The 71,350-nt window shown below is 35.4% G+C and overlaps 7 protein-coding genes across 12 annotated transcripts in view; 4 read left to right on the top strand and 3 right to left on the bottom strand.

Annotated features, from left to right (window-relative positions):
- The window catches only part of LOC118276051 (MMS19 nucleotide excision repair protein), a 7,262-nt gene extending 4,473 nt beyond the window's left edge, over window positions 1-2,789 (bottom strand). The window contains exons 1-4 of the mRNA XM_035594184.2: window positions 2,440-2,789; window positions 1,952-2,335; window positions 331-680; window positions 1-64 (exon numbers count right to left, since the gene is read on the bottom strand). The exon at window positions 1-64 is cut by the window's left edge and continues 1,394 nt beyond it. Coding sequence (XP_035450077.2) covers window positions 1-64; window positions 331-680; window positions 1,952-2,335; window positions 2,440-2,527 — 886 coding nt within the window. The 5' untranslated portion in view covers window positions 2,528-2,789. The remainder of the gene's footprint in view (window positions 65-330; window positions 681-1,951; window positions 2,336-2,439) is intronic.
- Window positions 2,790-3,076: 287 nt separating this feature from the next.
- On the top strand, window positions 3,077-4,339 carry LOC118276053 (DNL-type zinc finger protein-like). The gene has a single exon (XM_035594186.2). It carries the CDS (start codon window positions 3,218-3,220, stop codon window positions 3,746-3,748), a length of 531 nt encoding a protein of 176 aa, XP_035450079.2. The 5' UTR covers window positions 3,077-3,217; the 3' UTR covers window positions 3,749-4,339.
- On the bottom strand, window positions 4,332-7,483 carry LOC118276052 (docking protein 1). The gene is made up of 2 exons (XM_035594185.2): window positions 7,191-7,483; window positions 4,332-6,726 (listed from the first exon to the last, which is right to left on the bottom strand). Exons 1-2 carry the CDS (start codon window positions 7,272-7,274, stop codon window positions 5,167-5,169), a joined length of 1,644 nt encoding a protein of 547 aa, XP_035450078.1. The 5' UTR covers window positions 7,275-7,483; the 3' UTR covers window positions 4,332-5,166.
- Window positions 7,484-7,737: 254 nt separating this feature from the next.
- LOC118276054 (U6 snRNA-associated Sm-like protein LSm1) lies at window positions 7,738-8,984 on the top strand. Its single transcript, XM_035594187.2, has 3 exons — window positions 7,738-7,913; window positions 7,992-8,176; window positions 8,744-8,984. The coding sequence occupies exons 1-3, from the start codon at window positions 7,856-7,858 to the stop codon at window positions 8,915-8,917; spliced, it is 417 nt and encodes a 138-aa protein (XP_035450080.1). The 5' UTR covers window positions 7,738-7,855; the 3' UTR covers window positions 8,918-8,984.
- Window positions 8,985-9,497: 513 nt separating this feature from the next.
- Window positions 9,498-16,707, top strand: LOC118276393 (rho GTPase-activating protein 19). Of its 3 annotated transcripts, XM_035594691.2 has the most exons (11): window positions 9,498-9,828; window positions 9,912-10,099; window positions 10,676-10,885; window positions 11,361-11,569; window positions 12,302-12,492; window positions 13,158-13,330; window positions 13,756-13,901; window positions 14,602-15,210; window positions 15,661-15,857; window positions 15,935-16,004; window positions 16,088-16,236. In XM_035594691.2, the coding sequence occupies exons 1-10, from the start codon at window positions 9,716-9,718 to the stop codon at window positions 15,981-15,983; spliced, it is 2,085 nt and encodes a 694-aa protein (XP_035450584.1). In that variant the 5' UTR covers window positions 9,498-9,715; the 3' UTR covers window positions 15,984-16,004; window positions 16,088-16,236. The 3 variants fall into 3 exon arrangements, with proteins under 3 accessions (XP_035450584.1, XP_035450583.1, XP_035450585.1); XM_035594690.2 differs by lacking the exon at window positions 15,935-16,004 and having other exon boundaries at window positions 9,499-9,828; window positions 16,088-16,707; XM_035594692.2 differs by lacking the exons at window positions 14,602-15,210; window positions 15,935-16,004 and having other exon boundaries at window positions 9,499-9,828; window positions 16,088-16,707.
- A 7,435-nt stretch (window positions 16,708-24,142) lies between these two features.
- LOC118276308 (uncharacterized) lies at window positions 24,143-26,212 on the bottom strand. 3 transcript variants are annotated; one of them, XR_007707574.1, is made up of 4 exons: window positions 26,006-26,211; window positions 25,250-25,705; window positions 24,839-24,968; window positions 24,143-24,329 (listed from the first exon to the last, which is right to left on the bottom strand). XR_007707574.1 is itself a non-coding variant. In XM_035594570.2 (3 exons), exons 1-3 carry the CDS (start codon window positions 26,074-26,076, stop codon window positions 24,212-24,214), a joined length of 645 nt encoding a protein of 214 aa, XP_035450463.1. In that variant the 5' UTR covers window positions 26,077-26,212; the 3' UTR covers window positions 24,143-24,211. The 3 variants fall into 3 exon arrangements, 1 of the variants encoding a protein (XP_035450463.1); XR_007707575.1 differs by having other exon boundaries at window positions 24,839-24,965; XM_035594570.2 differs by lacking the exon at window positions 24,839-24,968 and having other exon boundaries at window positions 26,006-26,212.
- Window positions 26,213-31,974: 5,762 nt separating this feature from the next.
- On the top strand, window positions 31,975-60,787 carry LOC118276214 (delta-1-pyrroline-5-carboxylate synthase). Of its 2 annotated transcripts, none has more exons than XM_035594451.2 (10): window positions 31,975-32,223; window positions 48,842-49,018; window positions 49,749-49,892; window positions 50,988-51,095; window positions 56,422-56,592; window positions 57,030-57,218; window positions 57,736-57,934; window positions 58,019-59,023; window positions 59,842-59,979; window positions 60,443-60,787. In XM_035594451.2, the coding sequence occupies exons 1-10, from the start codon at window positions 32,131-32,133 to the stop codon at window positions 60,562-60,564; spliced, it is 2,346 nt and encodes a 781-aa protein (XP_035450344.2). In that variant the 5' UTR covers window positions 31,975-32,130; the 3' UTR covers window positions 60,565-60,787. The 2 variants fall into 2 exon arrangements, with proteins under 2 accessions (XP_035450344.2, XP_035450343.2); XM_035594450.2 differs by lacking the exon at window positions 31,975-32,223 and adding an exon at window positions 37,733-38,180.
- The last annotated feature ends 10,563 nt before the right edge of the window (window positions 60,788-71,350 follow it).

The following is a 71,350-nucleotide window of genomic DNA, read 5'->3' as shown; positions in this document are numbered from 1 at the left end:
AGGACCACAGAGCTCTCAAAAATGGACTGTATGATTGTGCTGTGAATGTTTTACAGCTTTCGATCTGAAAATTTAAATTTTATGTATTACTTTTTTGTGTCATTAACTTTATTCGGTCAATTGATATTTTTTCAACTTTGCGGCACATTAGGAATATTTCTATTATCGTTTAGGTACCGAAATCTTACCCTGCAAGTAGATTTGAATATCAGGTATGTAAGTAACTTTTTGGCGCGGAAATCGAATGCAGGGTAAGTTGCCCGATACTTTCTGTGTAAAGCTCCCTAACAACGATCACTAACCACTAAATTTATGAAGAATTATACTAACCAACAGCTTCAACGAATCAATTTTAGCCAACCTCAAGTTGGAGTCCAACTTCTCAATCAGGAGAATGATACAGGAATCTCCAAACTCTGGTATGGCACATAAACAGGGTGCTAAAGAGTTGGCCAAATCTTCTCTCGTCACTGCAGCAGGATCATCACTAGACGGATGGAAGTCAATAGGAAAGTAACAGGAGATTACGTCAAACATTTCTTCAGCCAAATGTCCAAGAGGAAATATCTTAATGAAGTTTTGTAGGAACTCGAATAGGAATACTAGATTGCGAGGATCTCGTTCACCGTCCATGGCTGTTATCACTCCGTATACGAAGTCTGAGCCAAGGCTCTTTAGATCTGAAAATGAGATGGAATATTGTGTTAACTTGACGATATAAAAAAAATGAAACATGCAAAATACATGTTAAGTTATAAAAAAATTATAGTAATGTAAAGTAACTAGTCTAGTCCAAATCATTCATACAAATAGATTTCCTATAAAAATTCACTTGCTGTCTCACTGATCTACAGTGAGACAGCAAGTGCAAGAGGTTCAATCACTGGGGCGGATAAAACAATATTGGGATATTTTCCAAAATTCACAGTAATAATAGCATGTAGTCTCATTTACATAGGACTCATAACAAAGGGTGGAAAATGGGTGTTTCATTGCATGTTAGCAAAAATGAATTTTACAACATTAGTCAAAGTCAAGTTAAGCATTAATTTCAATTAGTTAATCCTTAATAAGGCACTTTTGAAATGTCAAATTTAATGTTCCAAAGTGCAGAAAATTAGATGATGAGAAATTTAATGTGCTTGTTCTAAAGTGTAGCTTCGAATGGAAGAAATTAATTTCCACTGTCTTTCAACTGAGCAAAGGGCAACAATTTTATTCTCATCTAAATAAACAATTAACATGAGCCAATGCTTATCACTTTATTTATTCACTTTTATTATGATTTCATAACACGAACATGTAACTAAGATAAACTACTTTTGATAAGAATGTCTCACAAACATTATGAATGGATTTTTATAAGCTATTTATAGAGACAAAGATTTAGCCATAGTCCAATTGTTAAAGAAAGTTTTTAGATAACATAGTTTAGTCTGAAAACATAATTTCTTATCTATGACTCAATTTTTTTAAGTATTTGTTCGGTACCCTTAGTACAAGTTTGCTTTACTTTAAAGTAATTGAAACAAGAGCATGTGCGGCACTATGATTGGCTAGATTGAATAAACTAACCAATCAGAGCGCCAAACACACTTTTGTTTCCATTACTTAAACATACAGTAAACTCATACTAAGGACACAGTTACGACTTTAAACAAAATAATCTAGGTAACTGTTTAAAACTGGTTTACTAATCAACCAGTTACGCACCATTAACTCTCACTTATTTACTAGTAAAAAGGTGACTTACTTGACTAACAATTACATAATTTGCTCAAAAAATTATATGGCTTAAATGGCAAAGCTTACATGCTATTTTCAGTGCATTAGAAATTAAGGTTTTTTTTTTTTGGTTCTCAGTATCTTCTCTGCATCTCTACCGGTGTGAGCTGGGCCCACATCTCGCTTGTAAGTTGTACATGCATATAAAATAAAAAGTCATACTCACATTCAATATCCTTATTACACAACTTCTGTATAATCACATAAATGTTATATCTATCCTGTCTTGTCTGCGACTGACATGTCACCTCTCGGAACAGTATAGTCAGGAAATCAGTACAATTTTGTATATTATACTCGGACATATCAATCAATACTGAATACCCCTCTATTACTGGTGGGACAACTCGGTGATTGTCTTTCAGTCTGTCTATATAGAACTTTGATATAAATTTGACTTGCATATCATTCAGGTAATCACGGGGAAGTTCTTTCAAAATTTTTGTGTAAAAGCGCATCCCTTTCTCTCGGTTTTCTGGTTCTTTGTTTGTTAGGACGCCCGCCATGTTTTCTACGAGGTCTGCGATGTCTAAGTGGCCTGATACGATGTCTGGAAAGGAAATTGTAGTCTTAGAACTTTCAAAGGAATGGGTTTCATGCCCTTGTGCAATTAAGTGTTGATGAATGGTCTAAGTACAAAGATCAAATGCTTACCAGCGATAATGCTGTGTGTTTCGTTAAATATATCCCCATGGTTGATAATAAGTTCTGCTAACTCCGGTTTAAACCAGGCTGAAGTCATCTTGGCCAATTTTGATGTTTCACAAACAACCAACAAACATTTAAGGGAATTTAAAATAGCATTGTATTATAAAAACGTAATAAATGTACGTGGATTTGTATTACTTGCAAGAATTTTGCACCGTTTACACGGTAGGAAAATAAAAAACTTTCTTGTTTTGTTAATTTAAGGTTATTTGAATTGTTTTTAAATTTTGTTCGACGTATTACAGACGCAAGTATTTTCACCGTACAGTCTGTAATGTCAAAAAAATACTAATTTAATTATAATTGCCAGAATGAAATAAAGAAAATCTCAAGGAAACTCCAGAACTATGGTCACCACACCACTTGCTATGCCTAAAAACTATACCCTCTTGCTGTACCTATTCCATTATTTATTGTGTTTAATTTATTAATGCGCTCACTTTACTTTAACATGACTCTCGTATCATAATTATTTGAGATTACAGAGATAAGTTTTTAGTTTAAAATAAGAGTGAAAATATTTATTTTCTATTATTTTCGAATCCGTATTTCTGAACGACTGTCATATGTTCAAGTAAGTGAGGTTATGTTTTTAATGTCATTGTCATTAAAAGCTAAAGCGCGACTGATGAAAAGTGGTGCAATTATTAAATCACGGTGTAATTGAAACAATATCAAAATTGGACCTTTCAGTAAATTAGTAAGGGCATATCAATCTTTGAATATGTCCCACAGAACCCTGATAGACTTCGTGGTTAAGTACCACACACCACGATTGTTAAATAACGTCGTATTTTTTCCAAGCAATGGAAACTCGTATTTTGGTCGAAGATTGTATTTCCCTGCGCCGCTGTCTTCATCAACACCTAAGGTACAATCACCGAGAAACTTTAGTACATCAACACCGAAAATCAACGAGATCCAATTGACTCCTAAGCCTAAGAAGACCGAAGGAACCTTCCAGTTGATGTTTACATGTAAGAAATGCAACACAAGGAATACTAAATTCATTTCAAAACTAGCGTACTACAAAGGAGTTGTTATTGTAATTTGCGAAGGCTGTGACAATAAGCATTTAATAGCTGATAACTTGAACTGGTTTACGGATATGAATGGCAAGAAAAACATTGAAGACATAATGGCAGAAAAAGGCGAAACAGTACAGAAAATATTGTCAGCAGACCTGGAGTTTATTGCTAAAGAAATGGCAAAAGGTATTGAGAAGAATGAAGAAAAGTTATTAATAAAAGAGTGAAAGTGGTGGAACTTTACTTAATTAAGTTACTTGTAGTTTTATGCCTTAGATTTAGTTATTATAGAATATTATTTATAATTAGCTGTAGCTAATTCTTAGACCTATCAAGTGTCATAATATGTGCCAATAACAATACCTACATGTCAAGGTCAAAGACACAACAGGTTAAAAACATTTAAACTGTAACTTGTAACAATTACATTACTTACATATTTTCCATTTTGATTTGTGTTAAAAAGAACTATATTGTCATCTTTGGGAAATGTAAAGAAAATAATTTACCTACCAGATATGGGGTAATAGATGTTCAGTTTTAAAACTTAGTTTCAAGACAAAAATGTAATTTAAAAAAGATGAAGGAAAGAAAATTGTATTCAATTCTATAATAAGTTTCTTAATTACCTCACTGTGGTATAAGGTATGTTCATACAAATATTTAATTTAATTTTTTTTTTTTTAATGTATAATTTGAACTGTTTCATCTCATTTAAAATGTATAATATTTCTTATGTCTAAGAAATGGAATAATTTTGTGATAGATAGAGCTAAAATTGTAATAGAATAACAAATAAAAATACAGAAATAAAAAGATTATATGATTTATTCTCAATCCATATTACAAGAGATTACAAATCGAATATGGCCAACCTAAAAATATAAAATCGAAACAGGTCCTTATACATAGTAGGGCAACATTTCATATCTATTATTAAAAAGATCATAGAAAAATATTTTAGACTGAGATTACAAATATTGTGTGGATGAAAAAAAAAGTATGACAAGAAAGTTTATGACCAATTCAATCAACCATAAAGTAAAATGTATGAATGCTGCCCCACCCCTAAAGTTAAACATAGATCTTACACTTAATACTTTATAAAAATTCATCAGATAAAAAGTTACACAAAAATATTTTTTAATTGGCACCAGTTGGTAATCATTTCTGAAAAATACTCTATAAAAATAAGGCACAATTAATCACATTATGTAATACATTTTCATAATCTCTTACAATTAATATACTAAGTATTATTTGTGCGATAATAATTAAATTATACAAAAATTAATGTACAAAAATCTTAACAATATAAAAAGAATGTAGTAAGGAATGCAACAGTAATTATTATGTGGGATTTTGTCTTACAAAATACACAAAACATACTTTTAAAAATGATATTAATAAGTAGTCTTCTCTGGGATTATAATGTAGATTAACTCTAAATAAAGTATGTAGTGTACACTGTCTACATAACATTCTGTGTCTCAAGAGTGTTAAGACATTTTGGTGGTAGTAATATTTCATCTTGCGAAAAATATCATTTTAAATGTAATGCCTAATAATAAAGTAATTGAGTAAACAATCACTGACAAAATTTCAGTCTTAAATATTATATTTTTCTTGTTATAATTATAATGTGTTATACTCTTTTTGGACGGCTTACAATAGCATAATCTGTCCCATTGCACATGTTATGAGCAACATCTTCCAAGCCAACTTGGTTCTGGAGTGCTTGCACTTGGGCAGCAGTGGGTACTTGGGGCCCTGGGGTGTTAGGTTTCCTTATCATGCCATATCCTAAATGAGAATCATCTGCCAATCTGGCTGTTTGCATAACATTTTCAACCTCATCATAATCATTCCAAGTGTCTTTACTCTTTGGCTCACCAAGGGCCAAAGTCGTAGGGCGCGCTTCAATCTTTTTATATCGTGAGGATTTGTTCAATTTGCTTGTTGATCCAAAATATGCCAATCTGTCATAATTTTCATCTTCAGGATCAACTACAGGACTTGGAAGCAGAATAATTCTTGATGATTCTGGGCCACTGGTGTTTAAGTTATCTTGAGATCGAGAAATAAGTTTTATACAGTTTGGATTATCGCCCAAGTTAGGAGTGAACTCTGTATGTTCAGGTTCATCTATTCCCAATGTTTTCCATGCTTCAGATCTTACCTCCACACTATCATATGGCACTGACTGATTAGGGGGACTGTGTTCTCTTTTCCCCTGATCAATTGGTTCATAGTTATCAAGCTTTTTAAATCTTGCAAAATCTGAGGTTTCCTCATTGGAAATTGGAATCTCTTGCTTCTTAGGAAGATTGATAATTTTCCGAGGTGGCTTAAGTGGTTTAGGTTTCAGTGCTGGTTTAGGCATCAGTAAAGGTGCAGTGTCCCTTTCTGAGCATGAACTCTGTTGGCTTGATACAGAAGTAGTCTTGAATGACAGTGAACTCAAGTTCAAATCATCAGGCCTAGCAGCAACTAAAGGACTTCTAGAGCCTGGAAACAAATTGGCACTTGACTGAATATTAAATTCACTGTGTTCAGGACTGTTCAGGTTGTCATTGCCAATCATTTGCTTCATTGTTTTCATTTTTAATGACAAGCACTTGAAGATTTCTGATTGGTTCGGGTGTTCTAAATGGAAGATGCCTTCACCTGTATCACATTTCCGCCCTGCTTCAAAAGTAAATTTACCCTGTCTGTAACCATAACGTCTAATAAACCTGTATGGCCAAGTGGCATACACTTTGTCATCATTCTGACCTCTTAATTCTATGGCAGTAGATGTGAGCAAAAGAAGATATCTGATTGGTTCAAAACCACATCTAGTTGAGGCTTCGGAGGGGCACATTTTGACTGAGAATACTCCCTCTCCTGAAGAACAGTACAGATCATTGTCTTCGTCACAGCTGAAAGGATTAGAATCCTTGTCTTTGAAAGCCACTGATTGTAGAGCAGTTACCCATTCCAATGTTTCTGCTTCTGACTGTGTGCTCAACTGCTGGGTGTGTGACTTAGTAAGTATTGTAATAGTGTTTGGACTAGAATGTGTTATTTTTATACAATTTTCGAGAGTAATTATTTTGGGTATAGCACCAGAAGCAACATCATCTTTGTTGTCAAATATTTCAAGACGCTCAATGCCTTGTTTGCTGGCAGTGAAGAGTATACAATGTTTTTGTTGCCAGTTTTTCTGTAAACAAACAGAGGAAACAATTAGACTTTAGTATATTACCATTTCTCATTCCAACAGCTATCTATTTATGTTAATTATTTAAATCCAACTGAATAATAATGAATTAAACTTACTAAAATAACTAATTTAAGTAACTATTTGAGTAAATATGTGGTATAAAGGTACGCAAATGTATAGATATAAAAATGCGTGATATCACAGTTAAATGTCGAACAAGACAAAATTTATCCTTTTACCTCATTGTACAAATAACTACAGGAAAATTTAATTAGTTTTACTAGTTTGGGCTTAAACACGAAGCGCAAAGGATACCGAATTGGCAATATCAACACACGACAACTACCTTTCCATTGAGTCATTGCCTGATTACAATAATGCTACAACCAGATTACGTGATTGTGCATGAATCATATGCACTATTAATTTCTTACTTGAATAGAAGTAACAAGTTTGATTTGTACCTTTTTGGGAAATTTACTAAACATATTCCCTCCGGCAGGCGGAAATAATAAACAACCGGATTTGATCTCGTCGTCTTGTTCCATATTTTGCGTTTGATTTTTCTGAATGTAAAAACTCTTTTTGATTACGAATAACACTAAAAAACATAGCACAAACAAAACTTCGTTGTCGGGTTTACGCTTAAAATTTAGCTCACGGATGAAAAACGCACATTATAATAATTTTGTGTAAAAATGTGAATGCACAAAACTGACGATTACTAAACTTTCAATGACAGATGGGATCGTTCGTATTCACAAAGTGTCATAGATATAAAAGTACATTCACAGAATAAACAAAATATTAAATAAATCGCTTGTTCTATCAAGACATATTATTCATTTAGCTACAGGCCAAAGAATTACGGAAATTAATCATGTTCACAAAAACAATAGGAAATAAAAATGAGAAAATGATTTCTAATTTTGCTATATGGCAACTAAAAGATACAAAGCCACCTGTCGTTTCTATGGAATGGATGGCTGTCAATGTGTTATTTCATTCATTGTTGTCAATGTCATAATTGCAACTTGCTCTTGCACGGCGCTCAGTAGCAGGCAGCATTTTCAAGTTTTTTTTAGATCATTTTAAATTAAAACTATAATCTATTAAATAATTGATCACAATGTCTAGTAATATAAATCCTTTAGCGGGGACTGCGCATTTGCTGGATGAGTTAGACAGTATGTGTCATAAAACTTGTATTATCTTCATCAACTCGTGTTATTTATTTTGATCAAAACAATTCTTGTTTTACAAAGAGAAACTGATGGTGCTGCTGCGGGATGGGAGGACTTTGATTGGATACCTTCGCTGCGTGGATCAATTTGCCAACTTAGTTCTTCACAAGACAATAGAAAGAATTCATGTCGGCAGAGAGTACGGCGACATTCCCCGAGGCATATTTATTGTAAGAGGAGAAAATGTAGTACTCCTCGGTGAAATCGTAAGTTTTTTTTTCTATATTACTTAGAACATAGTTTCATAATATTAATGATCATACAGTATAATAATTTTTCAATCAATAATAATAGTATTTTTATGGTCACTTTTATGTTATGCTATGATGTTTTCACATAAAACATTTGCCAACTTAGATGCACCTGCTAGTAAATAATTGTAGTACTGTTACTAGTACTTCTATCAAAATCCTTATAGTGATTCTAAGGCTTCAAATAATATTGTGAAATTGTTAATGACCAATGATTCAGGAACTCTCATACTACAAAGATCCATATGCATGCTCTATGTAGATGTAGAAATACTGCTGTTATGCCATTATTTGGTTTTCTGGTATAGAAGGGCTAATAAGTTGATAAAGGTTGTATACAGTTGCTGAACGATATAATATACCACCCTCTACAGAAGAGTTCCAGACCATAATCTACACCTGTTCCAAATTTTATCCCGATCCTTTCAGTCATTTTAATGTGTTTCAGTAACAAACATACACACAAACACACATATTCACTTGTGTAATATTACTAAGATGAATTATTTATTTAAATTCTAGGACAAGGACAAAGAAGACAATTTACCATTGACAGAAGTATCCGTAGATGATATTCTTGATGCACAAAGACGAGAACAAGATGGAAAGATTGAGCAACAGAAGTTACTTTCAAAGGCTTTGAAAGAAAGAGGACTCAATTTATTAGCTGAAATGGGACATGATGATATGTTTTAATTGTCCCTTCTAGCTTAAATCTCTATAATGTAAGACTGTGATTATGAATAAACTCTATTATATCATTTGTTTGCCTTTTATTTGTGAAAATAGAAAGATAAGGAATAGCTATGTTCCTTCTGCAGATCCCACCTAAGGCCCTTGGCCAATCCCAGTTTCCCACAACTGAAGTATTGCCATAACAAAAATTAATAGTATATTAAAAAAACTGCACAGCTGTATAATGTATTTGTATTTCTCAGGATTGTTTTGGGTCAGCTGCATCAATAATTTTATTTGTTGAATAAGTACCCAATGCATTTGGATAGAAATACTTCTGATTTTATGAATTTCTAGAAGTATGCGCCACTATTTTCTTTACCACCTTTGTTTACAAATAATTATTGTTAGATACTATTTTCTGGCAAATTAATTTTGGTTTTATTTTATTTTAATAAACATTTATTTCAAATTTTAATGTTACTTTTCATTAATACTCATAAACGATTTTATAATCTCAATTTAAAATCTCGGTTCCTTGCTCAATAAGTTTCGGAACGAGTGGATAGTCAAAATCAAATTCTAGTTTCTGAACGATTCAAATTTTCCGTTGTGATAAAATGACATTTGAAAACAATGTAACTTGTGATTATTTCTTCTTTATTTTTCCTTAATTTTTAACAAAATGTTTATTTCTTGTACCAAATAGTTTAGTACAACGGGTGTTTATTATATTTTGCATAAAATATGAACTCAATTAGAGTGTTATTTTAGTTCTTTCTTTATTTTTCTTACTTCTTTGTGTTGACGAAAAAAAATATGACTTCGGCGGATTTAACACTGATTGAAAGGCTACGGAAGGAGAATTTAGAGCAATTCTTTACTTTAGTGCGTATGCACTTATCTTTTGTCGTAGATATTAATACTGACGAGTGAGTATTTAAGTTCCGGAAGCCGTTATAACCTCAGTGAAGTGCTTGTACCTATTGTTTACGTAAATACGATTATTTTTCAGTGTTGATTGTTCAACTGATAAACCAAAGCAGTTCCGATGGAACTTCCACAAGAAAACAAAGAACTCGAGTTCAAATTCTAGTCAAAATAATGCAAATATAACGAAGAATAACGTCGAAGTGAGTTCAATAACGGAAGATGGAATATTGAGAGTGAATGAGCTGATAGATTTTCTATCGAAACCCGATAGTAAGTGATTTGAATATTATTTACTAGTTATTAGTGTTTAAAATTGTATGAAGAAGTTTTAGTTCTAATTAGAGCATTAGTAGTACTCCTAGTAACTGCTAAATGAATGACAATAATTTCTCTCAACCGTCCATTTCTTATCAGAAGTTCTTGTGACTATTTTTAAGTTGAATAGAATTATTATCTACTAAACTATAAAAGCTAAAATAATAAAAAAAAACCTTTCTTGTTAAGTAGATATTTGAGCACATTTGTTTTTATAACTGACCTATCACAACTTTCAACAATACAACACCTAAACTAACTAAAAATCATGGTTTACTTGCATATATTAATGGAGAAAAGCTAGAGCTTTTCTGACATGAAGCTGCTTTTCAGACATGAAGCTATCAGTTTCTAGTTTTAAACTGGTCTACCAGTTTCTAGTCACAGCAACATCACACAACATACTCTATATATTCTAAACTAGTAGTTCATGATACTTAATATAAAAATACAAACCCTTTTCCTGTCATCAATAATGAACTAGAAACATTTGATTAACAACTAATAGACATTTAATGTTATAAATTACAGATGTAACCCAAGAAGGAATATTTCGCAGAACAGGTTCATTGAGCAGGCAGCAAGAGTTGAAGAACTTGCTCCTCACAGGATCCAACCTCGGTTTGGATGATGGGAAGTTCTCTGTCCATGATTGTGCGTCAGTGTTGAAGGGTTTCCTTGCTGAGTTACCTCAACCTCTACTGATGGATCAGTATTATCAGACATATTGCACTTTGGCTGGTAAGTTGTAGAGGATAATAAGAATATTATCCACAATTATTGCATTATTACACCATTATTATTATAGGAATATTACACAGAAGTATAGACATGAGAATTAGCTTAATGTTTTTTCTTCAATGCAGAATTCACACATTGGAGTTCTAAGTTGAATAAGAGTGATAAACAAATCAATTATAAAGTAATGGCATTTTAATACTGCAGCTTCTTCCGCATTCCCGTGGGATAAAAAATAGCCTATGTGTTATTTCAGACAATAATCTATCCCTTGCTCCAAATTTCATCACTATCCCTTTAACCATTTTGATGCAATTGAGTAACAAACACACATTACAACACAAATTACAACTCACAAACTGTAAGATTCTATAATTTCTTTTTTCCGTACTTGTTGAGTGGTTTCATGAGACCAACTAAATTAATAGTAGCCTAAATATTAACGAAATCTAATTCAAAATCAATATTCCATCCACAGCGCAATACCCTCCGAATGCGGATTCATCAGAAGTAAAGCTCCTGACAGCGCTGCAACTGCTGCTGCTACTTCTAACACCGTCGCACAGGAACTTCTTACAGCGGCTGTTGCGGTTGTTACGATTGACTGCGGACAATGAAGCCTCGAATCGGATGTCGCCCGACACCCTAGCTACCATGTTCACTCCACATCTGCTTTGTCCTAGAAAGGTATGTTGTTTTAATGATCCTTGATTTACAACATTATGGTGAAGCAGAAAGGATGTTTGTAGACCGGCTTGTAGATTATTTTAAAATATACACGTAGTCACGTATTTTTTTATTTCTTACGAAAACCTATACTTTCGAACATATAATATGCCGATTTGAAACACCGCGTGACGTCACTTCTAGGTACATTTTATGCGTAGAAATGACGTATTTGCGCCTTATCCTAAACTTTGATATAATATCGATGTATTGTTATCAGATACAGAATACTTTGTCTTCAATATTGCATCTACGTTTTACATCTATTCTAAAATGTCGAAATTACTATAATGACTAAACCGGAGATATGTGGGACTGTATATTAGTGTAAGTACTTTGTTTTTAAGATTAGCTTTTAACTTCTAATTTAATTTACCGACTTCAAAAAAGGAGGAGGTTCTCAATTCGACCGTATCTTTTTTTATGTATGTTAATCGATATCTCCGGCAGTTATAGACCGATTTGAGAAATTCTTTTTGTGTTTGAAAGAGTACACCGACTCCAGAAATAACAATAATTGTACCTACTTACATTATAATGTGTGTGATGAGTTAGTAAAGTTAGTTGATCTATTAAGTTGTTGAAAAATACGCAATTATTTCTTTTACTTTTTAGTGCATATTAATTTGTTTTGGAATATTTATTTTTTGAAGTCGGTTTTTTTTTGTTAAAATTGTTTTTTTTTAATTCCAGCTATCACCAGAAACGTTTCACGCGGACTCCATAGCACTATCACCGGTGATCAGCTTCATGATTCGTCAGTCGTCTAAACTGTTTGATGCGCCGACGCAGTTGGTGACGGACGCGGCCGCTTACCTCACTGTGCGGGAGAAGAGACGGGCCATGTCGCCGCTTGTGGACTTGGATGAGAGTATTACTGATAAGTGAGTGTTGGGACAATATTTTGTCCTACTTTTTAATCTTCTAAAGGTTTTTTAAGGTAGGTGTGTACCTAATGCATGGGAAAAATCATATGTCTTCTCCCGCCTTGGACGAGGCGAGCGGGAGTGTAAAAGCCACCCCGTTCCTACTCCTGCTTGTCGAACCGGAGCCCTTTAAACCCACTAGTTGCCCGCAGCTCCGATCTTGAAAGGGTACCTTACCCTTCAAGATTGGAGCTGCGGACTGCTGTCGGAGGTAGAGGTAGACGTAGATGTACTAGACTAATGCATATTGTGTAAGTCCAGATGATTGACGAAAAGTGAATGTCAATATAGAACTTAATTCAACAGAACATAGAACTTAATTCAACAGGCCAAAGTTAAAAGGTACTATTGATATTATTTTAGGTATTAGGCACACTTTGCCCTACGCTTAAGATGATTTGGACAAATTAAGATTGAAACGCAAGGAGAATATTTACAAGAGCAATTTTAGTGGTAAAACTGTTTTGTCTAATGGTTTATAATTGTACTTATTGATTTGTGTTTTCTCTGGAGGCTATTGTCCACCACCAATAACAGAGACTTCTACTTCTGTCTAGAATTTCGTATGAATGATTTTGTTATTTCCTTCCAATATTTCTAATTAACATTTATCTCTCTTATAGAACAGCGGCGAGTACAGTGTACACGTTCGTGGACCGGTCCCGCACGCGCGCGGAGAACGCGTCCAACCCCACCGACACCGCGCTCGCGCAGCTCTACGCGCACATACAGGCGCTGCCCGACTCCAACCACAAGCGACGGCTCATCAAACATTTTAACCGCCAGAATGGATATGGTGAGTGTAACTTGTGTAGATAATAATTGGGCCATGTATTATAATGGTAAATAAAAACACATAATAATATATCATCACTCCCACTGTTGGTAACACTGATTTACCATGGACTCAGGCAATATGAACTTTCAAACTGCGACGCTTATGTAGAGGAAGCCGATCAGGAAATACAGATTCCGGCAAAAAAATTCACTCACTAGCAATTCGCACCAGGAAGTTTGAAGCGAAACAGGTCGTCAAAGTCTATGGTATATTTAGGAAGCGGTGGCGCTGCGCAGATCGTCTTCCTATTCGATGATGGAAAAGACTAAGGGGAATGGAATCAAGTTGTGAAATTCGAAACACAAAGAACATTATAATTGTAAAGACTGAATAAAGTCATGTACAAACAATTGTGTTAACAAAGTTCCCTATACGCATTACAGGCACGCCCATACAAATTCAAAGGACAGGTAAAGTGGCCGGCTCTAGAAGTTTCGGCGACTCCATCAAGAGGCATATCTTCAACAAGGGACTTCTCAACAAGACGCCAAAGAAAGGTTCAGGCTCTAATATTAATGTTATAGAAGAGGTAAGTGCCTTATACTATTTACCGATCAAATTGTATGTTAAACGCTCGATAATACACCTTTTGTTACAAGATATAAAGTTGAAAATAAAAGTGTGCTGTGAAACCCAAAGTCATAGTTTGAAAAGTCCTGAATAATCTAGTAAAAAGAAGTTTCATAGTAACATATATTTACGTACCAAAGGTGTATATCGAGCAAATAATTTCAATTCTTAACTATAACTAATATTTTCAAACTAAAATCTTTGAGTCCCTTTAAGAGTATGTTCTTAATGCGTAACATACTATCTCCAAAGTCTTATGTACAGTTAGCCAAACTATTTAGTATACAGCAAAGAAAAAAAAACAACTTAGTACAGAGATAGTAGCTTCTATTAAGTAATTTACTACTTCTACTTTGACATACATAACAATCAATCAAATATCAAATGAAAGAAACAACCAGTCTTCTCTACTAATAACGACGTAATCTCGCAAGAAATTGCATTACCTACTTAAAACCATACTGTCTCTGTACTAAATCAGTCTTTAATTTCGTACCTGCATACCAAATAATTTGGCTGACAGTACCTTCATCATCAAAAGCATGTAAATGCATACTTGTAACTAACAATATGTCCGTGCATTGTGTTGTGATGTCTAATCTCTTTCTATCTGTGTGCTGTCCCCTTCCTAACATTTCCGTCATGCTTAACGCTTACAGAAATCAGCCAAAGGGAAACTAAGGTTCACTGATGACAATAAAGTCGATGTGTCACACAAAAACATAGTTCTCAAGAACTTAGCTCATAAAATAGCAAGCTCAGAGTCTCTAGACGATGACTACGATTCGGACGCCAGTAACGAAAGCACTCTATCAGATGGCGCACTAAATAGATCACGTAAACTAAGTCCGAAGTTTGTGTCTGAACCGAATTTGAGTGCTTTGGATACGAACGATGAAACTCCGAAGAAGAAACGCGGGAATCGGCTGTTTCGTTCGAAGATTATGACGACGCAGACGTTGAACAAGAAGTATCAGAAACGGAACGGGGTTATACGGGGGACGCCGACTTGCGTCTCGTGTTTCGATGACCAGGACACTGGGTCGGAACAGGAGTCGTGCCAAGAAACGAGTGAAGACAAAAGCCCTGTAGACACACCGACGAAGATTTTGCAGGACGATATGAAACACTACCTGACTAGTACACCAGGGATATCTGACGTGGTTCTCTTTGATGAAGACTGTTCCACGCCTTACACTATAAATTTTCGAAGAGCCTCTATGTCACCCATAACGAAGTCCACGCAAAAGTTGTCCAAAGCAATGCAGGTTTGTCTCTCGCATGAATTGCATGTTTCTTTTGTTCGTCGCGCTTTTAATGTGTTTGATACTTTTGTCTTGAAATTAATGTTAAGTTGTCGACGTCTCTGCCTATTCATCTCATCTATCCACTTTGGGTATAGGGGATTAACAGGCTAGATGTGCTTGAACAATAATGTTTCATCATTTTCTATAAGATCAATAAGAATTTCCTTTTTGTTCTTTATAAACTGAACCAGTGCATTCGAGTTTAATTTAAAACAAAATTTTGGCTAAGTAACTGTTGTACATTTTCTATTTCGAAACCCAATAAGAATAACCCAATATAGAAAATTCCTTATAATTACGTAGAATTATACGGAATTGTTTCCAGTATTGTCATCCTCTACCGATTTCTTCGAAGAAGTACAGTATTAAAAAACCGAAATAGTTGTAAAATAAATGTTATCATAATTACAGGAATCAATAATGACACCGCGATCCCGTAAACCTCTGATAATAACATCGGAACAGCGGGACATGGCGGACACGACCGTTCAGAAAGACGAGACGACCAAGTCTGACGTCATCTACCAATCTATGTCACCCAAGAACGACAGCGATTTCGTCTCCTCAGACGATGATGACGTCACAAGGTCCACGTTCTCGTGCGAAAGGTAACACTAAACAGTCGTTACGAAGAATTTGTTACTAACAAGATTTTTATATTATGCTTACAAAATAAGTATTTTAGGTTGAAAATTGTCTGCGCTGTTAACAAAGCTTTAAGTATTAATTCTTGATTAGTGAAGATTATTAACAAGGTAAACTGTTCATGCTTTTTAAATCTTTTAACTATTTTGTGCTTTGTATACGTCTCTTACTCACTTTATTTTCTCTTTTCCAGATCAAGATCAAGTCAGTCTGCAAGCACATCACTACCACGAACGAATCAATTCGATGCCCGATCGATCAATTCAATCGGTGAAGGCAGCCCTATAAGACCAGAAAGTACTCGATTCGTTATAAGCCGCGATAGACCGAATTTAGTTGACGAATTGAACACAACACTATGTGGTAGCGACGACGGCCTACCAAAGTTCGCAATATCGTACGAAACAAACGAACCAAAATGTCTATCGGAACCTTTTAGAGAATACCTCCTTAGTAGATCGGTTCTGACAGCGACTCCAATCGATTTATCGATACTAAATAAATCGAATGACACCGATGATAAAATTAGCGATTCACTTCTCTACTGTTTAGATGGTAACGTACCTTCAGATTTAACGTTATCGATAAGTAATTTGGCAGTCGATAAAGAATCGAGTTTGAGGTCGCCGTTAAAGAATATTAGTGTGAATATCGATAAAAGTCCGAATAGAAAGCGTTTGGCTGACGATATTGGTTGTATAGAGGAATCTACGTCTGAGACGAAGAAGCTGATGGTCGCAAAAGAGAATATCAAAGAGGTTTTTGAAATACGAGAGACTGAATTGTAGATTATTAAACTATATTGATTGGATTTTTTTAAATATACATACTAAACATGTCTACCGTTTCGGAGAAATTGTTGGTCATCGAAAAGGTAGGCAGAAGCGTATGGTAGTCACTTAGTCCCACCAAATCGGTGGAGGCCTTATCTACTTCTATAACTGGAATCTGAACAGCAGTACCTCTAGACAAATGTTATTTGAACACCAATCGAAAGTGTGATTATGAAAGTCAATGTATGGATACTGACATTCGACAAATTATATCCAGCCCATACATAGTGTGGGAGAGCCATGCTTCGGCACGAATGGGGCGACTCGACCGGAGTGATACCACAGCCTCACAGAAAACCGACGTGAAATAACGCTTGCGTTGTGCCTCGGGTGTTCATGGGCGGGCGCGGCGATTGCTTACCATCAGGTGATCAGTCTGCTCGTTTACCGGCTTATACCATAAAATAAAATATTGATTTTTCTATTCACTCGTTTGAGTAGAGCTTATATGAAATTTGGCTCATAGGAAACTTGTGCTTGCGACTACACGGTGATTAGAAAGGTCAATATGAATCCCTTCCTATTACAATTTTAATATTGATCTTCCTAATTACTACCAACTCATAAAAGCATGAGAAGAGCATACAACAATGTCAACAATTATAAAAAAATGAGAATTTGATTAAATATTCCCATTGAGTGCCTTAAAATGTTTTGACATTTACTTTTATTCCAATATTGGTGCATAATGTATGAGATTATACATTAGTAAGTATAAAGATCTCCGAATTATGAAACTATTGTACAGTATTTTTGACTTGAACCTTATTTCAATTGACATTAATTTGATTTTGCTTTGTAAACTCAATGAAGAATGTTGTCCAAAATATTTATTTTACTTCTTCACATTTGAATTGATTATTGTTTAATGTAACTGTTTTAGTTATGAGTACGTTTATAAATATAGAATATTTGAGTACATTATGAACCTCGTTGTTTTATTCTCCATTTTTTTTGGTATATTATTCATAACCATTTCTTTAGTACCTTTACCCGAACTTCATGATCATCGTTATACCAGCCACAAAATATCTTTAAGTCCAGATTGACAGGTCTTAAGCGACCTGCATCATCTTATATCCTACAGAGATTGATATTTATCTTACGGTCTAGCGCATGCTAAGAATAACTTAATCTAAAATAAACTGCTATGATTTACGGATGAAAACGGCATACCTTCCATTTTTTGCCACGCCGTCGGTGTGCATTGGGTCTTGTTATAAATCATCCTCTTTTGTAGATGAGCACTATAGTTCATATTATGTGGACTCTCACAGATTGTTGATAATAATAATGATGATTCGGCGCTGGATACACTAAATACTAGTAGAATTATCTATTAATTTCCTCCCACGGACCCTTCGATTGTGGAATGAACTCCCTGCCGAGGTTTTTCCAGTAGGCTACAAGAATAAGAATAAGAATATTTTTATTGTGTCAAAAATTTCTTTACAATAGTGTGTACAGAATCCTCTTTTAGACAAAAAAATGCCTGTAGTAGAAGACTCTGCCCCTCCCCATTTGAATAGCGTGATAATTAACACAATAACTTAAGAAAATAATAATAATAAAAAAATAAAAAATGTAGTTAACTTTAGGGAACAATTTCAACAAAAAGAGAATATAATTAAAGATGTGAGTGTGTATGTGCGCGTGTGTGAGTGCGTGTGTGTGAGTGCGTGTGTGTCTGTTTATGTGTGTGTGTAAATGTGACTGAGTGTGTATGTAAGTCTATCAGTGTTATAATAAAAATGCTTCAGTGTCCTCATACGTAAGTGGTTTTATCCACCTAACTAGTGTATCTTTAAGGTCATGATTATTTTTAGTGTGTATACGTATCTTTTTATTTATTCTATTATATAACTGAGCTGATTGTTTATTGTACTGTTTACATCCAAATTTGGTTTTAGTTGAAGGTATATCAGCTATACTGAAATTCCTTCTTTTCGAGGTAATGCCCACAGTAGAAGGTAAAGACTTGTGCTTCTTTAAGATGGTTTGAACAATAAACAGTTTTCTGACAGAGAGTACATCACTGATCCGGTAAAGGTCCACAGTAGGAAATCTTAATTTTTTAAAAATATTAACTTTAAGAGAGCGCGTTGTCGTGATCTCATGGTGGAATAGCAGCAACGATTGTCGCAACCGAGGGCTGCGCTCGCTGTCATTGCAGCGGTAAGTCCCCTCTTTGAGGAGTGGCTAGAGAGGCGCCACGGCGTCCTCACCTACCGCCTGACGCAGGTGCTTACCGGACATGGAAGTTTCGGTAGGTTCCTGTTTCTGATTGGGCGGGAGGAAACGCCCGGGTGTCATCACTGTGCGGACCGCCCGGAGGATACGGTGGAGCATACCTCATCTTGTGGCGGTGTGCCCTGCATGGGCTGAGCACCGCCGTGTCCTCAGGGATGTGGTCGGCGACGGCGACCTCTCGCGTCCGGCATTGGTTCAGACCATGGTGCGGAGCGAGGGGGACTGGGATGCCGTCTCCTCCTTCTGCGAAGCAGTCATGCTAGCTAAGGAGGAGGCGGGGCGCGTGAGAGAACGAACCTCTTCACGCCCCAGCCGTCGCGAGAGACACTCCGGGCGTCGGGGATCGCGAGACGATCTCCGGCCACCGTAAGTGCGGGTCTGCGGACGGTGAGCAAGGGTAGCTCGCCGCCCGACCAGAACCAGACCCGTGCGTGCGTTACGCACGCGCCTCAAAGAGCCATCAGACCACCACAGATGGGGCCCAATAGGGCTGATGCTTAATCCGGAGCTGCGGACTACCTAGCGGGTTTACCGGGGCTCCGGCTTGACAAGCAGGAGAAGGAACGGGGTGGTTTTTAGTCAGTAAGAGTCTGACACTCCCTCTCGCTTTGCCCTGGCGAGAGAAGTCATTGGATGATTTTCCCCCTGAAAAAAAAAAAAAAAAAAAAGAGAGCGCGTTGTGCTCGTTCTAAATGTATCAATTTGGTCTTTGCTGTGCCTCCCCAAACCGGAATACAGTATACAAGTACAGATTGAACCAGTGCAATGTAAATTTGCATAAGTAAATTTCTAGATGGGCCTTTGTTGTTAGCTTTTACTATAGGTGCTACATGCCTAAGGGTTTTGAATATCCAGCCTAACTTCCTGATTCTGGCGGTGACTTGCTCTACGTGAGGGTACCAGGATAGTCTATTGTCCACTACTACACCCAAATACTTGACTTCAGTTACTTTGCGAACACTCGGGCAGTTACAATTATTGCCGTATTCACCCTGGCATGCATGTATGATTATTTCAAACTCATCAATCGGTTCATTACGCTTGGAGATACTAAAACATATAAAATTCGTTTTAGATGTATTTAATGTTAGGAGATTAGATTTTAGCCAATCAGCAACACGAGTAAGACCTGTCTCAGCATGATGTTTAACATCGTGCCAAGAGCCCCCATAGAAGACTACGGCTGTATCGTCGGCGTAGGAGAAAACTTTAGCATTAGGTATTTTCATGCTACAAAGGTCATTAATATATATCAAGAAGAGGGTTGGGCCCAATACACTTCCCTGAGGAACACCGTACAATACAGCCGCGTCGTCACTGATATGCTGCCCAACCTTCACTCTTTGCTTTCTGTTTGAAAGGTAGTCTTTTAGAAGGTCAAGAGCTATACCCCGAACTCCAATCTTTTCAAGTTTGTTGGCAAGGATAGAGGTAGAAACGGTATCAAAAGCCTTTTTTAGGTCTAAAAAGACCGCTAGGCTTTTTTCACCATTGTCTAAATGTTTAGCTATTAAAGAGGACAAATCACTAACAGCATCCTCAGTAGATATATTTCTTCTAAAGCCGTATTGCGAATCAGATAATATATTAAATTTATTCAAATAATTAAGTAGTCTAGTGTTTATTAATTTTTCAATAATTTTTGATAAAGCAGTTAACACTGATATTGGTCTATAATTGCTGATATCGTCTCTATCTCCACCCTTGTGCACCGGCGTGATAATGGCTTCTTTTAGCGGGGCCGGGAAGATTCCTTTCGTAAAGCAAAGATTTGCAAGGTGTGTGATGATGGGGACCACTACCGTGCTGGTATATTTTAAGAACTTAGTAGATATGCCATCGCAACCCGTAGCGCCGCCAGACTTAAGGTTCATTAGAGTTCCGTATACCTCACCACAGTCTGTTTCGAGAAGCACGAAAGAATTAGCTTGTGTGGGTGCATCGCTTAATGGAGTACTGTTATTCTGGGTTCTAGGTTGAATTTGCTGAGCTAGCTCATAACCTATATTAGCAAAATAATTATTGATGAAGTTAATGGATTCAGAAGGTGATGGCTTCAAGTTTAACAGTTCTTGTATTTTGATTATTTATTTTATTAGTGTATGTAATAGATTTAATATTTTTCCAAAGTTGCTTTGAATTTTTTATTGAATTTGATAGTAGTTCTTTTTCGTACTTTCTTTTTAACTTTTTTATTATTTTGTTACAATAATTCCTATATCGTGTATAAGTGATTTTTAGAATTAAATTTTCTGGGTCATGGCGAAGCTTCTTTTGAAGTTTATTGCGATTTTGTATGCAGCGCAAAATTCCTTTAGTGATCCATGGTTTGATGATGCGTTTGCTGCTTGGAATATTTATTATGGCGGTATTAGAGTTAATAGTATCGGTAAGAGAATCCAGCAAAAGTTTACACAAATAATCCGCATCATGGCAAAATAGCAAATCGCTTAAGTTCTTCTCTTGCAAGTGTATTAGAGCTTGTCCATAATTAAGTGAAGCAGTAGTTTTAGGTATTACTTGTTTATGTTTTTGCTTAGTCAATACTAAAAGTGTTGTGAAGTGATCTGTGATGGTAGTGTGTAAGATAGCGATAGTAGCAGAAAATTTTATTTTGTTTATTTTTAACATGAAGTGATCCAGACACGTTTTATCTCTAGTCGGTAACAGATGCCCCGGTAGGATACCATGAAGAGATAGCATATTGAGGTAATTTGTTCTATTTTTTTGTTCATGAGACTGTTCGATCGGTTTCTTTATGATATTAATGTTTATGTCGCCCGCGATAATAATACTTTTGTGTGATGTTATAGAGTCGAGATGAGTACTTAGTGAGTCTATGAAACTGTCAGTATTAATGTTTGATGGGGATCTATAGATACATAAGATAGTATTATTCAATACGTCCAGCTGAAGGCAAGAAGCTTGTGATAGTGGTATTTCCTTAACTCGGGTTTTTAGTGTACTTTTAACATAAACTACTACTCCATCATTTTGGTTCAGCTGCCGTGCAGTCATATACGACTGGTAGTTAATTAATTGTGGAATAGCTTTATTTGCACTCAACCTGCACTCTGTCAAAATAATAATATCTGCTTCAAATTTAATTGTAGATAAAGTCAGCAAGAAATCATCAAAATTACAATATATGCTTCTTATGTTTTGTGATATAATGGTTAAATCATTTTTGTTTACATAAACGTGTTTATTGAGTTCAGAGCCATCACATTCAATAGTTTTTGCAATCTCAATTTTGTCTATCTCTCTAATATTATTTATAGTAGCCATTTATATTTATGAAGGCATAAACGACGGAATACGGCACATAATGTCAAGTGAGTGTGATGTATAAATGTGAATGTAAATGAAAAGCGATAGCGGTGAATATTGACAGATTGTGATTTGCAATTGTTAATGTGGAAGACGGTATAAATGTTGTGTGTGTTGTGTTGATAGCCAGGTATAAGTGGTAAGTTACATGTAGTTGTAGTTGTACAAATGTGTGTATTCGTGTGAAAATGTGTGTGAGTACATACAAAGTTTATATAAAAAACAAGTGGGGCATGCAAAACCCTCATTAATGTATTACAATTTACATAAGGGTTACATAGTCAATGTTTTGGCGTTAGTTTTACAAGATCGGCTTCACGTTTGATGAGTATAGGTTTTTCTATTTCACTTTTGCGCAGGAAAACTCGACCAGCTGATGTCCAGCAGTATGAATAGTTATGCTCCTTTGAGAATTTTCTAGCAAGATAGAAGAGGTGTTGGGTTTGAGGAGGCAGGAAGTCAGATACATAAACGGGTGTCGCCGGGCCGTCCATATTTAGGTGTTTAGAGCTGAGTTTATTCTGTTTGTTGTTTGAGTTGAACTGTCTCGCCTTCTTGACAATGTCATCCCTAGTAAGAGTGCTAGTTAAATCCACAGTAATTTTTGAAGGTTTATTCTCCTTGCTTGTACTATAGACCTCTTTGATTTCCGATCTTTGAAGAGGAGCGCCAACAGCCTTAGCCATGTTCATTACAATCAAACTGAGCTCTTCTTCACTTTTATTCGAGGATAATGGAATATTTTTAATTTCCAGCTTTCTATTGTACAATAGCATCCGTTCCAAGTTTTCAATTCTTCCCTCAAGCTGGTGAATATACTCGCGGTCCGTTTTCTTTTCCGATTCTAAAGAGTCCAGTTTGCTCCTCATGTCCTCATACTGGTTCGATACAAAGGCTATAGATTCTTTAATTTCGGAGTTTTGTTTTAATAACTCAGTCATCATATGGTGCAGAGCGTTTAAAGAAGCATCTGTTTTGGTACTATGTGATTCATAATTCTTGCAGTGGGAATCGATCAATTTTTGCATATCATTTATAACCCGCTCATTTTCGTCGTCGTGTTTTCGCTTTCGTAACGTAACATGTTCATTTGTCGGGATAGTAGCTAAGTTTGGTGCCGACCCACTTTGGTAACTTTTTGGTGTTTGCAGTGTGGTAGCTTGTACCCGCGATTCCACTTCATTTTTTGATGGGCTGTCAACATTTATTAGATTTGGTTCAACCGTTGTAGGCGTTGAAGGAGGTGTACGGCGGATCATTTTTATAAGTTTCGTTTAATGTCCTCCTGGAAGTCTCAAAAAGTCTCAAAATGGGTCAGTATGAGTTAGGTAACTCCTTGCCCAGTTACAATAATAGTATTTACTGCAACTGCTTGCTCTATAAAAATGTGTAGGCGCTTTGGACTTGCAGAGCTGTCAGTGGTGGGCGGGGTCAATGACCTAATCAGCCAATTATAGCAACATAGGCGGCGCTTACCCTGTGTTAAAGATGGGTCAACCTCTTCACTGTTTCTGCGCGCCTGGTACACAAGCTGATTTTTGCTCACAATTTTTATTAATTTTATTATAGTTTTTATAGTTTTTTCATTTAATTTCAAGGAAAGAACAACACAGTCGACACGTCTGTACGCTTTCGCGGTCCGAGGGGAAGGGAAAGGGGGCGAGGCTACAACATGGGGTACTTTAAGAAGGAAGTAAATAGGTTTTTTAAGGGTCGGCAAAGCGCATGTAATGCCCCAAGTGTTGCAAGCGCTCATAGGCCACGGTAACCACTTACCGTCAGGTGAGCCGAGTGGCTTCTTGCCGCCATTGTGGTATATAAAATAATAAAGAAGATTGTGTTAAATATCAGTTTTATTTATAATCGAGTTAGAGTCAGATGCTTAGCGATATTAATGAAATGGATCAGCAGAAACATATGAATATGATACCTAAGATCAATATGACTGTCACGCAGCAGTAAAATTGACAGCAAATGCGATAACAGAAATTGGAGAATCTTTCATTGAACGAGTCCTTTTGGCTGAAACAAAGAAAGGAAAGGGTTAAAAAGTATTAGAATGCCAATAACAAGCTGAGGGCTTAGTATGAGTTTGTTTTACGTTAAACGAGATTGAAATGTAACCGTGTTCGGCGCTCCGTTTGGCCGGCTCCAATTAACCAACCAATCAGAGCGCCGAACGCGGTCTCATCTTGCCGCGCACGGGTTATACTAAGCCCTCTGTTATGGATTTTGAATGTTTACAATCTTTATAGGAGCCCCAAATCACCACCACTCTTACGTAAAAGAGGCCTGTAGATTGCCACCAGACGAAATGTCTTTTTGGTGTCATCGTGGTATATATTTTTTAAGTAAATCAGGTCTATTAGCTTCTCATATTAGTGGCATCCATATGGCGTATGGTCTTCAGGCCAGTTAATATATGACGTGATTGGGCCTGCAAGACTAGCTGATTCTCAATCAAGACCAAAAGTTATTAGCAGTTTCTCAGATTGTTTCTCTATATCAAAATATAATGAAGCCCTAAGCACCTATAAGTTTGAAGGACAAACTCGTCACTCGGCGATTCTCCTGCGTGACGCAATCTTGCTGGCATCAGAAGTGTAATGTCGGCAGACCGCGGGCGCATTTCACTGGCGTAGGAATCTTGCGACATACCTACTATGGGGCACGAGTTAACAATCTCATAGAACAAAAACTAAAAACTAAACTTGGGCAGCAGCAGATTTATGACTCAAGTCGAAGAATGGCAGTAAAGGTTATAAGAGAATCACAAAAATTGCCTTATAAAACTGTACACACTAAAATTAGGTAGGTACTTACAATACCTACTTAGATAGATATAGAATTTTGCAACTTTGTGATGTTCGATTTAGGTAACTTTGTTACGAATTGTCCAATTTTACATTTTTAAAAGGTGTTTTTTACAAACCGATACGTACCGGGTTTTCTTGGGTTTTCTTCTTAGAGGAGTGTAACAGTTATCATACATGGCACACACAAGACACGGCCTTACATTGCCTTTGTTTTTTATCTTTTTAAGCTTGCACCCTATATTAGCTCCTTTGCTGTAACAAGCGCTGTAATTAGGACCATAATCTGGTTCGGGTGATCTTTCTAGTGCTCTTTCAGCTTCTCGGAGTTCCCTTTCTTTTTTGATTAATCGTTGTAAAGCTTTGGCTTCTTTTTCCTGCCGTGCCTTTTCGCGGCGCAAATATTTTAACCGTTTCTTTTCTATTTTTGTGATCCTATTAAGTTCGTTTAAAATTTTGCGTCTTCTGTGCCATTGACAAAGTTTGTTTACTTGACATGGTTCATTTTTGGATTGCTTCTTGGTCGCGCAGATTGAGCCAGGTATGGATACGGATGAGCTTGAGTTGCTGTTGCACGGGTCCGCTCTGAAAAAAAAAAATAGGAAATATTAATAAAATAGGAAACTAACTGTAGGTACACATTTTATGGATAAAAAATCATCCAATGACTTCTCTCGCTTTAGGCCAGGTGAGGGAGTGTCAGACTCTTACTGACTACAACCACCCCGTTCCTACTCCTGCTTTTCGAGCCGGAGCCCCGGTAAATCCGCTAGGTAGTCTACAGCTCCGGATAGGTACATGTCTAGCGCATAAGTTGAAAATAGGTACCTAGGTAGTAGTATCTTTGAGGAGAGCCTTAAAAGAGGAATAAAGCAAAGAAATTACTTCTGTATGCAATCCGGGCAAAACTGTTCAGAAGGGCATGATTTTGTGCTTCGCCGGAACCTATTAATCATTTGGATTCACTCATTTTCTGATAGTGACTGTGTGCGGCTGTGGCTACATGGTTATATTTTATTTGGTTTTGAAAACCAAGTTTTGCTGTTGCTGCGAAGTTTGACAGTGATGAGACGTGGTTTTTGTTTTCAATATTTCGATTGATATTTTGACAGAACTGCATGGAGGTGGGATATACAGACAAAGCAGACTCCTTTGCCTCTTTCTTCAAGGAAAGATTTGTTAATTTATTTATTTTAAAATATTTTTATGTTTCTACCTAGATATTTAATACTAAAGTGATAATTAATTATTGGATCTTTTAGAGTCTAATATATTGTGGTAATAACTCATAGTTTGGCGGATAGCCAAAGCTCGACAGCAGCAGAATATTATGAATAAATTATTGGGCCTTTACATCACTGGACGGCTGTATTGTTGTATTAAGTCCTATGAAGTTTTAGGAGAAAATATAGAAAGAGGACTAGTCGTAAGAAGAAAACCTTCGAATAGCCAATTTTTGTCGTTGCAAGAAAGTAACTTAGGTGATAGGACACTGATCCGGAGCTGCGGACTACCTAGCGGGTTTACCGGGCTCCGGGTCGAAAAGCAGGAGAAGGAACGGGGTGGTTTTTAGTCAGTAAGAGTCTGACACTCCCTCTCGCCTTACCGTAATCACCTTTGTCTAATTCTGGACTTGGTATTGTTTGTATTGAGACCAATCAATTCTATAAATAGCTCTTCATTTTTACCCATAAAGCTAAAAGCTTTTCCATATGTAATGTGCCATATGTAACTCTCTCTTACGTCCATTACTATCCATCCATTATTACATGTTAATCTTTGCGATAAGCTATCTAGTTTGTCGTAAATATTAATTAACGGGCTTTCATTAATGTGGATTGATTGACGTTTAATGCAGACGTCTCATGTTTGGATTCTGGATGTTAATGTTAAGTTCTAAGATCACAGTTACTCTTATTACATTATGTTAAGACTATATTTAGGTACTAGAGAGGTTGACAGAAGTATAGTTGGACAATTAACAAACTGTCACTTTTATGAACGGATGTGGGAATAAAACTACTTCGTGGCCACCACCAGCTTCTTTAACGGGCACAAGGTCCGCTAAATAGATACTTAATCTCCGGAACCCCCATTTTGCAACTCCAATTATGGCTATGGCTATGATAGAGACTATCATACCTAACTGTGCAGTTCTAACACAATTTGATCGGTACTAGTCCTAATCAAACTCCGGATAACTTCGACTGTCTACTATTTTTAAGGATTTCAGATACAGTCCTTAATAAGTTTATTTTACGGCAGGGGGCATCCAATTCGACCAGGGCTGCAAGCTGCGGATAACATCGCGGGTTATCGGAGCTCCGGGTCGAAGTTAAGCCGGAATGGGGTGGTTTTTAGTCACTTAGAATCTGACTCTGACTCTCTCTCGCTTCACCCAAGGCGGAAGAAGTCATTCGATGATATTTTCTTCCCTTAAAAAGTCATCGAATTCCAAATCAGTCAAGTTAATCTTAGTTATAAATTGTAAACAACTGTTCCTGAGGAAAACCTCAGTACCATCAATAGCCAAGTCTTTAGCTGCAAAGTCCAGGTGAATTAAACCTCAATGCCGTCCGACGTTCTACGAAATAGTTGTTTGAAGATTGTAGCTATTCAAAGGAGACCTTTGTAGATATTTGTAGGAATATTCAGATTTGGTTTTGTACTGATAAAATTGTAGGTATCTATTTATTAATTTACTATTTTAATTCATTTTGAAAGTACAATGTCTGATCTAGTAAAAAACTGAAATCAGTTACTATTATTTAGGTGCCTACTCCTAAGCCACAGGAGTAACGTATGTTTTTTATTATGGACACATGCATTTGGCAATGGATTGTGAGAGTTGAAATTTAGAAGATTTTGAAAGTTGGATCGGAAGAACGGCCACGCTTTCACAGATACAGCAATCTCATGGTAGATTATAGATATTCTTGGGTATCTAAATCAGATTAAAAAATATTTTAATATTTGTTATATCAGAGACAAATGCTTTCTTTTCTAGGTAGGTACATAAATAAGATTTTTTTTTTGTAAAAAAAATATTAATTTAACGAATAAGTCAACACATTGGCACCAGGAATTTGAATTACTGGATGCAAAAGGTTATCGGGAGCGACACCACGCTGAAATATTTAAACCTACATACTTATTCATTCTGAAGCTATAGCTATCAAAATAGTTCAGGTACCTACGTCAAATATTTCATTATAAGTTAGATCAGTTGGTATTCCAATGGAATCCACGAGGAATGCTCGTTCGATGTCTATTGTCTAGCTATAGGTACCTGTGGTTAAACATATCTAACTATAGCTAAGTAGGTTAGTATTTGTTTTGGGTTACCTAGATGCATACTAAGGGTAGATTACCTCATTGGTTGAATGGTCGTAGGTATAATTGCTAAGTACCTACGATTTGTAATACTTCGGATACCTGTTGGAAAAAAGGGTACCGGTATCAGTCAAGCTATTCGGTTAGGTTAGGTTAATGCTTTGTTGTGTTACTTCCTTATTTTTACTTTGCCTTTGGCATAAAATCATAATTTATAAGATATGATGATAGATACCAAAGAACGAAAAATATACTATTGTTAATATAATATACTATTTGTAACTTATAATATGAAACCTTTAAAAGGCGTCAGCTCTTATGGGAGAAGAAAAAGACCGGGGAGTGTGGGATTTTTATCTCATTAAATCCAACCCAGTGCCCTAAGCACTTATAATAGGGACACCGAGTCCACTAATTAGACCTGTTCCTTGGCCCTCATGGTGCAACACTTATTACGGCACATCCCTAGGATATCTATGGTACCTACCTACCTACAATACTTAGAAAGTGTACGATACTGCTGAAGCTATACGGCAGAATTAATTAGTCCCTACCAAGCCCTACATACCTATGTATTATAAAGAACTCCATCATTGATACACTAGGTACACCACCTTGTATTATCGGTAGTCAAGAGATCGTATCGTCAAACTCCTTCATATTTTTTTCTACTGGTGGTCATAGGCTTCTCCAGTAGTAGGTATTCCAATGTTTCATCGTCAGTTTTTCGTGTTCTTGCCAAATAATTGAAAGGTATCTTACGCTACATTAATCTTGATTCTTGGTATGTTCTTCAGTCCAGAAGTAGTCTACCTTAATGGTCACCTACGAAAAGAACTGTTAGTAATTTGTAATTAATATTAAGTACAAAAATTTGTAACCACAGATATAGAGAAGTAATAGTCAGGAAGTCAAGCTTCTTGAGATCGCGAGACGATCTCCGGCCACTGTAAGTGCGACTCTGCGAACGGCGAGCAAGGGTAGCTCGCCGCCCGACCAGAACCAGACCCGTGCGTCTCAATGAGCCAGACCACCACAAATGGGACCCAGTAACGCTGATGCCAGATCCAGAGCTGCAGACAACGTAACAGGTTACGGGGTGGTCTTTAGTCTGTAAGAGTTTAACTTCGCATCCAATTTGACCCTGGTAGGTGCCTAATAAGGCCGAAGAGGTATTAGAATAATTGTTTGTTTACTTATATTAAACGCAACTAGCCAATTTATCTGTCATTCCTATACAGTTACTTATTATCTTTAAACTTGTCGCTTGTTATTAAATAATGTCAACTTATCATACTAATTTGTTTATATTTTTATTCATTGTACCTAATATTTGTAATTATGAATTAGGCAGTAATTTTCCGATGATTTGGCGAACATAATAACATACAGTATGTCGTCGATTGTCAGTGATTTAATTAACCTTCATTACGTAGGTTTAATAACAGTAAATAATATATGTTATTAACTTATTATTTGCATTTATGTCAATAAGCCTTAGAGAGCCTTCTCTAATTTGACTTATGTATTGACCTTCTTGCAAGACGTGTCTAATAAAAAGGTAAGCAATTTTGAATATTTTAATCGTTATATTAAAAAATGCCTTCCTGCGCTGTCTGCAGTACCATTAGTACGAGTTTGCTTTACGTTAAACAGAAACAAAACGAGAATGCTTTCGGCGCTCTGATTGGCCGAATGAACTATTCAATTAGAACACCGAACGCGCTCTCGTTTCAATCTCGATAATCGTAAAACAAAGTTACCTATACTAAGCCCTCAGTACTTAACTGTCACGGACTTAACTGTTAATGATTAATATACCTACATGCCTGCTTCTACTTCTAAAATAGTCTCCGTTTTCTTTTAAGATGCAATAAAAATGTTCCTAAGTAACTTCAAATATTCGTCAATAACATGATGCTATCTGTTTATTTATTCTACTCTTTGCAACATAAATAAAACTACATTGCATATTGCATCGTGCCGCCAGTGACATGTCACTTTCAATTGACGTTCCGACATTCAAGTACCAGCAATTGGTACTCATTATAATATCAACTAACATTGAAAACTTGATATTCCAGTGTTGCAACTATCAAGAAGTGGTTTAGATGTAAATAATACACTACATATAGGTACTTACATATGTGGATTGCTGTATATTTACTTCCTATTCAGATAAGATAAATAAATCAGGTCGTATGTGCGATGAAAGTACACGTACTTGATGATTGTTTGAATAGATGCAAGATCACGTTTCATTAACATTTCATGTCTAACACAAAATCTCCAACATCTTCTGAGTTTCGAGAGAAACAGAGGCGTCATATTAAAAACCACCCTGTTCCTACTTCTGCTTTTCTAGCCGGAGCCCCGGTAAACCCGCTAGGCAGTCCACAGCTCCGGATCGACATAGTTATCGATTATTCTCTATCAAGAGTGCACAGTATTTGAGATGCGTTTATTTTCAATTGGTACCTATTTTATATTGGTCATTGATGTGTGATATGTAGTTACTTAGTTCAGACCAGCAAGCATTGAAGAAACAACGCGTGTGTACGCTAAATAAAGTAAGCAATTGCTGCCGCCGATGGACACCCGAAACACCAGCGGTGTTACAAGTGCGTTGCCGCCCTTTTGGGGTTAGGAATTTAAGGTTGTTAGGGAATTGGGAATTGGGAAGAATGGGAAAGGGGGTAATTGGGCCTCCAGTAACCTCACTTACACAACGAAACACAACGCAAGCGTTGCTTCACGTCGCTTTTCTGAGAGGTATTAAGGTCTCTCCGGTCAAGTTGGCGCATTCTTGCCGAAGCAAGGCTCTTCCATACTTAAAGTGCAATTTATATAATCATAATCTCTTGGGTGCATACTCACGACACAGGAGAAAACCCTAGTGTGGGGCAACGTTTTCAACTTATTTGAAAATAAAAACAATTGATGTCTATTTTTGTAAGATTTATTGATAAATGATGTTCATGAACTTTGTAATACTTAGATGTTATATGTACTCGTAGATACAGTTTTATTAACTAGTGAGTTGAATAATAAAATAGAGTACGCGAGTTGTTTAGATTTGTACCACGAGTGTCGTTGATGAGTTTATATACAGGGTATTTGTTTTATGTAAGTAGTCTTTAGAAGAAACTTATGTATGTAAGTTTGTTCTTCATTATTGAATGTGATTGCTCTTGTATTTATTTAACTGATTAATAAAGTATTATGTTATTTAATGGTGGTATTATTTTAAACACAGATTTTTCTAGATAACCCAAAATTGTATATCTACATTTAAATAGGCATGCTATGTGAATATTTAAATTGCATATATCATAATTCATTTTTTTTTGTTCACCTATAGTCAGAAACGGTCATTACCTACTACGAAGAAAATCTCCGGAAATACAATGTGATCATAAATTTCATATATTTTTTTGCTTATTTAATAAACAAATCCTAGCTACCCTGTATTGTATAATCAAACACATTATCACTGGCGTCATAAACACAATAATAATAGTATCTTGTTCGTGCCTCGCTCAGTTCACAACGCAAACACTTATTGCTATCGCATCTATGTAATAACACCCAATATGTATTAAATAATACACTATTAATAAAATAATAATAATACATTTTCTTATTTAATAGTAAAGTGTGTATAGTAAATAGTAAAAATGTGTTACAAATCGCTTTTGCGGGGTGTGAGAGCCGCTAAAGTTCTTGGTTATCAGAAGAGGTGTTTTTCTATTCATGGAGTTTCTTTAAATGTGAGTATTGAGTGTCTATTATATTTGTAATTTATTTATTTATATCTGTGTATAAAGACCATATTTAATATTGTAAAATGGTTTAACTAAAATTCATAAAAAAAACGTACCTAATAATGTAGGAATACTTATTTATTTTCCATATTTTGTCTTGAAGCAAAATATATCCAATATCCCAAGTACCAGCTCGAGGGAACTTCCATATTATAAAAAAAACATACTTCTAGACTGGTCTATTAGACCATAGTCCATACTGCTTCAATATTATGCCATACATACATAATCTCACGCCTGCCTTACATGGGGATAAGCCATTGGGTAGGCAGAGTCAATTAGAAAAAAAAATATCAATATTATGATAAATAACAAATTTAAAAAACACTATTTCATAATTTCCTTCTTATGTATATATCTACATACATACATATAAATAACTGTTTTTAATTTAGGAAATTGCGCAAGTATTTATTAGGTACTTATACGTAAATTCATATATCTAGGTATATCTATTTCCCAACACCCTTTATCGCATATTTTTATTTATACCTATTTTTTAAAATATGCATAATTGCTTGTAGGAGGTATGCTTTATTTAAGAAAAAGGAAAAAAGTATAGCTAGGCTAATTCAAATAAAAATAAGTTATACATCAATCAACGAGTTGCCTTTCATTAAATTCAATTATCTAAACAATATCTGACAGTATTTACTGATACAGAGTCGCCCTCTAGGGTTAACTTATTACGTAACTTAAGATAATGAATAGGATATTGGCATAAGTTTATCGTCAAATACTTTTTGAAGTACTTAGGTATACTAATGCGATTTGTTTATTTCATAAAACTGTCAAATATATTTGTCTTAAAAATATCAATGTACCCTTAAATCACTCTCATAATTCTCCTACTTATATTTTAGGTCCTAGTGCTTACAGCGATAATTTTTTCTCCACATATAATTAAAACTCGCAAAACTGTAAACTCATAATAGTACTTTGCCCTACCCGGACATTAAAACCTTGACCCCGTCGTCAGTGTTTGTGATCACTACTCAAACACGGAAACAATGAACATATTACGTTATTTATTTTGAAACAGATATCATTCTTCCCGGTGTCGTAAGAGTCGACTAAGGGATTAGATGGGTAGACAGCTGACAGAGACTGCTTGCTGCTTTCTGATAAATCTGTTCTAACTGAAGGTAGAAAGCCGATAATCTAGATTTAAACTATTATATCATTGAAGTTAAAGAAGTAATGCTAATCAAACCTTAATTCGACCTGGAGCTGCGGACTACCTACTTAGCCAGTTTAACTATCCGGCTCAAAGAGCAGGAGTAGGAACGGAGTGGTTTTCGAGTCAGTGAAGAGTAACTCACTCGGCTCGCCCAAGCCGGGGTGGTTTTTAGTCCCGCCTTGGGCGAGTGATCAGTGATTGGGGAGAATGTCATTTGATGATATTCCCCCTTAAAAAAAGCAGTAAACTATCATATTCGTATCATTGAAGTTGAAGTACTTACTTAATGCTAAGCAACCCTTAATAATAATTTATTGTAAGGTACATTAAGATGTCGTTAAACATAGTATTAGGTTTGTGCTAACAAGGAGTGTGTAAACAAAGAGCTACAAATTAATTGTACGTACTTATGTAGGTAATAATTTATATCATTTCATAAACTGATGAAGGTATGTATATTCAGTACAGTATCTTATCATTAATTTGAATTAATGAATGAGACACGTTGTTTCCGCAAAGGATAGGTACATTTTATATATTTTCCGTACAGTTGAACTGTACAGATAAACCGTAAGGTGTTTAGAGCAAACAGTTTCATATTAATTTATTTGCTTTCGACAATGCAAGTACATGGATGTTTTATTGTTACAAGTAAAAGTAACAATTATGTACCCAGTTTGGGCACAGCAATTTTAAGGATATAAAAACTCAGGCTTAAAATGTAACATTATTTTAAACATTTGTTATTTATCTTAGTTTTGGTATACTCAGATATTTATGATTAGTTGAATGGTACAGTCAAATCTTAAGGTGTGATAGCGTGCATTGCGCACCAATGACAATCAGAAGAAATGGAAGTTAAGAGCCATGATTTTTCTTAAAACATATCAACGAAAACTAATTTACAATGTTTGTATAGTTAACATTAGTACTACAATGTATACAATAACAACTACAAGTATTTAGAGTCCAGTTAGCTGAACGTTAAACCGTAGTAAACTGCACCGAACAGCGGCGGCGCACCTTGCATTGACATCAACTTCAGTAATACAAGTTTGGTCGGAAACTGCTTGTTCACAACTGAATTACGTGGCCACCACAGAAACTGTTTTGTACAATGTTTTTAATTTTAAAACATTGTATTAAAACACTTTTTTGTTTTCTAAAGGAGCTGTGTGAGTTTTGTTATTGAAGTGAGCGAATTGGGTCGCGTTATTATATGAGCAGCTCGAATTCTCATGGATGTCAATAGAACCAAATAAGGGATGATACACATTTTTCGGAGTCAGAGGATTTAACTGCGGTTTTTCAATTCGCCTGGCTGATGTGAATAAGAATATAATATATGACACAGGCCTTTTATGTAGATCAAGCCCGTAAAGCACTGCTTAACTTTTCTCTAACTGTCTATTAGAACAATCGAAGTGATTTAGATTGCGGTCCACGATGTCATTTGTTGTGATAATAATCTCGAACAATGACGAGGGAGAATGACTAGTTCGTTTTGATTGTTTAGAATTGACCATTACAGAATAGCCTAGCCTAAGACTGTCATGATGGTGATGATGATGAGGTCTAATTCAAAACAGTTTCTTCTTGTTATCACTGAAAGTACATACTAAGGAGTATTTATTTACGTTACTAGGGGACAACAGTTATTATTATAAAAAATACATGACTTTTATTTAACCCTTTCGGGGATTAACATCAAGATTCGAGTTTTATTTTCTTTATCTTCACGTATTAAGGTACCGAAATGCAGTAATCTTTGACCAGTGACTAATTTATGAGTGCACACAATATGTATGTATTTGTACCTAAGCACACACATGGGCAAGTAGCAACTTTATTGATATACAAACATTCTTTAACAGTTTTACTACCTTATCCTGTTTGCTACAAAGTTCATAATCGATTAAGGAATTCGTCAAAATGGGATAGCTTGATTTGCTGTTATGTAATACCTTATCTGATGTTTACTTAGGAATTATTATAAAGCGTTTTATTACTTAAAGTCTTTGTAAATGTACGATAAATATGCCAATGACTTTGGTTGCTGAATGTTTTATTTTTATCAGTAGTTTTATTGTCCAGTTGTCGGTTCAAAGTATTTTGTTGTTATATTGATAAAGTGGTTTTGTAATTCATGTAATTAAGATTGCGATGTTGTTTAGATGAACACAAGAGGCAATTTTGAGCATGTTATATTGACATGAATCTCAGTCTGCTTCGAAAATGGCTGTTATAACTTTAGCTAATCCCAGCTGTTGCCCACGACTTCACTCGCGTAGCGTACTCACAAGTCGTGGTAGGCCAGAAGTTTAAGAAGTCCGCTTCTCGTGCATGAAAGTGCGGGTTCGAAACCTACCAACGGCAAGCACCAATGTGACTTTTTCCAACTTATATGTCCTTTCTAAGATTACTTAGACACTACTGACAAACTGTGCAAGAAAACGTCGTGAGGAAACCTGGACTTATAATTTTCTTAGTATTACTTTGAAATCGCTAACCCGCATTGAGCAAGCGTGGTGATTGATGCTCAGAACTTATTTGTAGGGTCTTAAGTCAGCAGTGGCCACTTATAGGTTGATGATGATGATGATGAAATTATAAGAGTCGTGTTAAATTATATTTTATCAAACAGTGTCAAATCCCTCCGTTGATAATACTGGACTGTACAAATAAGAAGTGGATTATTTCAACACAAATAACTACGATTATCAAAGTACACATTTGTAACCAATTTCACAATGAGTTCAGAGTACAATTGTTGATACATAATATATTATGTATAATTATATGAGTACTTACCTTATAATTATTTCTAAAGACGGTATTATTTATTATGTTTAATGGAGTTCATTAAAATCTGCAGTAATATCTGCTAGACAAAAGGTTTTGATAATTCCTAATCATTAACTGTTATACGGCTGAAATGACCATAAATTTTCATACTTCGTATACAGGTTCGTGGTAATTAGTTTGATAGCTGAAATAGAGGCTGAAAGTTTAATCCAAAAGGCCGACCACGCATTCTGCACTTTTTTCTTACTGTAGCGGGCGTCTTTGTCCATATATTCACTTACCAGTATGTAGTGTGATTAGTTTGTTCGTTTAACCTTTATGACTTACTTGACTTAATGAAAACCTGGATCTTGAAGCTATATGCTAGCTATGCCAGCTATACAACGCAGCTATATAAAGCAGCACGGATTTGACATTGGATCCGAAGGCTTTTAATTTAATTCTTCTTCTACAAATTCTTAAAACTTTAAAGTACAATAAAAGATAGACGGGTACATAGACGCTATATCTTTAGTTTAAACAATAAGGTTAGACACAATTCTTAGAACCAAACATAATATGTAGTATGTTGTATAGTAACGCATGTGACAACAATAGGAGGTCAACGTCCTTCCAATTTTAAAAGTTTTTTTTTATTGTTTATTGAGTTAAAGTTAACTGTACCCTTAGTATGACTTTGCTTTACATTTGAAGTAATCAAAACATCTGATTGGCCAGCTTCGATTAAATCAACCAATCAGAGCGCCGAACGTGCTCTCATTTCGATTGGCACTGGTATAGGTTGATGTACCTGGCATTTAAACGTAGGTACATAGAATAGACTCAATGAAGGACCTACATAGGTTCACATATGTCCTGATTACCTAGGCAAACAAACGCAATATGTCATGTTATTATTTTCCTAAGACATTTGTTAGAACATATAGGTCTTATTTATTATCTTCGTCCTTTGTCTGTTGAAGTTGACTTCACAAAATAAAATAATTTTTAGCCATGGTCGTCCCACTGCATGGCAAATGCATCCCTACCTTTCTTCCACTTGCTCTCTAAAACTATGAAGAATAATGTTATAAAAATAACTTTTTTTAGCCCTTTTCTCAGCCAAGTAATCTTCTTTAAGAGGCTTCATAAAAAATGGGATTTGCAATTACCACAAAATTAACCATGCAATTTGACTAAGGAGTCAAATTGGTTTTGAATTCGGATTCATTTGTACTAAGATTTTATTCGCATTACCTAAAAAAGTACTTCCTTTAAGACTTTTTCAGGTACCTACTATACTGACCCTAATCCACAACAGATGACAATTTCCCCTAGCTAAAATCTCTCTAAATTCTTCAAAATTTTCCGTTCCATCCAAACTGCACGAATGTCATTGAAACTATTTACCGTAATAAGTGCAATATACCTACAATATACATGAATCAATGATCTATTAAACATTACTTGTGCACATTAAATAACCACAGCACAGGCTCATTTGTCATGTACTAACTAAACAACCACGACGCACTGCACTAGTCTATTTTCTAATATAAATATTTGTTTTCAATTACAATATTATAATGTAATATTGCTATTTAGTAATGACATATATTTAGTGCGTGATATTAGTATACAGTATAAAGTAACTCAATTACTTAATCTGTTATTTACTAAACAAATAAACTTAAAGTTAATTATTATCTGAGAGATAAAATGGTCGGGCTTATCGCCACACAGTTTTAAAGAGTCGACCGGGATGGTATAGTGTTGGTTGTTATAAACATTATTATAATTTATAATAATATAGTTTCAAATAACTTGTGTCAAAATGTTGCAATTATGTAGGAGTGTGATAAGAAAAGTGAATGGGAGGAGATTTTATACTGTTATCGGTTTGGATAGGTCAACGGCCTTTCGTTCCAAAATATTAGAGGTGAGTGTTCCCTAATAAATAAGTATAGTTTAATTCTATATAATATAATATAAAGATATATTTATTAAGCCCCTTTATTAAAGGTTTTATGAATAGTAAATTGTCCCTTATCTATGTTCCGATGTTTATTGTATGATTGTTGATAGTTATCGATTGTGTAGATATATGAATTTATGACTTGTATCTTGTTATTATGACTTCTATCTATGGAGAGTAGTACCTATATAGTATTATTGGGTCTGGTTCTGGTCGGTTGGCGAGGTACCTTTGCTCACCGCCCGCAGGCCCGATAGCCGAAGATGGTCTCGCGATCCTCGACGTGTCAAATTACGGACTAAAGAGCATATCTGCTTGTTGTTCATGTTTCTCTATGTGAAAGTTAGACCACTGCCCATTCCTCTAACAAAACAACAGACAAGACAATAAACTACTAGCACAACATAAATTCTATACAACTTTATATCCCTAACAGTTTTTTCAATGTAATTTTACATCTAAATAGAGGCACCCCGCCGTGCAGGCACTAGTTTGCCCGGGCATTTTATTACGGGCACAGGAGGTTTTAACGGGGAAATCTCTATTGCATCGCTGTCTGTGTAAAATGTTGACAGAGTATTTTATTAGATAGTAAAATTTTATTTAGAAAAAGAATACATAGAAGTCTTTGTAGTTAGAATGAAAACTATTCGTTTTTTATCTCTTGTCAGCTGGTATATAAGACACTAGAAAACACAATGTGTCTCGCGTAGATAGGTTAATATCAACATAATTTCATGTCAGCCTACTGCTAGACTATGGGCTTTCTCTTTATAGGTAAGCGTCCATAGGCCCATATCGTACGTATTGCACGCATACCGTAAGACGTCATCGGTACGCATCGCATGTACGAGCGGTCCGTACGATGCGGATCAGTGGACGCAGTTGTTGTCAAACTAAAATCCGTTGCGTGCGGTGCGTACGATGCGGGTCTGTGAACGCTTACCTTATAAGAATGTTTACCATAATCTTACCAATGCACGCTGGATATGTGGGTTAAAGATCCCAGTAAAAAGGTTCTGTTTTATCAGAGAGCGCTGCTGCCTCGTCTCTGGCAAATGTGTTTCTTAGTCGTTTTTTTATTTTTTACCTTCTGACTTTTGACTTTGACATTGATTTTTGACTTTGACTTTAAGAAGTGTTTACTAATGTACTCTTTTCTGTCATCACCATACGGTTTTTAGTTACATGATATTTATTACATTATACTTCCTTATTTTTATCAGTCTTCCCGGATGAAGAATACAGTGTTATACAGCTTACTGCGTCATCTGAAAACTGATTGTTTTTACGGAAATTGTTTACTTAAGATAATTAACTTCATATTTGTCTTGTATTAGAATCAAGGGCAGAATGGAATTGAGGTTACGTAACACGGAGTGTTGAAATGATTTATTTCATTTAGTGCTCGTATAACTGCACCGCTGGCTCAGTGGTTGTCATTCATTTCCCTGGGACGGGCCGGACTTTAGGGTTCCGGTGTTTTCATGATTGTATCTACTGTAGATCATGGCTTATAGGTGTTGCAGTGGTATGGGAGATAGCGGCGGGCTCGACCTATAAAAAATTACGCACTGCGTAGTAGTAGTTGCAGTATGTTTTTTGAAATTCAAGTCAACTCAGTCCTGCCTAGTAGTATCTAATCTAATTAGACTTGCCACTATAATCGATATCGATCAGGAGATTTACATATAATTTCTAGTAGAACGATCAACTGCACTTACGCATAAGGGCTTACGCGTAAGTGCAGTTGATCGTTCCCATCTTTTTTACGCAGATTTTATATGTATGTACGTAGGTACTCGTATATTTTAGCTACGTAAGTTATAAGATGCTTAATGCACATAGACAATGGTGAAGGCACATGCAATGCAGTGGTGATTTGTGTACTTATGAAATCTACTTAGCACTTGTCTTGTATACAACGCTGTGTTTGTTTGTAATCATTGAAGGACAAATGTCTAGTTACAACTAAGTCTCTGTTTATGACTAGTTCCTTCGATAATTTAAAGGCAAGGGTAATTATGAGGATAAAAACTTTGCCAAATCCGTGGTGAAATTAAGTAGGTTAAAATATGAAATTAAATAGCTTTACTAGAGACCACTGCTGCCCAGTCTTTGTCAAATGTATACGTCTAATAATGTGGCCAGGGACTGTACGTCCTTAGTTGGTTCTATCTTATATGTACTAGCGACCTGCCTCAGCTTCGCATGGTTGCAATAGTGATATATTATACATGTATTATACATATAGATCTTCCTCTTGACTCATCACCTATTAAAATCCGTTGTGTAGTTTTAAAGATTTAAGCATACAAAGGGACATTGGGACAGAGAAAGCGACTTTGTTTTATACTATGTAGTGATTCCAAAATGTAATCTACTGGACCGTCGTCGCCACATGTCTAAAGATAAGAAATTAAAATCTTAAATTCACACAGAAACTGAAACCTGAAATAGCTTTTTATTTATTCTACTAATTGACAAATAGTTTAAAATTCCAATGTATATTTATTTATGCGTGATATGAAGAATTTTATGTATATGTGTGATATGTTTATGTTCTTAAAGATTAGACTTTAAAACATCAGTTCTTATTATGTCATATGTTTTCACGTGGGAGAATCATGCTACGGCGTGAGCGATAATACAGTCTTATAGAAAACTGCGTGAAACAATGCTTGCGTTGTCTCGCCAATAATGCATTTAGAACTCTTCAGTATGAATTTGCTTTACGTTTAAAGTAATCGAAACGAGAGCGCATTCGACGCTCTGATTGGTTTGTTCATTCGTGCTGGCCAATCAGAGCGCCGAACGCGCTCTCGTTTCGATTACCTTAAACGTAAAACAAACTCATACTAAGGGTACTGATGTTGAGGTGTCTATGGACAGCAGCGATCACTTTCCATCAGGTGGTCTATCAGCTCGTTTGGTCCTGTTATCCCAATATGAGTTAGACACTATTTTATGTAGGTAGGTAACCTAATAGGAAGCGTATAATATATGTAATATCATCTAATCAAATTTGGTTTTCATAGGTACAACTGTATTTAGTTTACAATATTCTCAGAAATTGATTACTGTATACTCATACCTATATGTGATATTGAGTTTCAGTTCCGAAATTCGTGGTAGTTAGGTTCCTCGCGCAATACCGTCTCGCGTTTCCCAAAAGCGCGAGCAGCAGAAGGTAAACAAAACCTACAAGTCTTTTTATGTAAATTTTGTAGATACTTGGTTAGTTTTTAAGAAGAAGAAGAAGAACGAGATACACACACACACACACTTTGACACAGCTTTAAAATCTAAAGACCAAAATAATACATGAAAGTTTGATCCGCTTTTGTTGAGGAGGAAAATTCATCCAATGACTTCTCTCGCCTTGGGTGAGGCGAGAGGGAGTGTCAGACTCTTACTGACTAAAAACCACCCCGTTCCTACACCTGCTTTTCGAACCAGAGCTCCGGTAAACCCGCTAGGTAGTCCGCAGCTCCGGATCAGGCATCAGCCCTACTGGGCCCCATTTAAGTTTGATCCGCTTAAGACAGTTTTTTTTATTTGACGTTGACCTGATATTTACAACCTTGTGTCCAGTTTTTAAAGAAAGACTCCAATTATTATACACATTCAAATTGCGGGACAGAGTTCGAACAAATCTATTGAACGCAGAGTGCACTTCAATTGTTTCAATTGCCTTTCAAGGAATACAATCATTTGTTTACTTTACCGACAATTAGTTGCCAATGGAGACAATTTATTTATATTTAGACTTGTGACGTAGTGTCTGAATTGTACATTAAGATAATGGATACAGGTCATAAGAATTCAGGTTATTGTTGCCGAAAAATATGGTTGAAGTATTCTTATACATGTATTGTGTAGTGGAGTGACAATTATTAGCCCGGAGTCAGGGAGATTTTTTTAAACGTTGCCCCGTTGCGTTGCTTTAGGATTTTCTCTTGTGTCGTGGGTGCGTTTACAAACATACAATTTCACATGCACATGACAGCCAGACCCGAAACAATAATTTGTGGATCACACAAAATCGAACCCGCTACACGTTGCACGGCAGCCAGTTGCCGAGCCACGCGCCAACCAACAGTCAAGTTCGGCAGTGTTTCACCCCCGTACCTAAGTGCGTTGCCGTGGGTCCTACGGTTCGTGTCGGTCTGCCGTCTCTTCGAGTTTAGAGAACAGAGAGCGCACCTATGTTTGCGTACACACTAGTGAACTATAATATCTCCTGCGTCACTACGCACCAACTAGCCCAAAGGCTAGTCTAGTAATACAGACTGGCAATCATGATCGAAATCCATCGGGACATTTGTATATAGCGGAGTCATCAACTTCCAACAAAAGGTCTTGATTCGTTTAAAATAAAAAAAAACACATTTCATATTTTTTTAGTTTAAACCACTTGAGCAAGCCAGTGATATACCAAGATAATATTACAATTATGCACAAGTATGCATATAACGCAGTATTCATAAAGGTGTTTAGTACTAACACCTCTCAATGTGACTACGCCCTATTAATAGCTTGATAAATGAACATTGACGGTATGTATGCACCGGTCGTATTCTGCGGTCACGATACAAGGTCCATTCGTATTAATTACAACTATACCTATACAGAGATATACTATGTTTATATGTCACAGGCAAATGTATACCTCAGTCATGTACATATAGCATCGTCACTTTTAAAAAAGTTTTAACCACATGATAATAATATAATCAGGTGGACTTAGTTTTGAGCTTTTTAGTCAGAACAGGGGGCTTACTCTTGAATCCGATCCAATCCAAATCCGATCTATCGACATTGACATTGTGAAATTTCGTACTCTTCTGTTGCAACACTAGCGCCCATATCATCCGTAATGCGTTGATATTAAATGAACTAAATGGTATTGAGTTTGACTTTATATCCCGCACTCTGAATGTTATTTTAATAACTACGATTGGGGTTGTATAGTTTTTGAATAATTATTGTGATTTAATTTGATTGAAATTGCATTGCAAGAGTAACCGCCTAGGTGACAACATTAAATATAAGGTAATTTAAAATACTAAAAAACCCGACTGCGTTTCTTCATAATATGAAAATGAAAACCCCTAAAACAAGAAAGTCATCGTAAAATTAAAGCAGTCGGGACCCATTCTAAATATGAAGACTTAGTGAGGGCACATACGGCTTGCTTTCTAGAATGGGTCCCGACTGCTTTAATTTTACGATGACGCAGCAAGTTGCTGCCAGCAACTTTGTACACAGAAATAGGGTACCCGTTAAAATAGCGAGGCTTCTTCAATGTAGTTATCACTATACTTTCGAGAATTTACGCAACTACAGATATATTGAAACTGACAATGATATACCGTATGCAAACTGTGGAATTATACCATTTGCCTGCAACATAGATCTATTTAGTACGTAAATGATAAATTATTTAAATAGGTCCCAGTAGATGCATGTGTAAATTAACCGCAAGTGAATGAAGGAAATATTGTTTGTTAAACGGAATATTATGGTGATTACGTTTTCCTTTAATGATAACTTGTTAGAATAATAACATAGATTATCGTAATGTATGATTTGTGTCTCGTTTGTCGAGTCTCAAGTCGGCTTGTGAATTGTAAGAGACTGTACGATTAGAGGTCTCGAGTTCCGGAGCTGCGGACTGCCTAGCGGGTTACCTGGGCTCCGGTTCGAGAAGCAGGAGTAGGAACGGGGTTGTTTTTAGTCAGTAAGAGTCTGACACTCCCTCTTGCCTCGCCCAAGGCGGGAGAAATCATTGGATGATTTTCCCCTCTGAATACATTTTTTGGAATTTACGAATAACTCTGTGTCAGAAAAATTGGACGATTTTTTATAAAAAGTTTGTAGTTTAGATTCCTGAATTGTTTAATGTATATGTACATTATTCTTCAACACCCACCCAAAATATTTTCTACAAAAAATAAATAAATGTGAAAGTGCAAACTCCACATCCGTCAGTAAACTTAGGTATAGAATAAAAACAAACGGGCAGCCGATCCAAATTGTCTACAAATATGGATATCGTTAGTTCTGGTATCTAGCAGGTCTAGGTAAACCGAATTGCCTTGAAGGTTTCACATGCTCCCAATTCCGAATTTTTTTGAGCAGAATGGTCACCTAATTGTAAGTGGTCAGCGCCACCCATACACACCCGTAACACGAGAGTCACAGGTGCATTGCCGGTCTTTTTAAATAGGAATACGCTCTTTTCTTGAAGGTTTGAGAGTCGTATCAGTTCCTTAAATACAGTCATCGACAACCCAGCAATAGTGCATTTATTTTGAAGCATCTTAATAAATAACGTCCGCTATAAAATTACATCCTTATTTATTTTAAATATTTCATGACTATACAAATGACTTTAATTAAAAATAAAACATCCCTCTTAGAATCAGGAAGGTAATTTCCTGTTATGAAAACTTTTAGATGATGGCAATGCGTTGGAGTTTGAAACTTCATGTTTTATTGCTAAGTACCACCGGACGGTAAATATTACTTAGCAAGAGTATAAGGAAGCAACCTTTATTGTGATTTAAAAGTTTAATTTTTTGTGCTTCTAATTACATCATAGATCATTTTTATGAGTTATGATGAAGTTAATAGTTGTTTGTGGTGATTATATTACCTACATTTCTCTAAACGAAAGAGTACACTTGGAATTCCTAAAGATGTCGTCTTTAATATGTAGGTAATTTTGCAATTTTTGGGGAAAAGGGCTTCGCTTTTTGGAGAGAGGGAGTGTGGGATTTTTACCTCACTAAAACCACCCTGGTGGCCACCTTCAGCACCGATAAGGGAGCTCCGGAGTTACTAATTTTGAACATATGTACAAGAAACGATTTGTTGATAACATAAAATATTGTCTCATGAGCGAATTGATGCTGTTATTGAGAATCTATTGACAATAAAATTATGTTTTTTTTTTAATTAAAGTGAACTATATTTACGAGTACATGTGCGGTACAAAACTTGTTTTGTGTAGTTCATCTATACATATAATAAAATCGTAAAAAAGTGCTGTCTGTACATTGAAAATAAAAATAAAAAAAATAGCAGGGGTTATTGTTATGTCGATGTCGAACCCAAAAATGTAATTAACTTTTTTTTTGTCTGTTTGTCTGTTTGTCTGTTCGTCTGTGCGCGCTAATCTCAGAAACGGCTGATCCGAGTTGGATGCGGTTTTCACGAATATATTGTGGGATGCTTAAATTTACATTTAGTGTTTGTTTCATGTCAATCGGTTCATAAATAAAAAAGTTATGTCAAGTTAAAGAATCACGTCGAACATTCTATGCTTATACCATTAATCTCCGCAACTATTTGACGGATTTGGTTGAAATTTGGTACAGATATAGTTTAGAACCTTAGAAAGGACATAGATATATTTTTATTTCAAAAAATAAAAATAAGAAATAAATTATTTATAAATAATTCTATGTCGATCGTTACACGACTTCGGTTCATGTTATTGTTTTAATTCATCGAAAAAAGTAAATAATATAGTAAAAAGGTATGAAAAAAATAATATCATATAAAATAATAATTAAACTTTTAGTACAAAGAAAATGCCCGAACGGAGTATAAATAAATATGTAATCCAAGTTGTCTTTATCCTCGATAGATAGGCGTTGGGATCGAAATAGATCGCGCTATGGTTTCGTTACATTCATTTGGTTGGGTATCGGCCGAGCGCTTCGGTACTATCGTAGAAAAAGTGTATTATCAGTCGTATGATTATTTGTCTGTAGTGGTCCTGCTGTTTCGTATATTCTAAATTGGTTTCGTTGTATTTGTTAATTAATAAGTTAATTTGTTGGGTTTTCCTGGTTTTTTGGTTAAACTATTTAACGTAGGTTTAGTTTGATATCGATTATTAGTAGTTACTGTAGTTAGTTTTTTTAATAAAATTGTAAGTCTATTTTTTTTTAATTAGATTACATTTAAGTCGTTTCTTTTAAATTATTTAGTTTAAGCTTGGTTATTATAGCATAGAGGATAGGTTGTAATATAGTTTCTTTTTTAATTGTTATAAATTCGTAATTCGTAGCTTTCTTTAGTTTTAAGTTAGTTTAAGTCCGTTTTTAAACTATTTTTTCAATGCCCTAAGTGAGTATACATCTATTAAATTCAAACGCAGAGCTCATTATGTTGATTTTTGAAAAGTTCCCTGGAATATCTTCCACATCTCATTTTTTAAGAGATCCCGCGAGATCGGGAACTATGTGGTTAAAACCAAAAATTTGCCGGAAGTCACTATTCCACGCGAACGAAGTCGCGGGCAAAAGCTAGTATCTAAATAAGGTTTCAAATCACACAACCAAATATCTACAACCAACTAACATACATGCAAACTTTAATGATTTCTGTTTACATATACGAGTACCTACAACTCCCTAAACAAATCTGATGCCGTTTACCCAACCTGAAACTCTTGGTCATCACCAACGAAGTTTTAATTACCGAGCTAAAAGGGTTTTTAACAAATATGTAAATGTTTTTAGAAGATAATTTTGTACCTCTTTTAGTGACAAGTTCTTTCACATATTTCTTGTTGTGTTACAATTATTGTTTTTATTTTATAAATGTAGGTATTATATGGGGTTTGAGTTCAATCAAATTGGTAATTAAGCACGAATAATTATAGTAATATAGGCACATATAAAGGCTTAGTATAACTTTTTGTTATGTTTAACAAGATCGAAACGAGAACGCGTTCGGTGGTCTGATTGGCCGGCTCGAATGAACCAACTAAGGTGCCGAACGCGCTCTCGTTTCGATTTCGTTGAACGTAAAGCAAACTCGTACTAAGGGTACCATTAAAATTTGTAGCTTTGTGACGATTTCAAGCAACAACATGATTTTCAGTCAGTCATACACATTTTATCAATTAATAATACAAATAAAAAGGTCGAAAATTGTAGCAAAGAAAATAACAGTTCAATGAGTCCCTTGATTCATTTTAAGTTTTCATAATAAAAGTAAGGAAAAGATATTGCTTCATAAAATTAACTAACTAAATATTTTTTGCATTGCAGAAAAGCTTTATAAAGTTCTAGGCGTTCAATCTTAAAAAAATATTTGTACCTAGGGAGGAATAAATAAATATTCCGGTTGTAAATATTATGGCTGAAGTTTTTTGGAAGATATCATGGCTTGGTGGAGTTTTGTAGCAAAGTTTGAAAGTTATATACTTGGGTTGTTATATTTTGTTCTGGTTACCTCGTTTATTCAGTCAAGTGAATCAAGCAGTATTGTTGTGATCCGAGATCACTGTGAAATTCGAATGTTTGGGTGATATTAATAGTTTAATTAAGTGAAATCGAGAATTACGGTCATTCACATTTAACGACCGCCGTTCCAACCCAACAATTAACTTGTCATTTTTTGAACTTTAAATAGTATATCGTATGATACATATATTTCGTAAAGTTAATACTAAAAGACGTAGGGGGGTGGCCAGCGGGATCCTGTCGATTTGTAGTAAAGGCGCCATCGTCAAAATTCTATCGTATTTGTAACCAGTAAAGTCAAAAGCTTCCACCGCGCGGTCGGCGCGCTGACAGCGAACTTACATTGCTTAACATCGAGCGGTCGACGCGCTGTAAGCACGCTGGCAGTTAACATTAGTCGTAATTCGAAACGACGGGCAGTCGGATTTCTTCAAAGACTGTTCTTTACAACAGAGACAATGATGAAGATAGAGAATCCATTGTCTTCATAAAACCTTTAGATGAACTTAGAATATTTTGTGTCTACTTTCATTACCATTCTTAAAATAAACTACAAATACTATCATGCAGATTATTTTAGGAATTCTCAAGGTGTAACTATGTTTTTTTTTATAAATACATATCTTAATGTTTAGCCTTTTGACAGTGACATAATACCGCATAAGTTTTAATCAAGTTAGGCCGTCAAAAATATTCGAATGTAGAACAATTCTCAGAAGACATTGACGCATTTTTCTTTTGTTATTTCGTGGGAACATTGCAAATGAAATGAATATTATAGCTTCTAATTTTATGGTGGCTGGTTTTAAAATGAAATAATATGGGAATGTTCTGAAACATTAACTTATTGTTATATTGGAGAAGTTATTTTTTTTTAAAGTGATGTAGATTAAGTCTTTGACTGCCAATAGAAAACTGTTGAAGGCAAATCTTCCGCTAACGTCGATCACTGGTGACCACCACGGCGTTTAAAGTGTTAGCACGGCATAATGTAGTACAATTCTCAATGTAGATAGAACCTAATGAGGGTCGCAAAGAGCAGCCGGATGCAGCATGTAGTTCGCTTTTAACCAACCTGCCTCAGTTTGACTGCACGACTGGTGCGGTGGCTGGGCAACTGCCTAGCGGGCAACGAGTAGCGGGTTCAATTCCGGCACGGAGCAACTCTTTGCGTGATCTACAAATTGTTATTTCGGGTCTGGGAGTCATACGCATGTGAAAATGTATGTTTGTAAATGCACCTACGACACAGGAGAAAATCTTAGCCTAGGGCAACGTTTAAAAAAATATTGCCAGGTGCCGAATAAATTAGATTTCTTTGTTTCTTCCACACTAACCAATTATTTTCTTCTTTTACAGGGTCTAAATGTAGACAAGCGAAACTTGGCGAGTGCGGAGCGTAAACAACGGACCTTCACGGACAGGTCTCAGTTGAAGTATGCAAGGAGGTTGGTTGTCAAGCTCGGTAGTGCCGTCATCACTAGGGAGGATGGCAATGGACTGGCTTTGGGAAGCCTGGCGTCTATTGTTGAACAGGTACGTAGATTTGGTTTTTAGGTCATAGGCCAAACTTAGATGTGAAATATCTCTTATTATGTTCGCTAACTGAACTTAATGTTGTGGTTTAAAGTTTTTTTAATAAAATCAAAATTATATGCAAACTATTAAATTGAAATTTAATTTTACTAGTTACACTTAATATAAGCATTTTTGTTTATTATTAAATTGCATTAAGCAATTTAATTCAAACTGAATTATATTTTGATGAAAATATTAAACAGAAATTATTTCTACTGTCGGACATTTTTCTATTGTCTTTACGCGAATATTGTAAAGCTTCTACTCATTTTCATGTAAATTTGAACTCTATAAACGCAGAGTAAATGTTTTATTTGAACAATAATAAAAATGGCGAGAGCTCATAACCGCATAACATAAAAATAAACCTTAAAATATTAATGTCTTATTTTCTTTTTATAAAACTTAACGAACAGTAAATATTAGCAACCATATTTGGTATTTTCGATACACTCTGTTCTATTTTTAAATCTTTTTATTTGTTTGAAATTCGTAGCTACATTTACTTAAAATAAAGCTGGCCAGATTTTTATTCGAAATTTAAATCCGATAATATTTACTTTGGTTTCAGATTATATTTTGGTTTCTTTTTTGTAAAATATGTGTGAATAAAAATAAAACAAACGCACAAAATCATGTCAATGTAAATCCGAACTTAAAAATAGTTAACATAAGTCTCATTTTACAGGTAGCAGAGTGCCACCACGAAGGTCGAGAATGCATTATGGTGACCAGCGGAGCTGTGGCGTTTGGTCGACAGAAGCTGACACAAGAACTACTGATGTCTCTTTCAATGAGAGAGACTTTGTCACCGAGTGATCATACAAGAGAGGTCAGTGACCTATGACGATAAAATTATATTGAATTTCGATATCAAAATAGTTCAATGGATATCGATAAATGTCATGTGTTTATTTTATTTCATGGGATTATTATAAGAATATAGTGAAGAGTGGTGAAGTGAAATGTTTAAGTGTGGGAGAGCCATGCTTAGGCACGAATGGATCGGCTCGACTACAGTGATACCACGGCCTCGTAGAAGACTGGCGTGAAACGACGCTTGTGTTGTGTTTTGTTGTGTATGTGAGGTTACCGGAGGCCCAATTACCCCTTCCTGCAAATTTTGTCACTAGTAGAGATATTATACTTTGAAATTTTGGTTTGAAACCTTAAAAAACTCACCTTGAACTATATATAATCGAACTACTTATATTATTTTAAACTAGTAACGTCCTGTTTACTTGACAAAATTTTCATTTATGTACTTGTACGCACGTGCTTCCACAACTTTTTAATTAACTGGTTAATTTGGGCTTTGGTTTCCAAAGTTAGTTGTTAAGTGTATCTTTTAGACCGGTATTTATACAGTGTATTTACGTTTTCAAACATGGGTTGATTCGAACATCATATCAACTGATTTTTTATTGATTGGGGAGATTGGGAAAGGGCTATCATTGGGCGTCCGGTAACCTCACTCACACGACGAACCATAACGCAAGCGTTGTCGGTTTTCTGTGACTCCGGTCAAGTTGGCCCATTCGTGATGAAGCATGGCTCACACACTTGAATCCTCTTTGTCACTCCTATGTTCACTTAATAAACGCGCATATGAAATGTGTTATACATACACATTGAAAATGTCACATTGTTACTTGCAGTTTTCGCCTGGAACCTGCCAATTGTTCGAAAACAGTTGGCAAACACAAATAAACAACATACATACATGCATACATACATACATATAGTCACGCCTTTAATCCCCGAAGGGGTAGGCAGAGCTGCACATTATGGCATGTAATGCCACTGTGTACACCCACTTTTCACAATTTATGTTGTAAGTCCCATGTAATAGGAGGTGAGCCTATTGCCATTGAAATGTGTTATCTATGTAATATGTATGCCTTAATTCTTTGTTTTCCTTATTCAGGATGCCGGCAGCATTCTGGACCCTCGAGCGGCAGCGGCCGTTGGTCAATCGGAGCTGATGTCCATGTATGACGCCATGTTCTCGCAGTACAACGTGAAGATTGCTCAGGTAAGCTGATTATAAGTCATCATCATTACCTAAGAGACGATTGGGAATGAAGGTTTCTCATACCAACTGAACGTTGCCTCATTTATTTATTTATTTATTTAAAGTAAAATAGTATAACATTACAGTCTTTACACCAAATCGTAATACATTTCATATTATTATTCTAAATTAAATTCGACAAAAAATAATAAAACCATAAGAGACAAATAAAACGAATACAAAAAGAACAAACAGTAAAGGAAAAAAATCTTAAAAACTAAATATACCAGTTATTTTTTACCTCATGCAGCCAGGGAATGAAACAATCTGCCAGCTTCTATTTTTCCTGAGAAATATAACCCGGGTCTTTTCAAGGTCAGAGTAAATAGGTACTTTCTAAGTCTGTGTGCTCCATCCTCAGCCACATCTTCGGTTCGCTGTCCTGGCAGTAAGCGGGTTGGAAGCTAAACGCAGACTTATCAACGTTAATAAATAAAAACGTTGGCTGAGAAAAACCTAAAAAAACGCTCATGTTTAAAGATTTTTGTTTATACGATAATGATTTTCTATTTGGCACTGTCATCGAAGAAAAATATATACTCAAAAAGTTGATTGATGACAGCGTATGATAAAGACATAAAGCTTTATAATTCTAAAAAATATGTGCACAACTTTTTTTTAATTGAACTTTACTTTTATTTAGAAACAAATGCAATTCCAAATTCGATTAATAAAACATCTTCTTTTGTTTTCATAGACTTATTAATAACGAGTTTTTAATTGTGGATTTAGTAAAAACTTCTTTTAATATAGTTTTTAAATTTAGTAAAGTAGAGTATATCAAAACAAAAGTTTAACCTTACTAAAGACAAAAGAAAATGGGTTTTTCTTTCAAATAAAATAAGATTTTCTATATTGAATTAGTTTAGCGATGTATTTTCTTTTGTTGTCAGCTGACACTCAAAGAGTAAACATTCTAGTTATAATAATGTAACTAAATAGGATTGTTACTGAAAACATTTTCTTTGAATAATTAATTGTAAATGTCTAGGCAAGATGAAAGTAAATAACTGTTTTGTAATAACATTTTATGTACTTAAGCTGCCTTATAAATCGAGTGATTGTACTTATGTACAGTGGAGGACAAATCTGCTTGATCATTTTAAAATTTTATTGTTAGAACCCAGTAAAAACATTAAACCATTCCACATAAATATCGTATCTAATAGAAAAGCGATAAATTCGCAGCTAAGTGACGTAGCACCTGTAATCCCTTAGTCAGTGGTGAGTTTACTGTTGTTCAGCTGCTTGTACTAGCGCTGGCTCCGCCTATAACCCCGTTTCATTACTAACAAATTTTCTCCTGTATCGTGGGTGCGTTTACAAACATACAAGTTCACATACACATGATACCCAGACCCAAAACTACAATGTGTAGAGCACACAAAGAGTTACTCCGTGCGGGAATCGAACGAATACACGTGAGGCGGCAGCCAGTTGCTCAGTCACCGCGTTAACCCTAATTTAAGGTCATGGAGCGGGGCTACAGCGCGTGTCTCATTAGGTGTGAGCAAATATTAACTTAGTGTTTTAGTTCTAGTGGTCAAGCGCATGTGACCACCATTGTACAATTGTATCGTTGTAATGTTTTCAATTCCCGGAATTTGTCACTTACAGTCCAATCGGTTAACGAGTAAAAAGGTTTTAGCATCGTTTAATATCGTATAGTCTCAATATTAGATAGAAACTTCAAGAGATTCGAGATTTTTATTTCTGTTTATCATGTATTCAATAAATTTATAAAAATATGAAATAAATCATCTCTTTTTACTTAAGTTTTTAAAGTAAGTATTTAAAATTTTAAGTAGTTAATGTCAAAACAAGTCTATTGAATTATCATAATTCCATTTCAACCTAAAATACATTAAGACTTAATAGAAAAAGTTTTCTTTATTTAATATGACAGGTTTGTGGACGAGCAAACTAATTCATCATTTAAATATATTTATATTAACGTCTAAATACGTCAACTAAATGACATAATTTAATAATGAAATAAGTAGATAATATTTATGTAAATCCTCCCTTCAAATAATAGTAAATTACATTTAAAAAAGTGATTATGACTATGAAAGTGAAATCTCATTAAATCACTCTAATAAAACTAAAATTCTTTATTTAAAAAAATAAAAACAAAAGCTATTTGAGATACTGGCCTAACAGTCAAACCGGCGGCAATTTCTTTTTTTTTATTTTCTCTCAAACAGAATATATTCTCTTTTTAAAAAAGAGCAACGAGTATGAAATGAGTTCTTTTGTTTTTTATCGCTGCCAGTCATAATTATGACAGCTGTATCAATGAACTAGAGAGCGTATACAGCTGTACAACCAGTATAAAATGATCGTCGAATGTGCGGTAGACCATACAAAGTGAGACCATGATACACTGGTTTTGTATAGCTCGATGTGTAGCCGTACATCAGATTAATGTAAAATTATGCAAAAACGTTTCGTGTTTCGTATAAAAAAAATTACATACTTTATGAACACGCGTTCCGACTGTTATATCGGTCTAGGCAAAAGTAAAAATTATTTATTTATCTTTACACGCAAATGTTGAATTTATTATTGGGTAAATATGTTTTTATTATGTTGTGATTTTTAAAGATAGAATTGGTTAAAATATATCGCCAATTTGGTCGTTATATGTCTATCTAGAGCGGTCTCTACTAACGGCCACGTTCATATCCGCATTGTATATTTCTTTCGTAAATCTGTTTTCACCCATACTTTCTAGATGGGAGACAGGCGCGAAGTTACGTATAATATATATTATGTAATTGATTGGAAAACTTATCTAGGGGTAGTGTATTTTTTGTAGAACATTAATTTTGTCGAAAGAATATTAAGTTCGCTTTTACATCACACACTACATTACCTACTTATTAATCTGTCAGTCAGTATCTAGTCAATTATACACAAATATAAATAAGCTTTCTAGAGAAAACATTGTAATAAAAATTTCCCTAGACAATATATACCAAAACCATGTAAAATAGAAATTGTCATATTCGTCCAAGTTTTAATCCTATTTATACCCAGAGAGACAATGGACCCAAAAAAGGTTCACAAAATATCTATGTAACAAGAACTAAAATGGCTCCCTAGTAAATAATTCATACCAGGCGAGCAGACGTATCAGAAGTTTTGACATAGTCATAAAGTTCACTATGAGCTGTACCTAGTACACCTATGTCAAAGTTTAATTATAGCCTACACTTCACCTTGCATGAATTACTGAAACGACTGGAAAGTTTGAAGTGGCATTTAGAAATGTGATAGGTTAGAAAGTATATAGGTATATGTTTTTAAGTTATACGCAAAAGAAAATTTGTACCGTCAATAGACGTCGCGGTAGGCCCAGAAGGAGATGGCGGGATGAACTTGATGCCTATGAAAAGGATTGGCCACAGAAAGCTCTACGAAGAGACGAGTGGAAGGAGGGTAGTGTAAACGTACGTGTATTGAAAAAGAGTAACCTATGGAGTTTCTTACTCGTTCTTCTCCATAGGAATCTACACTTTGGAACGAGCAAATAGCTTCACTTGAGGACTGACCGACAGACAGACATTGTTAATATTATTAAATTTGCTTTGACGTTCAAAAGTGTCTTCCTGGTCTATCTGAAATAAATAATTTTGACTTTGACTTTGTACTTCTGTACGTGTCTACATAAGAGATGGCTAATCTAACATTATCACCTAATGAAACACTCAAAACAAAACCTTAATTCTCCAAATAAAAAGTAGATAATACAAAGTAACAAAACCCATCTAAAATTTCACCTACACATAGAACAAAAAGTGCTCAGACGTGCTCTAGCGAACAAATCAGGAACTGGCCGCATTTACCTCGGTCCACAAAAAGTGGTGCAGGATTAGTTTCGAAACTGCAGCCCCTAACAGCGGCTAAAAACAATTTAATTAATAATCCCATTTGAGAATTTTCATGGAAAATGGATAATGTAAAATGGAGTTTCTAGTACTAGAATGTGGATGTGTTTAAAACTTTGAAATTAATAGGTATGTGTTGTTTTTAATATATGTGTGAAGTAGGTATAATAATTAATTACTAGACATAGTTTGAAATTAATAGAACTTCAGACTTTATGAAGCCATTTGGACTCTCTAGTCTCTCTTCAGTTTCTAGTAGATATGAAAAAGAAACAATATAAAAATGAATTCAACATGAACTATTATTAGGAAAAAGAAACAATATAAAATGAATTCAACGTGAACTAATATTTGCCGTCACCACTAGACACTGGCAGTATAGTCGACAACAATGTATTGGAGACTCAGTTGCCATTTAAAAAGAAATGACTATTAACAAAGTCAAATTGTGGATGTCAGATTACAAAATAGGTAGAGGTATACTAGTGTATGTAGGTACCCATAACATGCAAGTTTCTTGTAAAAGAATAGAATAGAAAAGAAATTAAAACAAAAACTATCGCATTATCTTCGCGCGAAACTGGATGTCGTCATTTTAAAAGGATTCGATATGTCTTTCGCTGGAATTGCCTTAAGCGGTTTTCTGTTCGGAGTAAAGCCGGAACGATACACGTCCTCAAAATGATACGAAGGAAAATCCATTGTTCTTACATTTAAAAATGTTCTCTATATTTCTTTTAGTAACGTCGATATTATTTTGGTGATTGAAATTACGCATCCTATATTAAAAGTCAACAGTCTGGTTAAGCTCAGTGAATGGCAATAGGGAAATGGGAAATGTGACAAAATTGTGAAAGGAAATTAGGAATTACAGTTAAGGTACACATTTACCTACCATGTGGTGTATTTGAAGTCTCGAATCAAGTAGTTGAATAAAAACATGTCGTAATGTTATGTCATATCTTTATTAGTAGTTTCTTATATTATCCTACCTTAATAATGTTACGATGGTTTGGATGTAAAAAGGATGAATGAAAGCAGATTTACGAAGAAAGTATATAAGGAGGATATAAATGGGACTATAATAAATAGAGCGATATATTAAAGAAGTACTCTTAACCGACGAGCATACATTTAAAGACTGATGAAGCGAAAGAAGTATGTAAGATTCGTAGCAATTGGCGTTCCATTGTCTCTGCCTACCCCCATGGGACACAGGCATGAGGTTATGTATGTATGTATGTAATATGCAACAGACAGACCATTATTCTACCACAATATTTCAAAGTCTTAAATAAATCCAACCAACATTTCCTACTCGTCATAACAGAGGGTAATTTATAAGAAAAAATATCAGAGACATAATAATAACAACAATATTTCCTTTTTCACAGGTCCTTGTAACGAAACCGGATTTCTATAACGAGGAGACGAGAAAGAATTTATTTTGTACATTATCAGAATTGATATCATTGAACATAGTACCTATTGTTAACACTAACGATGCTGTGAGCCCACCCATGTACATCCATGATGACACCGTCGTACCAGGAACTGGGAAGAAGGTAAGCAATTTTGTGTCTTCCATCTAAAGCTTTATGGCTCATATTTCTCTTTCGGTGTTAAAGAAATTATGTTCATTAGGAGAGAAAATATATTTTGGTATTTTTATCCGTGAGAAAATTATTGTTGTTTCCTAGAAGATTTTTATTTTTGTTAAAAATATCGTAAGTATTTTTGCAAAAATGGCATTGTTCGTATATGCTTACGTACAAACAACTGCGTTTAGAACTATCTCATTCAACGAGACTACTTGTACGTATAACTATTTATTTCCAAGAAACTAACTTTTACTACCCGATCACATAAGCCCTTAGATAATATTTTAATTACGATATCTTTTCCGCCAACCACGACCCACTGGACCTTAACCATTTTATGATCGAAGAATTCTGCTGAATTTCCAATAATTTTACTACATCGTAAACCTTTTAATATTTAGGGCATAGGCATAAAAGACAATGACAGTCTTTCTGCGCTGTTGGCTGCGGAGATCCAATCAGACCTGCTCATCATGATGTCAGATGTTGATGGCATCTACAACAAACCTCCTTGGGAAGATGGTGCCAGAATGATGCATACTTACACATCGAAGGAGAGAGATCAAGTGCAATTTGGACAAAAGTCAAAGGTAAGATGCTAAGGACCACTTTTTCAAGAATAAATAAACCACCGACGTAGGTGTCTAGACACCAGTAGATGATAATGTCGATAGGAATGACAGAAGTGCTTAAATAAAATGTAGAAAAACGTCAATAGACTGGCTTTGTATAGAATTTGTTATCAAAACAATACGATTTCTTGGAAAGGCTTATCCTAATAATATGCATAACGCTATCGACGGTATTTTTAACAAAAGAAAAAGAAAACTTGAGCTTGTTGTGGCTGTGTAGGCGGTACTACTTGCAACCTACGCAAAAACTTTAAGGGTAGTTACAATCTTCAGATAAACGCTTTTTTATTGGATTAATAATAATTCTTGTATCGAGAAAAGTTTTCTACTACTTGTTCCTTGTAGCTTATCATACTATTTCACTTGAGAACAAATATCTATTGGTGTATGCCTACGCACTTTGTGTGTAATACAGAAAATACTTTACTTATTTTTTGTTCAAAAGAAAAAATATTAAAATGATATTGTTATTCAGGTTGGTACCGGAGGTATGGATTCCAAAGTAAATGCTGCAACTTGGGCTATGGCTCGTGGAGTCAGTGTTGTTATTTGCAATGGCATGCAAGAAAAGGCTATCAAGACTATCATTAATGGAAGAAAAGTCGGCACATTCTTCACAGACAGTGTCACTTCATCAGCTGCAGCGTCATCCGTTGATGTTTTGGCTGAAAATGGTATGTAAAATAATGTTCAGGATAGAATTGTTGCAATAAATAAATATTTTAATAAGTTTATTAATGATTTTATTATATTTCCAGCGAGGTCTGGAAGCAGAGTTCTCCAAAAACTTTCACCCGGAGAAAGAGCATCAGCCATTCACACATTAGCAGATTTATTAGTGAACAAACAAGAAGAAATTCTAGAAGCAAACACAAAAGATTTGGAAGAAGCTACTAAGAGTGGACTAGCGAAACCTTTACTAAGCCGATTGTCTCTAAGCCCTAGCAAATTGAAAACTTTGTCTGTGGGTCTCAAGCAGATCGCTGACTCAAGTTACGAAAATGTGGGCAGAGTGTTGAGGAAAACCAAACTAGCTGAGAATTTAGTCCTACAGCAAGTAACAGTTCCCATTGGAGTTCTTCTAGTCATATTTGAATCTCGGCCTGACTCGTTGCCTCAGGTAGCTGCTTTAGCCATGGCATCCGCCAATGGTCTTCTTTTGAAGGGTGGAAAGGAAGCTGCTCATTCTAACAAAGCTCTCATGGGATTAGTAAAAGAATCTCTGAAAGGTGTTGGTGCTGATGACGCAATCTCTCTAGTGTCAACTAGGGAAGAAATTAGCGATTTACTTTCAATGGAAAAGCATATAGACCTAATTATTCCTAGAGGATCATCTGACTTAGTAAGAAATATTCAGAAGCAATCACAGCATATTCCTGTGCTTGGTCACGCTGAGGGCATTTGTCACGTGTACTTAGACAAAGACGCTGACCCAATTAAGGCATTGAAGATTGTTCGTGATGCCAAGTGTGATTACCCAGCTGCCTGCAACGCTATGGAAACTTTATTGATTCACGAAGACCATCTTTCTAATGATCTATTCAATGACATTTGCAATATGTTGAAGAAGGAAGGTGTTAAGATACATGCTGGTCCTAAACTCGCCAGTCAGTTGACTTTCGGTCCACCACCTGCGAGAAGCATGAAGTTTGAATATGGTGCCCTGGAGTGCTGCATTGAAGTTGTCAAGGACATGGATGATGCTATTGACCATATACACAAATTCGGCAGCTCACACACAGATGTGATTGTAACAGAAAATGGTAAGTGACATTTATTTAATACCTTACCTCAGATTTACCTCAAGCTATGTGATGACTGTGCCGTCTCTGTTACTAATTACATTATCAGCAAATAGGGAAGTAGTTATTATAATAATGACACTGATTACTTCAAGGCAAACATGTTTAATTGCTAGAGCAGTTTGTTGACGCATGATATGTTTATTATGTTTTTGGAAGCCATTGTTATCAGCACCACTTTTAACAAATAGATTACTTTATCTATTTGCTTCTCTTGTTTTACGATCGTCTGCTCCTCCACAGATATTGTTTGCACTTGAACTTGTAGACAGGGTCATAAACGTTTCCTATGACTGATGAAATGAATGAAGTGGATTTTGACGTGTTGTAAAACTGTTGGTTGTCCTTTTATGATAGGAGTAATTTTATATTGGGGTACAATTGAATTAGCATCTAAAAGATTTACTACCTAACTACCTATATTAGAGCTTATACATATGTATGTATAATGTAAATTAACTAGTTAATTTTTTATAGTATAATCTTGTAAACGAGTAGACGAATCACCGGCGGTAAGCAATCGCTGCCGCCCATGGACACCCGAACCACCAAAGGCATTACAAGTGCGTTGCCAGCCCTTTAGGGGTTAGGAATTTAAAGGTTGTTGGGAAATCAGGGATTGGGTGGATTGGGCATCCAGTAACCTCACTCATACACACGTTGTTTTACGTCGGTTTTCTGTGAGACGGTCACTTCAGTCGAGCCGGCCCAATCGTGCCGAAGCGTTACTCCCCTTCACTCAAGTTCATACTAAAACATAAAAATTTTCCTTATTCCAGATTCATCAGCGAAACACTTCTTGCGCTCAGTGGACAGCGCATGTGTGTTCCACAATGTGTCGTCTCGTTTCGCCGACGGTTTCCGTTTCGGCCTCGGCGCTGAAGTTGGTATCTCCACAGCCAGGATACACGCTAGAGGTGAGATAAAACTTTTATATGACCTCATTCCCCAGTGCACTGTTGCTAGGTGTTAGATGTTGTAGTAAATTGTGGTTTGAAGGATTTTATTACACATTTTGGGGGCTGGTTTGGTAGTTAGATGGTGTGTAAAGGGTAGGTTGATTTTCTGTAAAAAAATTATTACTTTTGTGAACGAAAAATGTATCAACAAGTATTGTTTTGCGATTCACTAGTGTGTTAGTGTGTAAACACGAAAACAAAAACATATAAAATGTAACTTGAATGCAGAAAGCTCTACGCAGAGAGGAATGGAAGGAGGGTAGAGACCTATGCCCTGCAGTGGGACGATCATGGCTAAAAATAAAATAAAAATATTAAACATAAAATACCTACAAGAGAACATCGTAGAAAGCGCCATTTTTTTTAAAATAACCAATCATTTTATTCAAATTAAATTAAATAAATAATATTTAATTTCCAGGTCCTGTGGGAGTTGAAGGCTTGTTGACTACCAAATGGATCCTGGAAGGTACTGACCACACTGCTGCAGAGTTTAATGAGGGCAAGAGGAACTGGCTTCATGAAACCCTCCCTGTGAATTGACTAAATAAAACGACCATTGACGAACCACCTAAAACTCTTTGGGCAAGAATCAAAGAGTTCTTTGTTAAGAGATAAAATAGTGATAATGAAAATAAATAAAAGTGAAATAAAAAAAAATGTACGAAAATGTCGAAATAATTCAATGCAATGTAATGTAATGTTATCTACTATAAGTTGTAAAAATGTATTGATAAAATTAAATAAAATCTTTTGTTAAAAAACTGTTTAGTTTGATCATGGAACAATAAATTATAAAGTCCAATAAGTCGATGTTAATCAGGAAAGACCTACTTCTGCCGTATGCCTTGGATTAGTATGGCAGAAATGTTTGTCGTTAGTTATTGTACACTAGCCGCTTAGATTCTGTGGCATTTCAGGGCTCTGCCACGACAAAGCATGCCTCGGGAAGACTTTTAGTCTTCAGTTGCGATTGATCGAGTGTTGTACTTAATCGATTATTGCAGAAGAAAAATAATATGCACAGGTTAATAATAGGGATTGAAGATGATTGTTGGTTGATTATCTTACCTTACGGTATGTAACAGTGAGCGCCTGAGTCTTTGGCTTGCCGATGCCTACAGCTGTATGCTACGGTATCTCAATGCCGCAAAATGAAATCCCTTTCGATCTCACGGCATCATTTTAAAGCATTGCAATGTGTGTTCTATTTCTATATGAATACGGTTCAATATCCATCAGCAAATATGTAGGTAAGGGACATCCCTTACTATGCCGTTCAGATGTCCAAAGGCCTTTAGGAATTCGAAAACCAAAAAACTGAACATCAGTTCTCAGAACACTGCTGGTTATAAGCCTCAATTTTTTCTGCCATATTTCTGTTAAGACCAGCTGCCATTCATCTTTTAAAGGAAAAAAATATTTGTCTAAAAATACATCCGACTTTACAATGAAGTAAATGGGAGGAACAAACTCTAAAACGAATTTGAATAACATAATGAACGTGATAACTACCATAATTGTTTATCAAAGGCTTCCTTCAGTGTTAATTAATAGGATTATGAAACAGGAAACCTGGGTTTTCGTTATTAATTTAGCATATTGTTGAATACATACCAAGCCATATAAAGTTTGAACGAGCTTCGGAAAGTTACCAATTGTTCAGTTACTGATTAAAATTAGATAATTTTGAACGAGACAAGCGGGTAAATAATACTTTAGTTTAACAAGTTCCGTTATTAGATTTTCAACTTTATTTGTTTTGTTTGAGAGTAGAAAATCTATTGAAGTTTAAAGGTGGTTGAACTGGTATGTTCAATGATTAGGAAGGTTTCGTACACGTGTTTCGCACCCAATTTTGTCCCTCTAGAGATCCTAATTTAAGGGAAATTTACATTATTTTAGATAACAAAGTTCTATCTATACGAGTGGGCTAACTAAGTATAGGTATATAATAAGGTATGTGTTTGAGAGTTCGTCTACTCTCCTACAAAATGCGGGACCCAAACCTTCATTAGTTGAATGTTTGAAATGGATTTGAAAATTTTCACACTTAAAGCACAGAATTTGGAAATATAGTTACGTAAGTAACTACACAGTAATAAATATAAAATATAAAAGTAAAAAAAATATGTATGACGTATGATTGAAGGCTTTTAAATAATGTATTTTATTTTATTTTTTACAAGCCGGAAAATGAGCATACGGATGATTGCTTAACATCCTGCTGATAGTAAGCAATCGCCACCGTCCATTGACACTCGAAACACCACAGTCGTTACAAGTGCGTTGATGGATTTTTGGGGGTTAGAAATTTAAGGGTTGTTAAGGAATCGGGAGACAATAGGACCTTCGGTAACCTCACTCACACAACGCAAGCATTGTTACACGTCAGTTTTCTGCAAGGCCATGATATCACTCCGGTCATGCCGGTCCATTCGCGCCGAAGCATGACTCTCCCACGATGGGTCTAGTCTTACTTTTAGTCAAAGACAAATAAAAAGAAACCCATTCTATATCCCTTGATACAAAATGGAGTTAATAACAACGAAAGTTACATCCACCCACATAACTTCACATTTGGTCTTTCGCCTACTGCAAAAGTAATAGTCAATATTGTAACATTTGTACGACAGCAATTACTGAGTCTGGAATTGTGCTAAGTATATGGCAATAGGCTCACCCCCTATTACATGGGACTTTAACACAAATAGTAAAAAGTAGGTGTAATTTCAAAAGTACCTATTTATGGTTTAATTGTATTAAAAGATTTGACTTTGACTTTGAAACAAGTTTTTTATACGTTGCCCACACTATTTTCTCCTGTATCGTGGATGCATACAAGCATACAAGTTCACATACACATGACACCCAAACCCAAAACAACAATTTGTGGATCACACAAGGAATTGCTCCGTGCGGGAATCGAACCCGCTACACGTTGCGCGGCCACCAGCCACCGCGCCAATCGTGCAGCAAACAAATAAAAAAAGAGTAAAAAAGTAAATCAATGTAACAAGAATCAAGATCTATGACTATTCACTAGTTTAGAATTAGGATTTTTCATCTCAATTATGTGATATACCTAAAGCTCTTGATAATCACTTTTGTTATTCAGGAAAATATCTCGAACCGCATAAAAGTTTCACGATATGTAACACCAATAACACAATATCAAAACACACGAAAAACCGTACAAATTGCTGATTGTAACACAAACGTGTCGGTTATTTGTATGTATCTAGACCCGGACAGCATCGTTTTGTTTCCTACGAAACTTTATCTCTTGCTAACGGAAATCTACGCGATTGAATCGGTTGAGCCTGCTTTGTATAGACAGCTAGGATATAGGATCTTATTAATATAAATAATTGTAATTATATTATTGCTGAATAGTAAAAATATTAGGCTCATATCCCCTATTACTTGGGGAAAATGGGTGTACATTGTATAGCGGTATTACGTGCTGTAATGTACACCTCTGCCTACCCCTTCGGGGATAAAAGGCATGACGTTGGTTAATATATTATGTTATTTATTTATTTAATCTTTAACGTACATAATTCAACAGAATAGTGGTACCTAAGGCGAACTTAATGCCGTATGTCATAATGTTGTTGGGTTTACATAAATTGGTTTTGTTATATCGTTTTTTTTTGTTTATTTTCTGAATACAGTATTTTTTATCCGTGCAATCCTATAGTTGACTATCTAACGTTATTCTGCCACTATTTGTTTGGCATGGTTGGATTTCCATTAAATAAATAAATAAATCTCGTACAGAAATTGAAAAACATTTAGTTGTTTAGTTTACTTCAAAGTTACACACGTAAAAACAAACACTTGTAATGAATACCCTAACACCACACAAAAACCACAGAAAAAAAAAATATAGACACAATTATTATTGAGACAAAATTGGAATCGCATTTTTGAAATTTCGAATTCCATCAGAGTTTCATAAAAAACATGTCTTAAATTTTTCTTTGCATTATTTGCAGTTATTCGCATTTCCTTATTCCTACTGAACTATAGCTCTGCCTTGTAGTGTGCCAACCCCGATGTGTTACTAACCAATGTACGATACAAAGTTCCACATTCGATAGATTGAAGGAAGTTTCCCCAGTGGGCATCGGTATACGGGCGATACTTTTTACACTAGGATGCTTGATGAAAATGTGAGCCTAAGTTATTTGTAGGCATGCTATCAATTTTTATTTAGGAATGGAAGATTTGTTACACTTCTTTGTCTTCATTTCTCATTATTAGAGGCTCAATTTCTATGTCAGAATAATATTCAGTGGATATCACGTAGGTGAATTACTGCTAGGGTTGACCTAAAAGCAGGAGTAGGAATGGGGTGGTTTTTACTCTGACACTCCAACTTGCGCCTCGTCCAAGGTGGGAGCAGATATTGGACGATTTTCTCTCGTTAAAAAAAATAAAAAGGGTTGGGCTTTGCTTGACCGTTTCTAATTGGAGTTTAATCTTCAAGTATTGATATTTCTTTAAAACTTGTATAACTTTGAGAATTGTAATGGTTACTGGGGCTCCGGCTCGGAGCAGTTGGAGCTGGGAGTTTTTTGTAAGAGTCTGATACTCCTTCTCGCCTTACCGAACTCATGACAGTCATTTGATGATTTGCCCCTCCTAAAAATGTTACTACATACTATAAGTAAGTAAGGAGCCTAACCATACAGGTTATTTTGAAAGTTGTTCAAGGTTAACAGGCAAACGAGACGCTGAATACAATAGAAGACTTAATTGTGACTTGTCACCTTAACCTATTTAAATCCTATTCTTGGTTAAGTCAAAAGTTCCTAGTTTTCATGACTATAGTCGTAAACGTGCGTCCTACTTAAACTACAAATTGTGTCCATGAAGGTTTCATTTAAAACTACGAAAGGCACTAAAGTAAATAGCCTAAACTATACAGAAACAACTAGCTAAAAGGCTAAAAGGCCCAGTACTTAGTTTAAATCTAGGAAGACCTATTATCGATTAGTCAAAATAGTTTATAGTAGATTTAGGAAAAAAGGTCTATTTGGTAGTCTGGTTCTTGAACTGTAATCGGTGAAGAATTCTTATTTTAATCTACAAAAGATTGCATTTAATTTAAACGTCCAAAAATACCTTATTCTTTCTGTAAGGTTCTTGATTCATGACGTCAATCAGTGACACAATGAGGCAAGTACAAAGAGGAGGTTTCATAATGTAATTGTGCACTGTGACACAAAAAATCGGTCTTGTCCAATTATATTATAAGCAAAAAAGTGTAGATAAGTTATAAGCACTTAGAAAGTGGCACATTCAATTAAGGACAATTGGCAACGTTCTGACGGACTTGTAACGTTCTGCACTCCCCGTAAAGTGTCACGCATTATGTTAAAGGGAAATGCAGTTATGAGATCTCCTCTTTGTATTTGCTTCATGAGTGGTACCATTACATGTTCAATACAAGCAGTCATGTCTTTGTAACTAAAATATCTTCTACTATTAATATACAAACATAATATTATCTTCGTGAGAATAGATATTTGTTCTATTTTGGGATCTTGTGTACATTGGCAGCAATATTCATTGGAAGACCGTTATCATAAAGGGCTACTTGTAATAATTTAGTCTATTTACTTAGGAAATAACTATTCCGGTTCCTCATTTGAAATATCTCGAATGAATATGTTGATTTTCGGTATAAGTTCTATTTAAGATGAAAATCAAGGAAATAGGAAACGAGGAAATTATTAGAAGCATTTAGCATAATATTCAGAATGAAACTGTTTTTTCGGCGTCCTACTTTAAAGAAAATTTCAGCTTCTAACAAAATGTGTCAATAAGTCGCAGATAGTTAATTCTTTTCAGGATAAGCTAAACTAATTGTGAGTTTATAATCAGGTGTTATTTTGATTAATTTTGTATCTAAAGCACGTGTATCCGTATATGGTGTCGTCAATATATAGTAGAGTGTAGCAGTTGCGTAGTAGCTACGTAGCCAACACGTAGCAGTTTCGTAGTCATCGCGTAGCAGTCACGTGCTCAAGGCTTAGTCGAAACGTAGCAGTTGTGTAACCGATGTGTAGTAATTTTATGGTAAAAGCGTAGCAGCTGCGTATTAGCATTGTTAAGAGTGCAACCTGCAACAAGCAACTGCGAATTATTCAAGTTTTACAAAAGGAAGAAGCGACGCGTGCTGCAACTAGTAGCAAGAAAATTAGGTGAAAACTTCAGCAGATGTTCGTACAGTAATTTTCTCATTAGCTTACAATAAGGAAAATACTGTTTTCTTAATTTAACTAAGTCGCTTTTATTCGCAGTGCTGGTAAATAAACAAGATGCTTGATTGTAGTACATGATACAACAAATTCATGTACTTACTAAAATAATAAAGCTAGTTATAGTACTGCGGACGTACTAAATGTTTACTGTTTCGGGTTTACGACGTCGCAGTACGCTCTAAATCCCTCTATTTAGAATACTAGCAAAATAATTAGGATTTATACTAGTGTAATGAAACTGGATGGGATTGTGTCGCCTCTATTGCGACTTGAGTTGCTTCTCGCGCTATTTTTGTTATTTCTACGCACAAGTCTGAAATGTGTTCGTACAGTATTACAACAAAAATTGAAATTCATTATTATGTTATCGGCTTACTCACGTAACTGTTTGACGAGGAGCTCAATGAAGGAATGAGGAATTGAAATGAACAGATATTTTATTTTTACAAATAGGTAACATAGTAATATTTTTAGATGTCAACATTTAAATGGAAGTAGATTAGGAGTTGGATGTCATGGTGACCCAGAGGCTATTAATGACCGCTGTTGGCCAAAGTATCTTCTCACACGGAGTAGGTTTGAGCGTTAATCACTACGGTTGCTCAATGCCAGTTGGCGATTCCAAACTTATAATTAGAAATTATTAAGCCCTGGTTTCCTCACGATGTTTTCCTTCACCGTTTGTTAGTGGAGTCTAAATTATCTTAGAAAGTACATTTAACTCGGAAATAGTCACATTGATACTTTGCCGTAGGCACCCTCATGCATGGAAAGCGGCCTTAAACTTTCAAGCATCATACGAACCTCACGATAGACTGGCGTTATAATAATAGGTTAAACTTAAATCTTCCCAGTCTGTTGATCTGTAAGGGGGAATTTGGCGAGATGAATGACGGCAGTGTCTACAATCTTTGTGTATAGTTCCATTTCCTATGTGGGCGTTCGTAAGGACCTCTCGACCAACGAAGCAATGAACCATACAGATAAACAAAAAATAATTCCTTATACAGTGTGATAGTGATCAGATTTTTGGTTCTTAATTTGGAAAAAAATACAAAGGGATTCGTTTTTAAATATATTTCTGATACGTTACTGTATTACATGTTTTTTTCAGGGGAGGAAAATCATTCAATGACATCTCCTGCCTTGGGCGGGGCGAGAAGGGGTGTCAGACTCTTGGTGATTAAAAACCATCTCGTTCCTACCCCTGCCGGACCCGGCAGGAGCCCCGGTGCCCCGGTAAACCCGCTAGGCAGTGCGCAGCTACGGGCGTAGTATTATTTTGTGGCATAATATCCCTAGGTAATAGTTATAAATTTCCCACAAAGAAACAATTCAACCGAGCGAATTTGGTACACAATGTTATTGTGCGTACCATTTTCATTTTCAATCAGTTGCTAGCCAAAATAAAACTTCCCTTTCCTTTTTTAAACATTTATGGACCGCCTAAATATAAGGTGTGTTGCTAAAAATACCATTTTCTATTTTCGAAATGATTAAGTTGAACTAAGTTTAATAATATTTTAATTTGAAAATATAAATATTGTTTTATATATCTAATTTATTTTAAGCCGGTAAACGAGCAGACGGATGAAGAAAGGAAGACGACGAAGACTTTATGTAATAAAATAAAAAAAAATACTAATACATAGTATCATAATACTTGAAACTCAAAAAATTGATTACAAAGCAAGATAATCCGTCATATACGTCATAACATAATATAAAGATAACGTTCTACACACAGTTGTTCGTATGGTAATACGGTTTTTGTAACACCCCATACATTTGAATAGGTCAGGGTTATATAGAGATTTATGGTTTCTATTTTTGGAGCACGCTTTGTTTTCTGTTATTGTTATTTCGTTGGTAACGTAAATAAAGGGAATTTTATTCGTGTTTGGATGGAAAAAAATTGTAACCTGTTGAATGCTTTTTTTAAAGAAAACGGGAATTTCCACGGAACCATTTTTGACCGCTTTTATCATTGACCTACATTGTGTTTATTTAAGGGTGTTGTTTGGTATAGTATCATGACTGCTATTTCCTGGAAGGTTAGGCAGGTTTAGGTTTTATTTGAAACTCTTTTCAGAGTGAAAATGATATGATAACATTCATTAGTGTGGGAGAGCCATACTTCGGCACGAATGGGCCGACTTAACCGGAGTGGTACAACGGCTTCACAAAAATCCGACTTAAAACAACGCTTGCGTTATATGTCGTAGAGGCCCAGTTACATAAACCCCAAACATTTCTTTCCAATCAACCTGACATATTACATATACTCCTTCCCAATCCCCGATTCCCTAACAACCCTTTAATTTTCCGAACCCCGAAAAGGCCGCCAATGCACTTGTAACGCCTCAGTTGTTTCGAGCTTCCAATGGGCGGCGGCGACTGCATCATGAACCGTCTGTTCGTTTACTGGCTTATACCATAAAGAATATCTAAGAAACTATCCATATGAAAAGATAATGTTATAATGTTTCGACGACGACAACGATTACAAAACGATGCAAGATCTAATTTGTAACAAACTAAACTAAGACTAGCATTTAAAGAACCAATAGAAAGAACAAATGTAGAAACCGCAGAAATGGTATAAACTAAGTTTAGCTCAAGTTATAAAAACTTTGTTCCTCGGTAGACAGAATAGAAGTGAGTGCGGATGTGGAAAGTTAAACTCTTCTAGTAATTGAATAAGACCTAAGTGCATGTCTCATTGTTTGCTAAAATGAACTGTTTACTATTGAGCAAGGGTATATTTTTCTTCAAAAGCAAAACTGTATTTTTGAATAAAGACTTTTATGTAAGGCATTCGGACTCCATGAAAGCTGTTTCTGAGAATTTCTGAAACAAAATTTTCCCTAAGCATAAGGTAAATTTTACAATAAAGTAGATGAATAATTTTCTTTAATTATATTTTGATGAATAATTAATTGATTGACGTCACTTTTAAGTAGGTTTCATATGTAGAAATGACGTAATTAGCATCGCCTCCTAAACTTTGATACGTTTAATCTAAGTATTGTTTTCTCATACAACAAAATAAAAAAAAAGGTAATTTAAAAACTAAAAAACCCGACTGCGTTTCTTTATAATATGAATATGAAACAACCCTAAAACAAGAAAGTCTTCTTAAAATTGAAGCAGTCGGGACCCATTCTAAATATGAAGACTTTGTGAGGGCACATACGGCTGGCTTTCTAGAATGGGTCCCGACTGCTTCAATTTTACGATGACTTTCTTGTTTTAGGGTTTTTCATTTTCATATTATAAAGAAACGCAGTCGGGTTTTTTAGTTTTTTAAATTACCTTTTTTATTTTATTTTCTTTTAGTTTTATTATTTTTATATTTTGATATATCTAGTGTCACTCTCATAGTAAATACGAATCAAACGACCCCTATCAAGCTGAAATCCATCGAGTCGTTCAGGCTAAAGAGCGATCAATTTTCGAATTTGGCGCCAAAAATCCGCCATTTTGTTTTTTTATTATTTTGATATATCTAATGTCACTCTCACAGTAAATACGAATCTAACGACACCTCTTAAGCCAAAATCCATCAAGCCATTTAGGCTAGATTTGGCGCCAAAAATCCGCCATTTTGTTTTTTTTATTATTTTTGATATACCCAGTGTCACTCTCACAGCAAATACGAATCTAACGACACCTCTCAACGCAAAATCCATCAAGCCGTTTAGGCTGTAGAGCGTGCCAAACAATTATACATACATACATACATACATACATACATACATACATACACTCGAAAAACATAACCCTCCTTCTGGCGCAGTCGGGTAAAAATACGACGCTAAATTTATTTCATTACCTTACTGACGGACTAAATAAATTATTAATTTTCAATCCCCCGTCACCATTGCTATTACTTGAATAATGATACTCTACGAAGAACGTTAGCTCCATTTTTCCTTACCCTTTCTATTAAAACAATAAGCTTTCGGTATCATATATTCTCGTTCCGTTTCCACTGGAGCCTTGCCCCAAGCGAACTCCCCAAGAACTTGGCACACTCTAGTTTATAGAATAAACTATTCCTTGATAAGACCATTGCGTGTGTTCAATGTTAGTTTTAGTAAAATTGCTTTCGCTTATTCCATTTGTTTTATTTCTATCAAGTGGTGTAGGGATTAGGAGTACCTACGTTAGATATTACATACGAGTATTATATGTAGTTGTTAGTATTTATTTATTGAATTTTGTAGACAGTTTTGTTTAAGTTTTTATAAGTAACTAGTAGATTCACACAGCACATCAACGGCCTATAAGTGGTCTACTATTGACCAAACGCCTTATTCTCGCACGGAGAAGGTTTGAGCATCAATCATCACGCTTGCTCACTACTGGTAAGCTATTACAGACTAATAATTAGAAGTTATAAGCCACGTTTTCCTTCACCATTTGTCAGTGGTGTTTAAATATTGGAAAATGAAATCTTCGATCGACGGAGTACGATGACATTGTAGAAAATTAGGGTCGTAGAAGCGACAAACATTTTACCGACCCAAAGCGGTGGAGTTTTAATTTTAGAACTAAAGCAATCTAGACGGGACAGGTAAATAGGTTCTGCACAACTCCAATTAGGTAGCAGGTGGCACACCCACGGACATTGAATGTGGACCCCAAATTTTCCGTACCTATCACTTTGAGCATAAGTGAAAACTTTTTACAAAAAAATTTCGTTGCCAGAGACAAAATTGTAATTGAGAAACTTTTTGCACTAGCAACATTTGTGCCGACATTTTTATTTTGTTCTGTCAATTTTCCCGCCAATAACATTTTGGCTTTGAGTTAGAAATTGCATTTGTTTACGAGTTTTACGTGTTCATTTTAGATTTTTGGAGTGTATCGCTTAATTTGCTGAACTGATGAAACAAAGTAGGACTTTGTTTTGAATATACTCTTGACTTAGTAACCTCATTGATTATTACAGCCAATTTTAAAGTTTATTTAGGTGCCTTCAGTAATTGTAATGTCTTCTTTAAAATTAACTTATGATTTTGTGGCAAATTAATAAGTCAGAATCTTCA

Source organism: Spodoptera frugiperda, chromosome 31 (assembly GCF_023101765.2).
Source record: "Spodoptera frugiperda isolate SF20-4 chromosome 31, AGI-APGP_CSIRO_Sfru_2.0, whole genome shotgun sequence".
In the NCBI taxonomy this organism is placed as follows: domain Eukaryota; kingdom Metazoa; phylum Arthropoda; class Insecta; order Lepidoptera; family Noctuidae; genus Spodoptera; species Spodoptera frugiperda.
The sequence above is the reverse complement of the archived record's forward strand: the minus strand, read 5'-3'. Positions and strand labels throughout refer to the sequence as shown.

Coding starts and splice junctions, on each gene's coding strand:
- LOC118276214 (XM_035594450.2), top strand. CDS start 38,076: ATGTTGCAATTATGTAGGAGTGTGATAAGAAAAGTGAATGGGAGGAGA. Junction 38,181..48,841: donor TTCGTTCCAAAATATTAGAG/GTGAGTGTTCCC, acceptor CTTCTTTTACAG/GGTCTAAATGTAGACAAGCG. Junction 49,893..50,987: donor CGAGTGATCATACAAGAGAG/GTCAGTGACCTA, acceptor TTCCTTATTCAG/GATGCCGGCAGCATTCTGGA.
- LOC118276308 (XM_035594570.2), bottom strand. CDS start 26,076: ATGATTAATAGGTTCCGGCGAAGCACAAAATCATGCCCTTCTGAACAG. Junction 25,706..26,005: donor TGCCCGGATTGCATACAGAA/GTAATTTCTTTG, acceptor TTTTTTTTTCAG/AGCGGACCCGTGCAACAGCA. Junction 24,330..25,249: donor AGAAAACCCAAGAAAACCCG/GTACGTATCGGT, acceptor TCTTTGTTTCAG/CCAAAAGGACTCGTTCAATG.
- LOC118276052 (XM_035594185.2), bottom strand. CDS start 7,274: ATGGAACAAGACGACGAGATCAAATCCGGTTGTTTATTATTTCCGCCT. Junction 6,727..7,190: donor TTAGTAAATTTCCCAAAAAG/GTACAAATCAAA, acceptor GTTTGTTTACAG/AAAAACTGGCAACAAAAACA.
- LOC118276053 (XM_035594186.2), top strand. CDS start 3,218: ATGTCCCACAGAACCCTGATAGACTTCGTGGTTAAGTACCACACACCA.
- LOC118276054 (XM_035594187.2), top strand. CDS start 7,856: ATGTCTAGTAATATAAATCCTTTAGCGGGGACTGCGCATTTGCTGGAT. Junction 7,914..7,991: donor TTTGCTGGATGAGTTAGACA/GTATGTGTCATA, acceptor TGTTTTACAAAG/AGAAACTGATGGTGCTGCTG. Junction 8,177..8,743: donor TAGTACTCCTCGGTGAAATC/GTAAGTTTTTTT, acceptor TTTAAATTCTAG/GACAAGGACAAAGAAGACAA.
- LOC118276393 (XM_035594690.2), top strand. CDS start 9,716: ATGACTTCGGCGGATTTAACACTGATTGAAAGGCTACGGAAGGAGAAT. Junction 11,570..12,301: donor ATCTGCTTTGTCCTAGAAAG/GTATGTTGTTTT, acceptor TTTTAATTCCAG/CTATCACCAGAAACGTTTCA. Junction 15,858..16,087: donor TCCACGTTCTCGTGCGAAAG/GTAACACTAAAC, acceptor TCTCTTTTCCAG/ATCAAGATCAAGTCAGTCTG.